Source organism: Hydractinia symbiolongicarpus, chromosome 4 (genome assembly GCF_029227915.1).
Source record: "Hydractinia symbiolongicarpus strain clone_291-10 chromosome 4, HSymV2.1, whole genome shotgun sequence".
Classification (NCBI taxonomy): Eukaryota; Metazoa; Cnidaria; class Hydrozoa; order Anthoathecata; family Hydractiniidae; genus Hydractinia; species Hydractinia symbiolongicarpus.
This window is the reverse complement of record NC_079878.1, coordinates 27118121-27190209: the sequence shown is the minus strand read 5'-3', so window position 1 is coordinate 27190209 and position 72089 is coordinate 27118121. Positions and strand designations below refer to the sequence as shown.

At 33.4% G+C, this 72089-nt stretch overlaps 5 protein-coding genes across 5 annotated transcripts; all 5 read right to left on the bottom strand.

Annotated features, from left to right (window-relative positions):
• Positions 1-16402: 16402 nt before the first annotated feature.
• LOC130640694 (fucolectin-1-like) lies at positions 16403-18275 on the bottom strand. The gene is made up of 3 exons (XM_057447210.1): positions 17900-18275; positions 17782-17815; positions 16403-17668 (listed from the first exon to the last, which is right to left on the bottom strand). The coding sequence occupies exons 1-3, from the start codon at positions 18203-18205 to the stop codon at positions 17244-17246; spliced, it is 765 nt and encodes a 254-aa protein (XP_057303193.1). The 5' UTR covers positions 18206-18275; the 3' UTR covers positions 16403-17243.
• Positions 18276-26676: 8401 nt separating this feature from the next.
• On the bottom strand, positions 26677-28453 carry LOC130642398 (uncharacterized). The gene is made up of 2 exons (XM_057449484.1): positions 26855-28453; positions 26677-26697 (listed from the first exon to the last, which is right to left on the bottom strand). The coding sequence occupies exons 1-2, from the start codon at positions 28451-28453 to the stop codon at positions 26677-26679; spliced, it is 1620 nt and encodes a 539-aa protein (XP_057305467.1).
• A 9332-nt stretch (positions 28454-37785) lies between these two features.
• On the bottom strand, positions 37786-55799 carry LOC130642153 (uncharacterized). Its single transcript, XM_057449243.1, has 9 exons — positions 52330-55799; positions 51238-52094; positions 48815-48880; positions 48387-48690; positions 45754-45905; positions 45206-45551; positions 43480-43593; positions 43364-43407; positions 37786-38483 (listed from the first exon to the last, which is right to left on the bottom strand). Exons 2-9 carry the CDS (start codon positions 51851-51853, stop codon positions 38431-38433), a joined length of 1695 nt encoding a protein of 564 aa, XP_057305226.1. The 5' UTR covers positions 51854-52094; positions 52330-55799; the 3' UTR covers positions 37786-38430.
• An 8987-nt stretch (positions 55800-64786) lies between these two features.
• Positions 64787-67419, bottom strand: LOC130642152 (ATP-dependent DNA helicase PIF1-like). The gene has a single exon (XM_057449242.1). It carries the CDS (start codon positions 67417-67419, stop codon positions 65299-65301), a length of 2121 nt encoding a protein of 706 aa, XP_057305225.1. The 3' UTR covers positions 64787-65298.
• A 191-nt stretch (positions 67420-67610) lies between these two features.
• LOC130642397 (uncharacterized) lies at positions 67611-70628 on the bottom strand. Its single transcript, XM_057449483.1, has 5 exons — positions 70555-70628; positions 70403-70482; positions 70036-70153; positions 69811-69873; positions 67611-69762 (listed from the first exon to the last, which is right to left on the bottom strand). Exons 1-5 carry the CDS (start codon positions 70626-70628, stop codon positions 67611-67613), a joined length of 2487 nt encoding a protein of 828 aa, XP_057305466.1.
• Positions 70629-72089: the final 1461 nt, after the last annotated feature.

The following is a 72089-nucleotide window of genomic DNA, read 5'->3' as shown; positions in this document are numbered from 1 at the left end:
TGAATACTTCGAAAGCTTCTTTGAATGCTAGATTTCCATATTAACCTCACATGGACATGTAAGTTCTATCAAAATTACACGTTTACTGTTGTTCGAGTACATGACAAGATCTGCTATAAGCGATGTTATTGCGATACAACCAGGGAAAACGAATCCACCTTTTAAGTCAGAAAGAAGCAATCAATCGGAGGCAAGATGTAAGAGACCTATGGGCTTAGACTCTTTATAGTAGGACGAGCACCTGTCCAAAAGGATAACGAATGACAATCTGGAAAGACAGATTGACACTGGGAAAGACTAGACCTTTACTTTTTATTTATTTGCTTATTTTGTTTTGTGTGTGTCTATGTATGTGTGTTATTCTTCTATTATTTTTCTGTTGCATGTAACATCACACTTCCTATTGTCAGTCACCAGTTATAAGTGAAGTATTCAGCAATAGACAGATAGTACTGTCACGCAAGGGGTCAATAGGTAGAGTCGTGGGATGGCATGAAAAACATGCCTGCTGAGCCCGCGTAAAAGTTGGCAGCCCCAACCCAATTGTTATCTGTCGCTCCCACCAAGCTTAGGCCGGCCCGTGGGATTTTTTATGGTCTACAACAAAGTTAAAATTTTTAAACAATGATACCCCCAACGATATAGATCCTGCCGTATTAGGACTACCCCTCCGGATATCGATTTCGTTATTACTAACTCCTTTGTCCTTCCTGCTACCTGTGATTCTTCGTTACTCCCTTCCACTAAGCATTGGACATTAAAACCGTGTAAAGTTGTTTTGCAAGATGTGCTAGCTGTTGATTCCACTGAAAAGTCTCGGCTGCTGAAAGCTAACCCAGATAACTCCCACAGTGTTCTTTCTCAGCAATCAACAGAACCTGACCATCTTAGCACTATGAAATGGAAACAATCTATTGCTTGGCCGAAGTCAATTGACACAAAATTGTGGAATTCCCTTGATGATGAAGTTTTCCACAATCTTCTAGGCTCTTACCCATTGTCAAAAAAGTGGAGCTGTTGGAATCAACAATTTACTACCATGCGTCTCACCTGTTTGGTGTAAGGTCACTTCCCCAGCACAACCTATCAGGTTTGAACAGGAGAGCTTTACGCAGCATCAGTTTGGTGAACGAGAAGAACAGTCTACTCCGAACTCTTAAGAACACATCTGACCCAGTTGAGAAAAGCAACATGCAAAACCTTTTAGATGATATAATGGCCAAGTTAAGGTTACTTCGGAGAGGTGAGCGGAATAGGAAAAGACGTTGGAAAATCTCGAATGCACGCCGGGCTTTCTCTAAGAATCCTTATCAGGCTGGAAAAAATATTTTAGATCCCAAATGTTCAATAAAACTTGAAGTTGCCCAGGACGTAATGGATTCACAAAACATTCAACCTTGAACGATCCCTCACGCCATATACCTCTTTCAGATCTCCATGGATTGCCTTCACCACCAAATCTAGTCTCAGCTTTCGATTCTTCCAAGCTAAAGTTCAAGGATTTCCAAGCTGTCTTACAATCTCGTATAAATGCTTCTTCTCCTGGGCTGAACCAAATTCCTTACACAGTATATAAGAATTGTCCTCATATTGCATCGTTTCTGTTTAACATTTTTCAAGCTTGTCTAAAGAAGTCTTTTATTCCTGTGCAATGGAGAATTGCATCAGAAGTTTATATACCTAAAAACAACACACCTTGTCCATCCAACATAAAGGATTTTCGCCCCATAGCTCTTCTGAATGTTGAAGGAAAGCTCTTTTTTAGTTTGATTTCCAAGCGGTTAGAATCGCATATTATAAAGAAAAACAACTTCATTAATACTTCCATTCAAAAAGGTTGTATGGAAAAAGTTCCGGGTTGCTGGGAACACATGTCTATTGTTTGGTCCACACTTAAGAATGCGAAGGCACAACATTCTTCACTTTCAGCCATATGACTTGATATTGCTAATGCGTACCCTTCAGTTCCGCACAAGCTGATTTTTATGGCTCTCAGACGCTATGGTGTACCAGAATCATGGATAAGGCTCATACAGCTATACTACGACAGCCTGTGGAGTAAGTTTTTTTCGGCTTCTGGTCCTTCCAGTTGGCATCAACACTGTAGGGGAATTTTTATCGGCTGTACACTTTCCATTATACTATTTCTTGCAGCTATAAACGTTATTATTGAGTATGTGTGTGTTACCCCAAGCCATATTGATACTGAAGGTAATAAAAACAAAATCCCAGACCAACCCCCAATAAAAGCTTTTATGGATGATATGTTCTTAATGTCCACGTCAATTCTAAGTACTCAAAATTTATTAAACAGGTGTACAACAGCTCTTGATTGGGTAGGCATGTCGTTTAGGCCTTTTAAATCACGCAGCATTGTTATTGAAAAGGGAAAAGTCGTCCAAAGTTCACCGTTTACAGTTGGCAGCGAAAAAATTCCGTCCATTCATTCTAATCCAATTGGGTTTTTAGGCAGAACAATAAACTTATCCTTGTCTGATTCTGCTGCAATACAAGAATTTCTGCCGAAGACAAACTTATGGCTATAGACAGGTCCTTTCATAAAGGGGTCCATAAGGTTTGGTTTTTACACCATCTGTTAATTCCCAGAATCCGCTGGCCATTATTAATTTATGAAGTTTCTCTATCTACTATCACAAAACTGGAGCAAAGATTTTCTGTTTTCATTAGGAAATTGTTAAAACTACATCATTCAATTTCCAACATTTCCTTATATTCCTCGACATCGCCTTGTCCTCTTCCCCTGAAAAGTCTTGCATCTGTTCTCAAATCTGCCAAAATCAGTGGACATCTGTTACTAAGAGATTCTGTCGACCTGTGTGTCTAAGTGCGTACCAGATTTGAAAGCTGGAAATTGGAAAGTTAATGAAGTAGTTCTTTCGGCGGATAGTCAGCTAAATTTCAAAAGGATTTTAGGTTTGCATCAGACTGGTCGAGCTGGCTTAGGGCTCTTAGACCACAAAAATATACCACCAAAAGGCACTTATGCTTACCGAAAGCTTGTTTCCAATATCATTGAAGAAAATGAAGAAGATATTTACCATATCAGAGCTGTACAGTTGCATTTGCAAGGCAATTGGACGAAATGGTGCTCTTATGTGAAAAATGATTTATCTTGAAGAACAATTCTTTCACTGCCACAATGTCTAACTTCCTTTTGTATAGGGGCAACCTACGACACCCTTTCCTCTCCAACCAATCTTGTGAGATGGGGAATTGAGAAAGACAAAAGTTGCATTCTGTGCAAGAAACCATCCTCAAATGTCTCTCACATATTGGGTGCCTGTAGGACCTCCCTTACGCAGGGTAGATACACATACCGTCATGACTCGGTTTTAATAGTTTTGGTTAAGGCATTAAAAGAGTTTTTGGTATCATATGAACCTCTTAAGGTTTCCAAGTGCAACAAAATTATTTTCATTCCGGCCGGTCAATCACCATCTAAAAAGAGGCATACAAAGTGTCCAGGCCTTCTTCACCTTGCTTCCGATTGGAAAATACTGTCAGATTTAGATTCCGTTTTAGTTGTTCCACCATACATTGCAATAACACAACTACGCCCAGACGTGTTATTAATATCCAGTTCTTCCAAAACTGTAATTATGTTAGAACTGACTTGTCCATGTGAAGAGAACACGGAATATTGGCACAAACGAGAGCTTAGCAAATATTCTTGCGTGCTATGAAACATCATATCTCAGCTGCGAAGGGAAGTGCATTTAGTATCTTTGCTCAGCACGACGTCCCCGAGGTTCTTGAATATCTCCTACCTGGTCTGTCATTAGACAGTTCATGTCATATTACCAGCTCCTCAGAAGTTATAGCACCATGCATCCAACTTTCTCTGCAGCCTACGTTACAATTTTCCTTAGATAATTTCTTCGAAAGCGAGGAGTTGTCAGACACCAATGCCTACTTCTGCCATGTTTGCAACGCTCATCAAACTGCTCTAGTTGAAAAAGAGGTAGTGTCGTGCGGTTCCCATCTCATTTTACAGCTAAAACGTTTTGCCAGTGCCAACGGCCTTGTGTCAAAAATTGCCTCTCGTATTACTGCTTACCCTGGTACCCTTTCCACACCTTTAACCGTAGATGGAGAAGTGAAATTTCGTAAAAATTTTCAATTAAGGGCTATTATCAACCATTGCGGCAACTTAAATAATGGTCACTACACAACCATAGACTTCGACCATATGGTACACAGGTGGATACATTGCAACGATAGAGCAGTAATTTTCTGTGATGACCGCATTATTAACAGTCACGAGTCATATGTTTTCTTTTAAGAAGAGCTGAGATAAGAATATTTTAACCGGAATGAGTCAGCAAGGGGGCTTGACTACACTCAGTCTTGTCTTTGGAGAGTGACGACTCCACTTATTACCCCAGTTAAAAAAATATATAAAAAAAAAATAAATAAATAAAAAATAAAAAAAAATATTAGCAGGGGGGTTTGATCACACATGATCTTGTCTTTGGAGAGTAACGACTCCACTTATTACCTGAGTTAAAAGCAAAGAATAGCACAGTTGAACAGAAAGTAGTCAAAGTTAATTTTAGGAAGATAGGGATGTCTAGTTTCTGCTGATGACCGTCCGCGGACCTCTTCGAGGTGACCCAGCTAGACATCCAGGGTACTTAGGTTCAGAAATATGGGTCGAAACCTAACTGCCCTTGGTTAAAGTTCTGTTCATTTTTTCAAATGTGTTGTGTCCTTTTTATTTTTTATTTTATTTTTTAATTCCTTGTGAAAAGGGAGAATTGTGCTTTTAGAGGCATATTCTCTAGAGGAGTACAACCTCTAGCTTGTTTCCAAAGACCTAACAGGTTGAGTTCATCATTGCGGTGGCTTGCCACCTCTTTGTAAATTATTTTCTTGATGTTATTTAGTTGCTTTACCGGGGAAGAGATAGAAGTAGTAAACTCAGTAAGAAGCTCTAAAAGTAGACGCAAAACAGAATCGTGGCGAAATGTAAACCGACCCTGTGTAAGGGCAGTTTTGCAGCCACCTAAGATGTGGGCTGTGGTGCACACTTGCTTACCGCATAAGAAACGGGAGGTTTCAATGCACAAACGCTACCTCTTTAAATTACTTGGTGATGGGAGAACATCGTAAGTGGAGCCTAAACAAAAATCAAGCAAGTTTGGAGGCATGCCAGCAAGCATTTCCAGGAGAGGTCGTTTTTATTGTAATTCTCCCATCTGATCCACTACCCGTGCACTTGTAACTCCATAGCCTTACTTATATGGTCTTCTGCGTCGATCTCTTTAGCAGTTTCTGTTACCAATCTTTTGTAAGGGCAACATCGCTTGAGTGGAAACTTTGGGGTTGGGATGCAGTTTAGCATGTTGAGTTGAAGCTATCATGGATCTAACTGTCATTTCAACTTCAGCTTCCGCCTTTAATATTGCCACGCCTGCTTAAACCAATGGGTCCTTCGAATCCCTTAGGAGCAGTGTCCACTGATTTTTGATGACTTTAGTATGGAAGTTAGGCTTTTAATCAGTAACGGACGAGGGTTACATGACGCGTATAAACACAAAATGATGCAGATGAAGCCACTTTCTTATAAAATATGGTACCTTTTGCTCAAGAATACTGGTGCACGAAATTGAGACTTCATAAATCAGCAAGGGCCATTGGATACATGGGATTAGATGATGTTGTAAAAACCACAACTTTTGGGACCTTTGTAAACTGACTTATCTATAGTTGAAAGTCCTACAGATTGTTTCTCCTGAAGCTTTCAAAAGCTTTCCTATCAGAAATAGAATCATCTATCACGCGACCTAAAAAGCGTACTGTCATGGAGTGGGTAGATGGTATATAGGAAGAGAAGTCTGTAGGGTTTGCAGGCTTTTGAACAGTAAAAGATGTAGAATTCAGAGATTTGCCTTTTATAATAACATTACTTCGCAATTTCTGCGATCGAAATCCATACCAGCCCCTTTGAGTGCGGTAGCACATCTGTTTAATAGCTTTTCAGTACCCGAAACAGACGAAGACATACGGTTAATGTCGTCCATGAAAGCTCTCATCAAAGAAAGTGCTACCTTGCTTGATGTATTGTATTTATATATACGTTTTATGTCAATATATGTTGTTGTTTTTTGTTTTGTTGTTGCAATATTTGTATTTTCCAGAGGGTTGCTTTTTCAGTTAACTTGGTTGTACAGACCATCCTTGTTAAAGGGAGATCTTGCTTTGGATAGAAATCTTTAGAGGGTTTAACCTCTACCACTTATAATAAGAGTCAACGGACTAGTCGAATCACTTCAGCTTGCTGTTTTGTTATCTCATAATGGAACGGAAGCCAATAAGGTATATTCAAGAATAATATTGATGGAAGCTAAAAAGAAGACAATGGATAGCGTACAACCAGCAAATATGCCTTGCATGTGTTTATGTCAAGAAACTGGTCCATATTCAGAAAATGATTTACTGCAGATACCAATGTAAGAGTTTCTAATAAAAGCAATCCAAGCTGGTGGAACAGCGTACCACTGAAGAGAAAAGAAGATAGACAGTGAGGAATTGAAGGATATGCGTTTGCGATATCTAACCAAATAGTTGCTAGATATGACTTTGATGAACGGGCATCTTTGAGTCCTGACCAAACCATTGACATATGTTCCCAACAGCCTGGAACCTTTTCGAACTTTTTGGACGGATGTATTTATAAAATTGTTGTTTGTTATTATATGAGCTTCCAACCGACTTGATACAAGGACGAAGAGAAGCTTACCTTCGACATTTGAAATTGCTATAGGTCGAAAGTCTTTTATGCTTAACTCCATAGGAGCTTTCGATTTAGGTATATAAATTTCACAAGTAATACGCCATTGAACAGGTACGACACAATTTTTGACACAGCATTTAAAAACATTAAACAAGAGGGTATTAATCTTAGGTCATGTTTTATAAACTTTGTAAGCAATTGCATTAAACCAGGAGACGAAGCGTTTCTCCTGCTTGCTAAGTTAAAAAATCCTTATATTTAAGAGAAGACAAGTTAAAAGCTTTCAGAATTAATTGGGCAGCAGAAAGACCGTCTAGATTCTTCAAGGGAACGTCATAAAACTTATCCTGAACAGCCAAAGATTTATGTTGGTCTAAGGTCTGTTGGTTACCACGCAGTGTGGCTTTACATTTTCGATGCAGCAAAGCTTTACCAGCTGAAAACGGGTTTGCCCTAAACGCAAACTGCGCCTTTCTGAACTTAATCTTTTTCCTTAACCGTCTCTCTGCATGACGTATCACCTTAGTTTTTTCTTGTGTTTCTGCTAGCATCCCCTGTAGATCTGACTTCTGGACAGGCTCTGACACAGTCATTACCTGCGCCACAAGACAGTCTTTTAAGTGTATTAGTTTAATGGACCGCAAAGTCCTCCTATTTTTCGCAAAAAGATTTTTAACCTTTTCAGCTTCTGGATGGCCAAATATTTTTGAACCTTCGTCATATATGATGTCTTCGATAAGTTTCACCTTAGCTGATAAGGATTCGCATATGTTAAGACAACTACCTACTCTGTTAGAAACATCTATGACCAAAGAGGATCGATCATTTTGCCCCATTTTATTAGTGTTTTGATTCGCAAATCTTCAAGATATTTCTCATCAACGTGGCAGGGATGGTTCGTGTGGTTTTTGTCTGGAAACGCATTCGCTGTCTGAAACTTTTCAGCGTCACGTTTTGAGAAGATATCCTGAAGGACGACGCTGCACCTTTTTAAGGAAGAAATTTGGTCTGGCTGCCAAGAATTAACTGATCTATTTACCTCAAAATCAAGTTTTGGGTTGTTTAAATTCAGAACTATAGTGAAAGAATATGCACAGGACAAGGGACCACCCTGCGTTGTCTGGCGCACAGTGCAAGGCTATAATTTTCACAGCTTCGCCACGACTATGAGGATTCACTAGAGACTAATTAACCCAAAATTGGATTTAGAACACCCTACAATGAAAATTGAAAAATGAAACCTCTTTTTGATGTCTGATGATAAGGGATGGACAAACCTGGTTAATATTTATTTTGTGATTCTGAGCTACCTAGTACCATGCCAGCTCTCCAGCACATTTTTTATTAAATAATAAAGTTTATATTCAAACTTCACCCATTTTACTATATGCTGATTAAATCCTAAATGTAATTATGGGGTAACGAAGTTACCTGCAAGAACAACATCAATAAAACAACATCAAATAACGTCAAGGTTGTTCTCTTTTGTAAACATTTCGTGTGATGTTTTTATAGTACCAAAAATTATGTGTACTTTCTTTGCCAATGTGAGTGTAATCAAAGTGCCCTGTACTTAGATCAAAATACTTGTGCCATTGGCTCGCTCTTTACGAATGACATCATGTAACAAAGAAACAGCGCTTTACTATTTCCCGTAATCTGTACCGATATTTGGTGATAAGATATATATCGGAATTAATTGTCTTTAATAAATAATTTTATTTAGGCAGGCAGAGTGCCAAAACAGAATTCTCCTCAATAAAAGACGTGAAAAAAGGTGCAAATAAACCAAAGGTCAAAAGTATCATCGGTAGTACGAAGACAAAGATACAGAAATTAAAACCAAAACAAACGCTTACCTAGATATTGTATGTTCTGTGAAAAAATGATACCAAACAAACTGAGTAGACACATCCAACGTGTTCACAAGGCTGATAATAGAGTAAAAACAGCACTGTCTGTTAACAAAAATGAGCGAAACATATTGGTATTGCTGTCTATAACAGAAAACAGGTAGGTTAAGATAATCCAAAGTACCAAAGAGAAAGGCCAGGGAGAAAAACAAATACTGACAACCTTATTTATTGTAGTAGTTGCAACAAATTTATTTTGCCAAAACGTTTTTTCCGTCACAAAAGAAATTGCAAAGGAGATAGGAGAAGGAAGATTGACCCCACACCAGTGTTTGTATTGGAGACTCAGGAGCGAAATGATGGGCTTGATCTCTCACCAGAATTTCAAGGACACATCTGTCAAAATTCAGAAATGATCGCATTGGAAATATTTGTAGAAACGATGCTACTCTTTTAAAACTAGGTGATGTGTTTTATGCCAGGGTTAAGAGGAAGAAAGATAAACGTGTACAAGTGTGGAAAACTATCAGGTCAAGAAATACTTTTCGATTTTTTTTTTCCGGCTCGGTGCTATGACTACTATATATAACATTCTCTGTAAAATATATGTAAACCTTAAAATATACTGAATACAATAAACATTACACATTTTAAATTTACTCCACGTCTCACTGCGTTTTATTTGTAATTATTAATTTGTTTATTCACAGCCAGCCACAGAAACGTATGTGTTATATAATTTCGTTCGACAAGTGTCTCTGCCTGTCCGGCGTCAGGGCCTGTAGAGTGTTTTTGATATGAGGATACAACGAAAAAAACAAGCAAGCACTCACGTGTTACAACTAACCTTCGCGCGTAAGTGCTATCTTAGTTGTATAATTATTATTCATACATTAAGTTCACTTCCTCACAGAGTATTTATATGTGTATTTTTATTTCATGGAAACAACTTTTAGGTATTAACAATGCGATTCGATTATAACGCATTTAACTCAAAATTACTACAATAGAAAACATCATTAAAAACGTAAAAACCCCTGACTAAGCAATATTTTTTACTTTATGTAACCAGGCGACAAGGTTGCACGAAATAGCGATGCGAAGAATGAGTACGACGAGCGAGTACTCAAGTGGCTTTATTTCATTATTACGTAGATAGTCGATAAAGCCCGTGGAGTAATCCACTTAGGCAGAAGGAGAAAGGCAAATAGGTTGTTTTAGATTTTTTGTTGACGTCAGCAGTGCAAATACAAAATAAATAAATTATGAAACTTGTTTTCATGTTTCCTCCATTGAGTAGAGCTTACACTGTTGATCAAGAAAATGTAAATAATCGTTTGCTTTTGATGAGCGGTTAATGAAATATAAGGGTTTAAAAATTTTACTGACGTCAGCAATGACCCGTCAAAACCGAAAAAATTCTTTTTTAGAAATTTGTGTACATGTTGCCTTCATCGTATAGATCTTGAAACGCTGATCAAGAAAATGTATAGGATCATGCACTTCTGATAAACGGTTGAAAAATCATTGACGTCACCACCTCGTTTCTAAGTTATTTGGCCTCAAAGTTTTATGTGGAGTGTAATGCCTTCATTAATTTAATATACTTTCCTTTGACATTAATATTATTTTAACGTTAAAAGTTTGGTAAATTACAGAACGATTTGATGGGCGATGTTTTACAGACTTTATCAAAGAAAATGATGAAGAAATAATCCACTTTGCAAAAGTCACAGACAGACAGAACTGGCGTATTATTATAGAGACTAGTCGATAAGGCCCGTGGAAAAATCCACTCAGGCAAAAGGAAGATAGTAAAATAGGTTGTTTTACATTTTTTGCTGACGTCAGCAGTGCAAATACAAAATAAATAAATTCAGAAGCTTGTTTTCACGTTGCCTCTATTGTGTGGAGCTTAAAACGCTGATCAAGAAAATTTATATGATCATGTGCTTTTAATGAGCGGTTAATGAGATATAAGGGTTTGAAAATTTTGCTGACGTCAGCAATGGCCTGTCAAAACCTAAAAAATTTTTTTTGGAAATTTCTATACCGGTTGCTTTCATCGCATAGATCTTGAAACTCTGATCAGGAAAATGTATAGGATCATGCACTTTTGACAAACGGTTGCACAGATATTAGGGTTTGAAGGTTTTTCGATGACGTCATCAACCCGTCCATTCCGAAACGGATTTGGGGACCCAGGTTTAGGAAAATTACCCAAATTGGTCCTAGTTGGTCTCTAGTTACCCACGCGGTGAAAAATCATTGACGTCACCACCTCGTTTCCAAGTTATTTGGCCTCAAAGTTTTAGGTGCACCGTAATGGCTTCATTAATTTAATATAGGATATTGACGTTAAAGTAGTGTTATTCTCGTCGCGTCGTAACGTCAGAAAATTTAACATATTACACATGCATTTTTCGGCAATATCAAAGGAAAATGAAGACATCCACTTTGTCTGTCACAGACACACAGACAGACACACCTAGCGTATTATTATAGAGACTAGCCGAAGTCCCGTGGAAGAATCCACTGAATCTCTCATCGAGTCCATATGATGGGTGCCAAATAAAAACATAGAACACAGTAATTTGAATTTTTAAAAGTCAGAATTTGCATTATTCTATATCTATAACCGCTGAAACAAAACGTCCAAAAAAATTAGCATGTGCAGCAATAAAAAAAATTAAAATAAAAGAGAAAAAAGCCCTGGGATTGAGGTTGCTCACAATCTGCATTATACAGAACGTTTAAAAATATAAGCAGGTCCAACAACAAAATAAAAATAAAATAAAATAAAAATGCAAAAGGTCTAACATAATCGAAGGTGTCTAACAACGGTTATGTAAAAAGCTAAATTTGCTAAAACTATATACTTGCTTTGCCATGCCAGAAGTACACCAGGGAAAATAGTATGCCAGACATAAGAAAAAATCGTTAAGTCACACAAAAAGGTTGTTGCAAAATTTCCAGTTTCTAATGCATCATACCAAATTAGCTATTTAGTCTATTGCATACAGCAACCCTCCCAATGCGTAAACGTGCCATGCATGATAACAATGTAGTGTTTTCGAATTTAAGAATCGAATATATTTCAAACGGTAACGTAACAGATGTAAACATTGATTTAACTTTGTTAACATTAAGGTTTATTATAACATCAACCACTTCGTAGCGTTAAAAACAGTAACAACGGAAAAGTTACTTTTTACATTTCATATAAATTCTTCTCTACGATATACACGCTGTATTTTATAAGAATATTGTTTTTTTCGTTTTAGCCTTCATGTTCTTAACTTTCCCTGGCGTACTTGCCCATTGCTTTGGAGAGAAAAAGATTCAGTTTGTGAGATATATACGCAATAAAAAAGTAAACCTTTAATTAAATTTGTGCATCATACAAATTTTTTCATATTAAAACAAACAATCAAGCTTAGACATATTCTTAGGATATCCTGACCCATTGTGTAGAGTATATTCTTACAAAAAAAAGTTCTTAACTTTCTTGACAAATACTATCCTCGTGGCCTAAAAATATATAATGTCTCAATGAATAAAGCTTGCTATAAGTTGCTATAGCTATTGGCAATTTTTTTTATATTTATTTAGAACAAACAATCGAGGTTGGACATATTCTTAAGATATCTTTAACTGAGTATATTCTTACAAAAAAAATATGTTCAGGCTGAAGACAAAACATATTTAACTTCATATTTAAGAGAAAGTTTAGCTGGAAGCGTGTGAACGGCTTAAAAACGTTATTCACCCAAATTCATTTCTCTACCAGATAATCTAAACAACACACCTGCTTTCTTTCGCTTTCTCAGTAGTAGCTAGCGTTCTCTGGATAAAAGTCCAATCAGTTTTTTACTTCGATTACTAAACTTGGCTTCATCCCAAAGAATAAACAAATTGAAAATGTATACCTAGCTACAATTGTCTGATACATTTCCAATTAGTTCTCTTTTTCACGTTATATCACCGTACGTTTTTCTTCTTTATAACAACATAAACTTTTTATATTCTCGCTCTACAACAACAGTTTTGTTTTTTACATTTTAGATTCGAATTATCATTTGAATTCGATAGTTTTTCAAAAAAAGAAAGCAACCTCAGTCCCAGAACACAAAAATGATAGAAGAAACAAAAAATTAATAAAAACATTTAAAAATAAAATAAAAATTATCTTTAATAAATAAAGAAAAAGAATTTTATTTTTTAAAAGTAATAAGAAAAGAGAATTAAATATTTAAAGAGTAACCCCCTGATTTGCGTTTTTTTTAACTTGGTAAATTTTAGCGTAACGCCACGTCGTAAGAATGTGACCCGTGATTTGTGTGACATGGCATCACCGTGCGCACACACACACAAGGCGTATTAATATATAGATGACGAAATATTGGTACCTAAAACTTCATAGTACCGTAGTTCCCATCGTCCAGGTTAATACTATTTTTTTGTGTTGCAGTATTTAGTCTCAAGTACTTCTTTCACTTTTCGTTTAAAATTGTTGCAAGCGCGCAAGGTGTTGACAGATGTCCAATTTATTGTATCATGACAATTACGCACATGATTCGACAAAACCGGACTGTCAAATTGGCTCGTTCCTACAGTTTTTATGTGTTGATTGATTCTCAAAGGGGTTTTCAATTTGGTTCCACCGATGTAAGGTGGACCACAAGATCAAACCCATTTGTATATTCTGTGATGAATCATGGATGGAATGGATGGAAGCTTTGGTGTCTAGATAATAGGATTTAATTGAGATTTTTACCGAATTAAAAGCTTTAGCACGAACCTTTTTGATAATTTTTTCAAATGCTTACCTAAATTAGAAAACTAGCTGAGGCTACAAGTAACTGTGTGACCCGGTGTTGAAGGGCACATAATCGTAATTTTGAATGGAGCGTTTAGTACAGCTATACAGTATGTCGTTAGTCAAGTGAAGCGCACACAACATTGTAGGAATTCGGGTGTTCATGTTTGTGAATACAACCGCCTAAAATGTCTATCCTATTTTTGTACTGAACTTTTAGCAAAAAGGAAATATTCGCATTTCTATAGTCTCTCGCATTTCCATAGCTTATGTGTAGGATCTAACCAATCAACCCAAGGTTTTTACCCCTTAGACTGTTTGTGAAACTTGGTGATATATTTTTGTATACAATCGCCTAAAATGTCTATCCTATTTTTGTACTGAACTTTAAGCAATTAGAAAAGATTCGAATTTTTGTAGTCTCTGGCATGAGCCGGCCAGGGCTTGAACCCAGGACATTCCACACCCGAAGCAAACACTCCGACACAAGGCTCTCAGTTAGCAAACGTTGCATTGCTTATCCTTCAAGACCTAACCAAACAACCCAAGGTTTTTACCCATTACTCCGTTTGTAAAACGGTGGTGTGATATGTATGTCTTTCATAGGAACAGTGTTTATATTTGCTTGTGGATCGAACTTCTAAATTCGTGCCTCTATTGCGATACATCACGTCCGGATATATAGTAGCATTCTAATATTAGTAAAATTGAAAATATAATGTACTTTGGCCAAACTAAAGGGAAAAAAGTAGGACCATGTTAGCTCGCTAATTCATCTGATGCAGTTACAGAACTCGGTAGATCACAGGAAAACAGAAAGGACATAAAATTTTTTTTAACATGCTGCATTACTGAAGCAAATAACATGCACCTTGAAAATATTTTTTCAAGATTTTAGATTCTTTGGGGCATCATACTTCAGGTTTTTGGTGGTGAGTATGACCACCTGTTGACATATTGTTTAACGTCGTGCTTATCGCTTTCCTTAGTACACAAGAAAATTAGTGCGAATAATTACTCACCCTCGTAACAAAGCAGCTGATGTGTGACCGTAGTTACATGATGTGCAGCAAGTTGAGAAAAATATCCGAAGATCATTTTGATGATATAAATAAACGATTATCACCATTTCAAACGGAGGTTGAAACGGAATATTGCAATATTTGTTACGTTATCTAGATTATATATTTAGTTATTAGTACGTTTGTAATTATCTTATTGGAAAAAATAGCCACTTCTAAATATACAAGGATACCTGCAAATCTTCTGAGTAGTTAATAACGACGTGAAGTGAAAACTTATGAGAAATATATAAAAAGGAAATTTGATTGATAATTAATGATTGATTATGGTGTCCGATTATGGTGTCCGATTTGACTTAAAGAAATCTCTTGGTCCCAGAACTTTGCCAAGTTAATTCTTTTGCGTGTTGAAAATTCATTTTCTTGAATAGCTTACATATTGGTCTATTAGATTGCCCTAGTTAATTTATTCTAAATTGTAAACCGTATAGCACAAACGCATCTATGAAACCATCTCGTACCATTAATTATGCTTTTTTGTGGAGAAGGCTCACAGGTCGGTCTTGATTAAAGGACATAAATTACTTGCAATAATTGCCAGACCTACCAATGTAGCAGCATCCTCAACACCTCTTGCAGCTTTGCACATGTTCGATGTCGTTTGAAAGCGAGGCAATATCGTTAGCAAAAAGTAATTCACTCACAACACTAACTACGTGTTTACTACTCTTTCGTCATTCAAGTGATAATTTTAGGTTGTCTTTACATTTTAATAGCACCTATCATAAAAAAAAATATGAATAGGTTTGTCGATGTCTATCACCTCGGTTTCGCCACCGAGAGAAATAAATAGTGCGTGCTTAGGTATTCTTATATATCTCGAAAGGCTCTTAATATTTTTTCTTTAGAAGCAATCTATTTGTAAATCAAAGTATTATTTCGCCTAAATCACATGATTTTAGTACCTGAGGTAGTATGGAATTGAATCTTTGGGGAAGAAAACACTACTTAAGGCGATTGAAGCGCTTAATCTTTTAATTAAATATCTAGCATATCTACCGACCTTTCTTATAAAACGCTTTTTTAAGCAAAAGAACAAAAACTATAATTTCACTTAATTCTTTTGAACCTATGAGCAACCTCGGAGCAATCTTAAGTAATATCATTATGATTCTTTGTTTTCTGAAATCAATGTATCATGTTGCATCACATCAAGTTGCGAAAGCAAAAAAATAACAATTGATTTAAAAATGTTAACATTGACGAAGCGTTTCAAACACGATGAAGCAATGGTACAATGGCATTAGTTGTTGAAAAAAGCCCTATACTTTGATGATACTTTTTCCATTATTTTATCACGTCATTTCCAATGCTTTGTGCACTCGTTAACGCTATTAGCTAAAGACTGTTTTGACACATATAGCCAGGGGGAGAAGGCATTAAGAACCCACAAAGTATTTCGGGTTTCGTAAACTGTTGTCACATGAAGTTTAGTAGAATGAAAATTCAATTCAGTGTGAGTTTAGAGTAAAAAATTTATATTTTGGTCACGTGACTGATCTATGACTTCATTTTATTAGAATGGGTTAGGATTATTTTCTTATGACTCATAAAAATTGTTTCGCAAGAATTATTTGCTTGTACTTGTAAGTGTATTCAAAATGATGTAATTAATAAGGATAGCCAATAGTAGTACAAATTTTTAGATTTTATGGCTGGAAGAAAATTGGTTTTGATCATTAAAAATGTGGGAAAATAATCGGCGAACTTTAATAGTTATAGACACTAAACAAATATATTGAAAGTATTATCCTAAAGCAGCCTTTAAATTATCAGATGTTGAATTTTTCTTTTTTTGTAGCATGTTTCCTTACGCAAGAAGGCGTACTGCTGCGCAATTGTGATAGCTGTTTCACTTTCTAAATAATAAATAAATAATAATTACAACAAATAAAGTATAGAAAGTAAATATTTTAGTTTAAATTTTTTACAAAAATTTCTGATTATATCCATTGTTAACGAACTGGCCATCCCACAAAGCAAAAAACACTTTAAAATAAGAATTTCTTACCGTGCTAATTCATAAAATTTTTGGATAAGTCACAAAAAATCAAGACCGTTTAAATGATGTCAAAAGTTAGTAAAAAAAGGAGACTGGTATACCCTCTGATTGATTATAAGGTTATAGACTTTCCAAACTATTCCCTAAGGCATTTTAACAGCTACCTTTGTCAGTGCCCTCCACGTGTCCTCTTCGAAAATGCAACAAAAGTGTAATTACCTTGCCATCAGTTAAAAGCAATTTTGTAAGAAAGCAAAAAAAACAGATATAGTTGGTGATTGCAATGTAATATAAAAAGTATTTATTACGCAAAGATTTGATATCTTTAACGGCGAAATGTATAAAGTTGCTTAACCAAACACTTTCATAATGATGATGTCGATGACGATTTCGAGGACGGTGACGTTGACAATGACGATGAAAAGGAAAATATGTAAAATAAAAAAGTGTTGATGACTTTTTAAAAATCATAACAAACAGTGTACTTCATTGTTTATTAGAATTTTCTACATACGACTTATTGTTCTTAAAAATATGTCGCTCTTTGTCGACAGCTGTGAAATTTTTTGTTTTAATTATTTCTATAATTATGTTTGCTTTTTTTCGCAATTTTAATGGTTAAATTGGAAAAAATCACCAAGTTAAGGTGATTAATACTTTCGAACCCTTAAAATTCAAATTAATTAATAATAAACAATAAGAGTGAAGTCTAATTTCGTGCAGTTTGTATTTATAAAAAGTACCCGAATACCTCAACTTCACACAAATGAAGAGGTTCTGTATTATGTTGTATAATTCGAAAAATACCGCCAACCACACGTTGATCGCATTTTTGATCAAATGGTTTCGCACCCAGTTTTTCGATAGATGCACACAAATTCCAGGAATCTTGATTAGCAAACCTCACCAGCAGTTTCAAAGTATTTGCTCTTAAATGACAACAATCAGTACGAGGATATAGAACAACATTCGTTATTACAGCATTCTGAAGAAGTTCGACCTCCCACCAAGGGTCTGTTTGCTTATGAAGTGTGTGAAAACACGATCTGGCGTTCATGTGACCATTTTTGTTTCCATCCACTCCACGTGATGCATCCCCACCGTCTTCTACGCTTGATTGTCTTGCCGGTTTTCCAAGCGACAGATTAATTGGGGCTAAACATACAAATTTGAATGTCTGTTCATACTTATTGGAGAATGCGAATAAAATCATAGGTTTTTTATATTGACCTGTACAAGTAATTTACAAGTACGGAAATAAAATCTACCTGGTTGATGTTCGTTTTCCAAATAACTCGAAGGCTAAAAAATCAATCAATAAATAAAAAGAACAAGGGAAGGAGAAGATGATTACCTTTTGGATTAATGTTACTACTGAAAACTTACATCTTTTACTGCGGAATAAACTTCTGCTGCTTTTTCTTTATTCTGGTTTTCTTCGCCATCTGTGTTTCCAGCAACAGTAACGCAGTAGCATTTTCCGTCCTTATAATCAACATCCAAATTTTTCAATCGACATTTTTGAACGCATGTTAGCAGTGAAGGACAAGAAGAAATCTCTGTTATCGTCTTGTATTTTGTATTTTCGTGTGACTTTACGTAATATGTACAATTATACCATTTAGCCATGTTAATCGCGACAAAAAAAATTGACCAAAAATTTCGGCTTGTCATGTTCAAATAACGAACCATTGTGGCAAACTGTACAGCAATATGAAAAGTGTGGCGAATAAAACAACCAATGCGTATTAAACGTACTAGCATTACGTACACGAGTTATTATCTAACTCATGAGATTCATCAATGTATAAAATATGAATAATTTAAAAGAAACACATTTATTTTATTATACATATGTATTTATTATAGATATATATTCTAGATGTATATAGCCTTCTCCAGTCATCTATTTATGTTTGAGTGGTGTTTGAAACATGTTGAATAAGCATTGGTTGTTTCATACAGACCTTACGATATACAGAGAGTATTAAGGGTGCGGTGAAGTCTCTCGTCATTGTAAACCACGAGTTCATTGATGAAGTTTCTTTCATAAATAATAACTTTTTGTATGCTTACGTTGTTTTAATTAAGTTTCAAAAAATGCTTCAGTTATTGTTTTGCTCAATCACGATCAAGAAACGCACGCATTAAGTGCACGCGTGAGCTCGTTAAGAAAGACTTTTAGTCGTTCGGCAAACTACATCAAATTAATTTTCGTAAAAGAAAGTTTAGGTAAGACTCTGAAAAAAGAATGTAAACAAATGCCAATAAAAAGAATTTTATTTTGAGACACGTACAATACTTAAAGACTGATACATGTATCTTTGAACTCTTCTTTAGCATGTCATAGCTAGATCGACTTAAATTATTCTTATCGAAAGATATAATCAACCAATAAAGGCCAAAAAATGCACAGGTTTATTTTATTAGGCTCTTTAAGAGCTTGTACACTCTGACATATTCTCCCTATTTGTTGTGGGTGCTTCTTATGTAAAATGTGTTCGATGTTTCTCTTACAGACTTTATCATATAGGTTTTATTGTATTATTTCATCTTGATATATTACTTTATTTATATTTTTTGGATCAGCCATGCAGATAATTTTAATTTCTTTCTGCCAAATCGCTTAATTTTCGTCACTGTACATTTGCAAACAGTAGTATTATAAGGAAACAAAAATATTAACCCTGTTTGTGCAAACAACAGGAGAAAATAAAGACATTCGATCTTTAAAAAAGTGTCAAATAGAGAAGCAGAAAGGTCTATGTGAATGAAAAATCATAAAACAAATCTTAAAAATTTTAACTATAAAGTTTTGTTTGTTTGTATATTTAAGTCCTGGATAATGAAACTCTACTACCGAAGAGACTCTCAGCTAATATAAAAAGTGAGGTCCTTGATTTGGGTGAATTATGCTTCACATTGGTGACAGTCGCATCTGTCCAAACATAGCCTAGAATGAACCTTCTTGCATTCTGATTATCTAAAAGAGGATCTTTAATTTCCAATAATATTAATCAGTTTACTTATTTGCCACCACGTTTTCCAATGGCCAAGTAAAGAACGAACTTGATTATGCGACTGTGAAATTATCCTGAAGGTAAATTTTCTTTCATGTTGGTGAAGTAAGGTATAACCTACAGATTATATTTCTTTATTCAATGGAGTTATATAGTTTATTAAGTGTGTTGCACTTTGATCTAGTTACATAATATTTAAATCGGGCTACGCATTATCAATTCGTCTTCCTACTCTGCGCAAAAAGCAGTCACCCATTTTGCCGTGCAATACGAAAACTTACATCGTTGTAAGGTAATCAGCTATGTAAATAACAACTAGAATAAGGTTTTTTATGGTTCTGGGTGACTGACCGAAAGGTAAAGCATATGATTAGTGGGATTATTGGTCGCCGAATTCATATCGGATCCATAACGCTACGTAGGTCTATCGATGATTTATGTTGTTGTAGAACTACTCACGCTTGATATAGGAAAATACAATTTATAGAGTTATTGATGAATTTTCAAAAGTCAAAGTAAAATTCGGGGATAACCGTGCAAATACAATAAAAAAAAATGAGCATTCATAATAAGGCAGGCCGATTTTGACGCCTTATTTGTCTTCTACCCTTAGAATGAACAATAATTAACTGTATGCAGGTCTGACAATTCGCATTGAAGCAGCATTTACAGTACTAACACACGGTACAATAACAGACACTCAGAGCAAATGGCCGATTAAAGACAACAATTTACGTTAAATTTTATTCCTGACAAAGGAATTCAGCAGTTGCCGTCACAAAAATGAACTTTGTACCTTGTGTGATATATTGACTCATTATGTGAAGTGCACTTGTCGTAGTAGTAAATAACTCAGGATTATAAGAAAAAAGCACTAGGCGGGCGTTACAGAATTCTAACTGGTCCTCGAGTGACTTAAAATACAAAGTTTTAAGCTATGGTAGGTAACTTTATATTACGTAATATTTATCACTGACTAACTTTCCCGGTAGGCAATCAAAATTCTCCGATAATTTTCTGTTTTTTAATACAAAAAGGTTGACATTTACTTCCACTAATCTCCTTGATTTTAAGGTTGACAACGAGGGCAAAATGCATTAGAACGAGGGGAGGGCGCTAGGTTTGAAATAAAACATTGAAGTTAACATCTTGTATTAGGTTTGTTTCCCAATAGTATATTATTAAAACGACATTTTCAAACTTTACTTGAGACTAAGATATTTTTGAAACATTTGAATAGCGAACAACTTCTACCAGGAATGGAGTCTGGGATCCCAGGGAACATTTCAAACAGATCAAACCTAGTCAAAGATTGCAAAAGAACGCACAGTCTTGCTAACCGCCATTTCGCGAAAAATTTAAGATTTTAAAATTTGTAGCTACAAATACTGCTGTCTTTGTGTGTTTTTGTTCTCATCCTTTTCGACCTTCTACCTGCAAGCAACCAATTATTTTATTTTTTATATCACCATCGAAGAAGCTGTGTGCAAGGAAATATTTTCAATACTAAGCATTTTTCAAAAAGACTCAGCAAGGTTGTCGCGGAAGAAGTAAAAATAAAAAACGCTGATTTCCACCTTTGCAGATTATTTATTTAAGTTTAACTATACTACTTAAGTTTCTTAGCATTATAGTTTCACCTATTTAGTGGCTGTCTCTGAGACGAGGTAAATCTTCAGGTAAACGTTTTAGGAAAATTGGTTAAGATAAAGTACGTGTAAAATACGTGATAGCTCGGTGCAATGCAAAGTTTTGTGTACAAAAATTCAAATCAATACAAACAAGAAAGACATTCGTCTTAAATCATCTGCGAAGTATTTTCACAAAATATCAACGGCCTATTTTTGGAAGAGTGACCATACTCATTTCCTGAGGAACCTACTTTTATAAATAGGCGAATGTCGCATATGTCTAGCGTTAGAGTGATTTCAGACCAAGTCAGTCTGTCAGTAAATAAGAACTTAAAAACTCAAAAAACATTGCGTTTAACTATCCAGTAATTAATGTGTGCCGATGTTAAGACGGTTGGAAATAGAAACAACAGCCAAAGTTCACAATCAAGCAATAAAGTCAGAAAGTTTGAAGTTTGTTTGAAGCTATAAAAAGTAATGCCACTAATTTCTACTACAACTGATGTAGCCAACAGCTAGATATTTGACATTTTCCCTAGGTAGGAAAACAAAGAAACAATATGAGTATTATGCTTTTTGGCAACATCTTCTCAACCGTAGCTAGCTATGTAGATAATTATGACCAAGCGGAGGTGTATTATTCTAAACAAACAATAAGATTAATCCAGCTGGGTGCATTCCCTAGCTAGCTGAAAGACATGACAAAGCTTTAAATGATAACAGGGGATAAAAATCTTAGCGTACTGCTTATACCATAACTTTAGGCCTACTTTGAACATTTCAAATGTATACAAAGATCCAGTTATGATGTATCCGAACCCGACACTCTATTGCCCCACACAGGGAAACTAAGCGGGCACCAAATGCTGTAACTTCATTTTTTGACACAATTAATTATAACACGGTAAGTTCGGCCGCAGCATAGCCTTTGACTTTCTGTCGTGATTACTAAATGAATTCCTAACCAAACCAAGGGTATTTCAAACCTTCTATGCTTCGTGCAAATAGAACAATACAAATTATTCACTTCCCAACAGAACTGAGTGAATTTTGTGCAGTATGTTATTTCTAAAAAGTACCCGAATACCTCAACTTCACACAATTAAGAGGATTTTGCATTTCGTTGCACAATTTAAAAAATACGTCCAACCATAGGTTGATTGAATTTTTGATCATATGGTGTCGCACCCAGTTTTGTGACACCATATGACGTACACAATTCCAGGAATTCAGATTAGCAAAACTCAGCAGCAGTTTTAAATTATTTGCTCTGAAATGACAACAGTCATGAGTACATGGATATAAAACTATGTTCGCTAATGCAGCATTCTAAAGAAAGCTGACTTCCCACCAAGTGTTTGACTTAAAAGCCGCTGTTTGTATTTCCATCCACTCCAAGTGAGATAGAAATACAAAAAAAATGCATCGGTGAACGCTTGATTTCCTGGCTGGTTTTCTACGCGACAGATTAATTGAGGCTAAGTATACAAATTTTGAGTGCTTGTTCATGTTTATTTCAGAAGGCACATAAAGGTGTTAAGAAATTACCTGGATGATTTAAAAAAAATGATAAATAACGCATTAGGAATTACAGAAATAATGATCTACCTGGATGATGTCCGTTGTGGAATTAACTCAAGGGTTAAAAAAATCCATAAAATAAAAAGAAGAAGGAGTGTTTTAGAAAGCTTGGTTACGCAAATTCCGAATTACTTCGCCGAAAGCATCAAGAAAGTACCTGCACTACTTCCTTAATAAAATAAATTAGTAACAATAACCCTATTCATGCCAGGGTATAAAGGCCAGGACGCCGCTGGGGTTAGGGAGGAGAAAAAAGAAATGCTACCCCATAACTTCCCTTGTGGTGGGTTCTACGGCGTACAATTTGGTACAAATGATTTCTCTCAAATGATAATTAAAAATCAGTTCTTATTAGATCATTGACTGCTAACAATAATTTCGGATGCCATCAGCATTTATTAATAAAGTTCCAGTTTTTTAAAATCTATTTTTTGGCATATATTTGTAGCGATACTTGCTACAAAAATATGGCACCAACTAGACAAAAAGTGACAAATTGAGGCGTCAGTTAGACACAAAGTCCATGAAAAAGATCCATGTTTTTTTACTTAGAAAGACACTTTTACTGTTTCGGATCAAAAAAATAATTTCACAGGCAGTCGAAAAGCCTCAAAGAACGAAAGCTATTCGAAAACTTCGTAAGCTGTAAAACAGACGCAAAATGAAGACGTTTACATTTCGGGGCGTAAGTGGGTGTTTGGGGCGAGGGTCTGTAATTTTTTTAAGTATTTGTAATATACAATCCTCGAATATAGAACTTTGATAAAGAAGAATATATCAAGAAATCCGAAAAATAAGAGATAAGGATTTTAAAAATAGGAGTGTCATGGCACATGGTTGATGTTACTTCGAAAATGTTTTGGTCTTTCCATCCTAAAATGATAAAAATCTGCTACAAAAAGTTTTCGGGTAAACCATCATAGGGTAGAAACATCTCTTCTTTAGCTATTTTGTTCTGTACATGAATCGTTTTGTAGGCATGTGGATTCGGAAACGAGAACAATTTTAAATTTTAATTCAAGGTTGAAGTAAAAGGATGGAAATGAAGTGTATACGACATTATGATGTAAATGAAGTTAGTCAAGATTTTGTAAATAGACTGTAAGCCTATAACCAGCAGTTTAGCAATCAATATAGAAAGTTTTGTGGAGCGTGGGGACAGGGTCCCCTAGGTTCGCAAGCGAAATATGTTAGTTGCCTTTTTTGATTGAATCGTATAAAATTCAAGTTCTTACGTGCTCCATGGCAATCAAAAACCTAACGAAAAAAGTTTAACTTGATGACACGTATTTCCGGGGGCTTTCTGCATTAGCAGTACCTCATTGTGTTGCGGACGGAATATTGCAGTGTCAGTGACATATTTTGTTTAGAACCTGATGTATCTAACAATGCTAGAAATGTTAAACGGAACCAGAATGATTACCGGCATTAGTGCACAGTTCGGGTTTAGTTACGAAAAAGGAAAATATTTCTTTATCGGGAATTATTTTGTGGTTTAGAAGAGATTTCCAGATCAGGAATTTTTTTTCAATTTTCTGAAATTTGTATATATATGCTAAGTAACATAAATTTCCTTTAAATTAAAAGCGATGTGATAACTTGAGTGGGGTGAAAAACTGTGCTTCCTTATTATTACCAAACTGACTTGCTAGCTAGCTATATATAAAACTTTTAGATCTTGCTGCCATGTATATTCTTTTCGTGGGTTGCCTCTTTTTTAATAGGGGGGAGTGGGATTGTTGATATTACAACGTTGCCGTTTGCTAGCTATAGATATTAGCTAGCTAGCTATAGAGTAGAATTACCTCACTCACAAAAATGTATTCCAGCTACATTGGTAGTTTTATCTCAGTTGTGTAGTTAATTTTACGCTAGCTTTGTAGCTAGTTTTATGCTAGCCCTTGTTTATAGGTAGTTAACGGTTAAAGTTAGCTAGCTATATGTTATCTAAGTTCTGTTATTGTTCCAACTAAGTGGACAGCTTTATGCTAGCTACCTTTAGGTGGCAGTAAGGATAAGAAGGGGTTCATTACATGTAAGGAAATAGTGATCTACTACATGTCTAAGGTCGAAAAGCTTTTTTGTTTCTAGGTGTGTTGCTTTTCATTCGTTGTCACAACCTTTCTAAGGGCTGGGTTCCAAGTAAAAGCAACAACGATACGATTTGTAGTTGTAGACTCTCTTTTTCCAACGTTTAACAAAAGTTCTTGGTTTTGGCGGAGGGTGTCAACGAATGTTGCTGGTGTCTTGCGGGAGGCAGGGGATGCTTACTCAAGGGCCCGCACCAGGGCCCGCACCAATCCTCATGTTTCCACATTGATACGTGTTTGTTTCAGTACAGCCGAAATCCATTAGGTTCGTAATCATCCCTGTAAAGGGGAGAATACAGAAGTTTTCCATTTTCTACTTTTTCTTTGGAGAGAAACCTCCTTTTTTCATTAACATCTCTGTCTTAAAAGACTAGTTATATCTGCATTGCGATTTAGTCCTATTCTTCGCTTTATTGAAAATACTCTTCCGTGTCCTATCATCAAGCTATCATCAACTAAAGTTAACTATGTATCTGCGGAAATGTTATGTGATATTAGCAAGAGTAACTAATGAATCAGGTGGCTAGAGCTGTATGCCGACCTATTCTTAACTAAAAATGCCGTGTCTCGACCAACCAGATTTTCATGAAACAAATTACCATAAAAAAGAATAGCTAAGTGGATCAAAAACTCGGACGTTTTCAAAATTAGTGGTCGGTTTTGGCTTAATTCATTTCGGAATGCTCTTTTCCCTGAAATTTTCATCCTGACGGGCGCCCGTATCCCCCGCCAGCGCCCGTCAAAATAAAAAAAGTTAAAAAACATTCAACATGAATCACATCACCCCCAGCCATATCACTACCTGTCTCTTTCAAGCCATTACAAAAACAATCCCTCGACCAAACCCTACATCTGACACTCGCTTCTGAATCTCAACTACCCCACCCCGCAAGCGATTTGAAAGTTTACTGGATTTAAAGCTTCCCGTACCCTATCACGCAAGGCATTTCAAAAATCATTAGGACCTCGAGCAGTAGTAGGAAGTGGAGAGAGCTGACTCAATTTTTTCTGGCTGACTTCTTTCCACCAAATTGAAATCCTAGCGATTTGCTTTCCGTCCCCCCTACCGGCGCTCCCCGCCAAAATAGAAATTTAATAGAAAAAAAGCGAGTCATAAAAAACTTGCTGACATCTCTCCTATTTCTACTTACTTCTATTTCCTAAACTATCTAAAACACCCGTCATCTCTGACACCACTTCCTACTACTTTTCTCTTCCAAACCATCTGAAACCCCTCCCATCTCTTATGTCAACTAAAAGAAACTATCGGGGACAAAATCGCAAAAAACCATCTTAGATCGCTAAAAACAACAAAACTGCTGGAGGAGAATGCTCTGGGGATTTCTTTCTTTCCTTATCTTGTTGTTGTAATTTTAAGTCCAGATGGTTTTTATTCATTAGCGAATATTTCTTGGGTTTAAGGCAATAAATAACAAATTAAATTTTGATAAATTTTCTCCCTGATTTTTGTCAGAGCATCTTCAGATCACAAGTAAAAACGTCTTTCAACATGCATGTACAAAATGTTAAAAATTCTCTTGACAAAAATAAAATGTATAAAAATCGTTTATTAACAATAAAAGTCGTTAAAAATTATAGTATGTTTTCCCAAATTTCAGATAATCGTCTTATTTCATCTTTTTTGTTCAATAAATCCGATTTATGTTGTTTAATCGCTAATGCCTCTTTAAATTTTCTTTTAATAAAATTGTTTTCCCTATAGAGAATTTCTATTTTCTCAAAGTTCATTTCGTGCTTTGTTTCTTTAATGTGTTTGGACATTCCAGAGACGTTTTCTTTATCGTTTTTTGCGCCATTTTTGTGTTCTTTTATTCGTGTTGTCAACTTCCTTCCTGTTTCTCCTATGTAATATTTTCCACAATCTCCACATGTTACTTTATATACAACACCTGATTCATTGTCTTGGTTTCCGTTTTTCAATATTTTGTTGCCTTTTACAACATTTTTTAGCGCTTTGTTTTTCGTATGTGTTAATTTTACATTAAATTTCTTGCATACTCTGGCGATTTGTTCTGAGATGCCTTTTTCATAGGGTAAAAACAATCGAATTGAATTCGTGTCGTCATCTGTCTGGTTTCTTCCATTACATTCTTTGTTTAATGTTTCTTTTATCGTTTTTGTTACGATGTTCTTGGGAAACTCATTTAATTGCATAGTTTTTTGTATATAATTCAATTCTTCTTTGAGGTCTGCTTCTTCTGTGCAAATGGTTTTTGCTCTTCTCGTTAAAGTTTTAATTGTCGATAATTTTACGTGTAAAGGTTGGTTTGACGTATAATTAGTGTATTGTCCCGTATGCGTAGGTTTTTTATACACTTTTGCTTTCACTGTATTGTCCTCTTTTCTCATTATTAAACAATCCAAAAATGGGATCTGGTCATCCTTTTCTTCCTCCGCTGTGAATTTTACCTTTGAATGAATGTTATTCAGCTCATTTAAGGTGTCCTCGGTTTTATGTTTTGTAACAGTGAACGTATCGTCTACTTTTCTTAGCCAAATTCTTGGTGCGTGTAACATTGAGTAGATACTATTTTCTTCTATTCTTTGAATGTAGATTTCGGCAAAACATGGCGACGCAGGTGATCCGATGAAGAGACCATCCGCCTGGTTGTAGAATTTGTTTCCTATTTTGAAGGTCATAAATTCAACTGAGATTTTCACGAGACGTACTAAGGCTTCTTTATTAACATTTGTTTTAAAAGTGTCTTCTCTGATTCTCCTTTCTGCTTCATGTATGACTTCAGATTTTGGTAGGGAAGGGTACATATCTGCAATATCAAAACTCACCAACTTCTCATTCTCGTCCAAATTAATTTCTTTTACTTTGTTAACAAATTGCTCCGTGTCTTTTATGTATGATTTTGCTGATGTTGTTAGATATTTAAGTTCTTTACTAACAAATTTAGCAATTTTGTAGAATACAGATCCTTGAGTGTTTATTATAAGTCTGACCTTTAGTGGGTTTTTATGAGTTTTTAATGATGGTCTTGCCATAGGTGTTGACGGCGTAATTTGTTTTAATTGTTTCATTTGTTCTATCGATAACATGTTTTCTTTTCGGAGATTTGCAATTTCCTTGTTAATAGCCGTTTTTGCTTTCTCAATATTATCACCTTTCAGTTCTACATATCTCTCTTTGTTGGATAATTCTTGATTAATTAATTCGTCTACTTTTTGTTGCGAAATTATGCATGTTGCTCTGCCTTTGTCGTTTTCGATCAAAATAAGTCTATTTTGTTTCAACCATTCATTTAACCCATTACACAGCTCATTTGTAATATTTGTTAATTTAGTGTTTTTTCCTTTTTCCATAATTCTTTTGCATTCAAATCGAAATCCATTTGCCATTGAAGGTGAAGAAAACGATTTTGCTGCTTCTTCGATTCCACAAACCATGTCAATTATAGGTAATTTCTTCGTTGAAATTTTGAATTCGAGACCCTTTGACAATAACGGAATAAATTCATCAGGAATTTCAATACCAGAAAAGTTTAATAGCGTTTTTGTTTGGTGTTCTTTCTTCTCTTCTGGTGTTATCTCATTATTTTGTTTGAACTTTTTCTTTAGTAATATTTCGAATTTTCTTGACAGATGCATGTTTTTGTGTTGAATTTTCTTTGAATGTTTTTTCTTTGTGAGTTTTAGAAGGTTTGCATAATCAGTAAGAGATAATGTATCTTCTATCAGATTTTCGTTTTTTTTGTTTCATCTGTTGTTGTTTCCAGCGTTTAGAGTAATTTTTTACGATCGAACGATTCAATAATTTCTTTTCAGTATCTTTTATGAACTTTTTCGTTACCGGTGAAGCCGATCTCCTTCCTCCAATTCTACAGTGTATTGGTGTAATACCCGATCTCTTGCATTTTGACAAAAATTCAATATCTTGATTGAGAATTTTCACCATTTTGTCAGCATCTTTATTAGTTTTTATTCAACTGCGAGCATCCCACTCGGAGCAATTGATTTCCAACTGTAGATGTTTATCGAAGCCCTTCTGCTTAGCAGGCTAAACTTTCCTTCTCTTGATACTCCATCCAGTTTTTGCTCTACTACGCATTAAAGAATACACCTTTTTAATTGAGAACTTTTAGAGGCCGTTCGAGCATTACACGATTAGGCAGGGAGACAGCCAACTTCTCACTGATCCACGGTCTCACAGTCTATCCACCGCAAGGCAATTATAGGAAATGTCTGACTTGATATTTATATATATACCTTGTACAGAAAACATTACTTGTGGTGCAACCCATGGAAGATATTTCCTTATCACCACAAACGGGGACCGCAAAGTCACCTAAAAATGCAATACACAATTTTGTTACTAATTTATGCGCGACGAATTTTCAGTCTGTGTGAATTTGAAAAATGGTATGTTTATTTATTAAATGAAAAACAAGCAGGACACTTCATCAATCATTTTAACATCAGAACGTTGATGGGAATTAAAATAAAAGAGCATCTTCTGTTGCCTCCTAATATTCTTCAGTATTGCTGAATAAAGTTGAGTCAACAGCCACAAAGAATGTAATTTATGCTTACCACTAATACTCAGATCAAGCAGCGGTTGTCTCTTTTTATCCAATCTTCCATAACCAATAACATCATCCACAATAAACAGAACTTCGCAACCAGCCAATTTCCTACTAAAAATCAATAAACTCCAATAATTTATCACCAGGTTCCACCAAAAACACACAATCATCGGTCTATAACCACTTTCTCTCCAAATACGCCATATTGCACCTCAAAGTCGAACACAAAACCACAATATATTCAAAATGTCCCTTGAACCCCCCATGTCATAAATCCAAAACCAGTTTAGACTTTCCACAACCCGTCGGCCCTACAAATAATACCGTGCAAGGTTTCTTTACAAAATCTATCTACAACAGAATCTTATTCGTATAATAACCACCTATATCCATTCCTCCCGGCAACATTTCCTTCTGCACATTTTCGTACTTTAGCAATTCACCACTGCCAAAATGTTTTTACCTTATCCCAATGATAATGACTCCAAAAAGCTGAACTAAACAATTGATTCGGTTGACCCTTCACAGTCAGACTTACCTTTTTAATCTTCGAATTGTAAAACTTTTTACTATCTCTACCATACCTCTCTATCATTCTCAAAAAAAATAAGTATGCCTTTCAAAGATCTAGCAATTGTATTAAAACCGAAATTACAAACACTATCATCCTTATTAACAGTTACCGTCCTATGCCTCGATATCTTATCGTACAATGTGGAAGTATTAGCATAATTCATCCTAACCTCGTTTCCCAAAGCCTCGTTATTAACAACATCATATTCCAAAGTTATCCCATGAATTCTATATGAAGCAGTCTTATCCGCACTCACAATAACGTTCTTATAATCGTTAATCGTCAATTCGTAAATCAATCTCTCTAATAATCCAGATTGATGAGAGGGCATAGCCCTCTCAAGCAACTCACAATCTAGTGGAATGCAGAACGTACTTTCAAAAATCTTGCTAAGTTCATTCTCCTCACCATTCGTCTTTACAGACTCCTTTGCACCCACCTTCAACTTCAAAAGATTTTCACTACAAATACCCTGACGATCCCTATCATTCCTCTGCCCACTTGCCATCCACAAATCTTCCCAACAACACATCAACCTATCAAAATCATCAATAGACAAAAGTTCATGTGATTCTATCTTAACGACAACTTTCTTAACAATCGCTCTGCTCAAATCATTAACAACGGCCGCATCATTATCAGTGCTTGTAAGTTTGATATTGAACGATAATCTCGGCGTGCCTGGAACAACAACACTATTAGATATATTAGGAAACCTAACCGTTAGAAGTTGGTTTTGATCAATCGTACTCAGATTATTAGTCACCGATATGTGCTGCTTCAAACCTTTAATTCCAGGCTGCCTTCTATAACTTCTAGAAGATAGCAACTTATTCCCATACATTTTCTATTCACCAAGATTTTTTTCTAAAATGTAAAACCACTTTAATAGGATAGTCCATACTAATTTTAGTTCCATATCCATCCACAATACTAACATGCAGGGAATGAATATTCGCCCACGACAACCTCTTATACAAAATATTCTTAGGTTCTACATTAACAACGCTTCCACATCGAATCTCTTTTCTGCCTGCATGCCATGTTCATAAATCCTTACACCTAACTCCATCAACTAAAATATCACTACTATTCAACTCTTCCAATCTAAATGACAACGATCTAAGACCATCAAACGTATCCAACGCCTCAACCATTTCTCTCAAGTATTTGGGTATAACAACAGCATCAATACTAACCTTTCCGCTTTGCTTATCAAAATTGATACCTCTAACAAATTCCATAAGCTCACTAAACATACCGCCAGAGGAAACCCTCTCATCCACAAGAACATTATAACATGAAAAAAACTGACACTAACCAATCCAACATCAATATCATTATCACTAACAATACTCTGATTCAATTCACAAACCTGACTAATATCTGTAATCCTCACGTGCATTTACCTATCCCACAAATAATATACTAAAAATGCAATCCCACCGACAACAAATACAATCTCCCTAATCTTCTGTTCTTCACCAGGGACATAATAGTCAGTCAACTTAGGCTCCTTCAATTCCGGTAACTTAGTCTTGGTAATCAAATAATACTCTTTCATAGCACTATCGTGCTCACTAAAATCATTCCTAGCCTCTCTCTCCCCTCTCAACATCTTGTGTTAAGCGACTCTATACTTGCACACAAGTGTTAACATGAGAGTATGTGATTGGATATCTGATGCTATCACAAATGTTGATAAAAACTCCCCAGAATCTATACTCTTGTTGTGTCTCCCAATAAAGAGAGAGTTCTATCGTTTGGTCTTGGTAATTATGTCTCTTAGTTGGGTAAGCATGCTCAGTAAGGAAAATGATGGAGGAGCTAGTCTTTAACACCTTTCTTTCAAGATTGTTAAAAAGAGAAGGTATGTCTCTGGAAAGCCTAAGCAACGGGAAGACAATATAAAGTTGAACAAATCTTAGTCAACTTTCCCGGGAATATATATATCCGCAAAATTCCTGCCAACGTGAGCAGGGAAGATTTCTCAACGAAACAAAACGTATTTAAAACGAGCTAAGCCACATTAGAAAGTTTATTAATTATTGGACAAAGAACTATTTTTTCCTGTACTTGTAAAGTGTGTTTATATGGTCAATTTCTACGTCGCTCAAGGGCTTTGATACACAAAGTGTTATTGTTGAAAATCGCCACCAAGGTATTCGAACACACGACCTCTTTTCCTTTACAATGACGCCTAAATCAATTGAGCCATTGCGATATTCAATTCGTCTAATTTGACGAATTCTTCTACTAAAAAAAATCCTTAAGCTAGTTTTTATTCGTAGATTATACTCGACGATCCGGAACAACTTGTAATTTGGCACATTAATTTTTTGGACTAACGAACCGTTTGTGAAATATAGATTCTGCTGTTTAACTGTCAATGGGACTCTGTAAGTTATCATACGTGATTTGCTCAAATAAACCAAGGAATGAGGCTGTTCTTTACAAGGAAAAAGGTATATCAATTTGTAGAAATTAGCTGCCGCTAGAACAGATTTTAACCAAACACTGACTGATAGTTCAGACACTTAAACCTCAAAAACCTATCATATATAGCATTTTTTAATAGACTGATAATCTATTAGAAAGGTTGCAGTTTTACGAAAAAAAATAATATTTTTCTACCGCTGATTTAAAAATATAGCTCGAGACATTTCTAGACAAAACAAGTTGTATTCTATGATGTAGCTATATTTATTTAGGGTTTATTATTCGCGGGTTGAGAATAACAAGTGCTTGCCCTTATAGAATGCTAAATATGAAGTTTAAATTTTTCTTATAATAAGAGTGTGTAATAGGTGCCTGAAAATAATAACGTTTATCGTTTATAGCAGCTTTCCTCATACTTTGCATCTTTGGGCTGGATGGACACAGCCTTTCGTTTCGTATTTGTAAATGCTCTTGTTTTAACGGAAAGCCAACCCTTTGGTTTCAAATTATGTGCAGCACATGTTGGTATGATGAACATATTTTTATACGTGAGTCGTTTTCTGTGTCCTTAAGCTCCATATGTGAACCATGCGCAGCTTTCTTGCTACATTTTTGAATAAAACACTGGCTCAATTTTGATCCAGTTTTTTTTATGAAACTCTTTCCAAATTCCTGCAGAACGTTCACACTTGTTGTATGTTTATTTAGTTATGAAAGAACTATTTTTGTGCCGTTATAGCTATAAATTTTTATCTCCTAAAAAATAGTTTATATTTATTCCTGTGCATAAAAATTTTTTTTAGAGTGCAACAAAACAAAACGTATAATTTTTAACCGGCCAAACGATGAAATTTCGATTACTTTAAAAACTTTATAATATTTGGAAATAAGTCTTTATACGTAAAGAGATATTATCTTTACGCAATGTTTTACTTACTTGTTTGCTTTTATCAAAGTAAAAGAATTAAGTTCAATAAAAAATATGTCTTTTCTAAATGCTTGATAAAGTTTCATCAAAAGTTATTACTTGTTAGGCCAAAATATTGTAATAGTTAAACTGATGCTTGTATTCACAGTTTTGAATAGGTTATATTTGTGTAAGACACCAGCAGACGTCTTTCTATATACACTTTCGCTCCGCAAAATATACTACAAAAAGTTTCGAATAAAATAAAAACATGATGAGTTCTACACTAAGCTAAAATAATAAACCAGGCTTATTGACACTGCTTTAAAATAATAAGTAGACGTATTTAAAAGTTTTTTTCCCCCATTTATTTTTATGAAGTAAAAAACAAAATTAGCTTTAGCAATGCTTTCATACATTTGTTATTTCACAATTAGGATCCGATTTGATTTTCACGCCTTTGTGGGACTATAGCGAAAAATAAAGATACTTCTAAAAAAGCTGTGTTTAATTTTACGTGTCGCCATACATTTTTCCAAGGTTAAAAATATTCTGTATTTATCTTCTCTTTAAACTCAATCAGAAATATTATAACGCCTTTGTTGCCCCCTCCCAAAGTTGTTTTACAGGGGAAAAAACCTAAAATTATGCTTGTTAGGTCAAAATTCAAAAAAATGAGATGATTTGTAGACAACCTGTCAACCTGTCAAGCTCTTCCATTTAGAATCGATATATTGACTGATATATATTTACAAAAGGAACAAAAGTACGGTATAAAAAGGACGGGCAAACCTGTGGATTTTTCAACGGGCTAACGACTAGTTTTCTTTTAAATTCACATTGAAAGTTGAGTATTTAGGCAGCCTCATTCAGGCATGGCTTTTTTGGTTTTAGGCAAAAACGAAAGAAAGGTTATGTATTTTTTTATTTTTTTGCTGTTTTGCAGTTTTGCTGTTGAAACAATTTGGAGAACTGTAGTATGACATTATTAATTAACTTTACAAAGATTTGCAACAAGAAACTTATGGGGCATTCTAGATACACAAAAAAGATGACAAAAATGATTTTGATTTACCAAGGTGTGCACAATCCGATTTAATCCGATTCCGAAGATACTGATAGATTGTAGACACAAGAATAAGTGTTCTTATTTTCTTGACAATATATCTCAATCTATAATTTCTTTTTTTCAGATGCTGTCAGGCATTGCGTCTTATTTCTTGTTTAGCTTTTAATCCTTTTCTGTAGAGATATATGAACATATGTTTGTCATGGATTTTTAATATTGTTTTATTTTGTATTTTAGTCGTAAAGATAATCAAATGATAGATCGAAATATACTGTCAAAAAAAGGTCATTCTTGGGTTATACTGCAAACACAAGGCAAAACTTTTGATTATACTCGTCTGAACATACGTGAACATAAAAGATAAAAATAAAGTGGCAATTGTGGATTTCCAAAATATATGAAAAAACTTAAGCAAACTGTTTTTGTCACAGAAGGTAACGTTTAACATGAGAATATTTTTTTAATCTGTCATTGTAATCCAAAGTTTTGTTTTTTCCTCAATGCATGACTATTTTTAAAGGTAGTAGATAACTGCACCTTGATTTATTTTTTTCAGAATCGCAAAATCTTGCTTTACACGTGCAGTATAAACTCTGATGGCAAGGATGTTTCCCATGGTCGTAAAACCCATCGATTTTAGCATTTCGTCAGTCGATGTCTTGATACCTTCTGTTCATGTAAAACCAAAAATGTTTTACTAAAACATAGCTTAAGAAATACGGATTATGTAATGTGAGGATACTGTTTTTGTAATTGAATGCAAGAACCGTTGCTTAGAACAAAAGCAGGAATACCGCCGACAGGGGGTTCGGAGGGGTCTTTAGCTGCATATAGGTTAACGTATCTTAATACGAAATTACAACCCTTTATACTCAATTATTCAAGTCTTCAACAGACACTTTTGTCACAGTCAAAATAGTGCTCGCCTGTGTTCGGGCGGATTTCTTTCAATGTAGAAGTAATATCTTATTTACATGAATTTGTCACAATGTCATTATTTGTATTCACAGGCATAGAAGTAAATACGGTTTTGTTCGAAAAAGAAAAACTTAAACGAATCTTATTTGGTTTATACATTATTAGTTTTACGTATACGCAACCAAACGAAGTGATTACTTTATAGGATATCCAAGAGAACTACAAAACGACCTACAGAACATAAAGAGCTGCATAAAGAAATGGAGAACTGTAAAACGTCTAGAGATCGTAGGACGTCTTAGAGACTAACTGGACGTACCAAAGATCCTAAAAATCTGCAAGACCTTTTAAAACAAGCAGCGATAGCAGCCGTAATTTTTATAGCAGTTTTGACGCTCTGTATATATCTCTTTAATAATAGCCGTATTCAGCCTGTCTGTTCGTGCGGTTAATTGCCTTTTTGTTACGGAAACACGAAATGCGATATATAAAGGACGGGCGACCCCGTGGATTTTGCACGGGTTAACGACTAGTTACCTTATAGTAGCCGTAGAACAGTAATGCCTCAAGTCAGTTCAGGGATTTAAGGGGCAGTTAATTTTATTAGCTAGTAAACGCTGGTCAAAATAAAGGGCGAAATTGCAGTGTTCTTGAAATCAGTGTCCACCCAGCATAATATCGAACAAAAGAGTTAATAGAATACCTTTAGCGCAGTACCCTAGTATATTTAAATTTATGGTTGGTTAATATACACATAAAATTACTAAATACATCGGATCTTCTTACATGGCTAGGAGTCAGTATGTCATTTATACGGCTCAATATTAAGGACCAGAATTGGATCTGGGTGTTGACGGCAAAAGAATTGTCGAAGGAAAGAAGAGAAGAGTTTTGATTTAAGGCCGATTGTCACTTTAAAAAATTTTTCCAAGGGACGGAGAATGTTTATACCACGTGAATGGAAAAATTTGTCGTTCTTTTCGTTTCGGAGAAGGAATGATAACCGAGAAGTCAACTTTTTCTTTGCGTAGTGTACGGAAACAATAGGTATGAACTTACTTAGCCAATAAAATAATATTATTTCTTGAGGAAAGCACAAGTGTGTATACTTCTATTGTAAAAACTTTCTGTTGTGCGCTGTTCGTGTCCGCTTTTCTTCGCAAAAAATTTCTAAACGTGAAGAACATCCTTTTAGAAAAGAGGTGTTCTATAAAGAGAATTGAGTCATAGCATAGAGATATTTATTTATAATCTCTATGGCCATAGGGCCATTGTAGTTTTTCTATAGAAAAGTCGACGTGCACAAACAGCAGAGTTATGTTCAAACCAGAATGTATTTTTTTTATTAAAATCTTAGAGTGTATCTATATAAGAAAAAAGAACACGACTATTCGAAGGTTAAAAGTATTCAACACTAACTTTTATTGAGCATGGAAAATTAGATGCTATGAAATACGAATATGATAGGGCTACAAAATGAGCCGTTGATTTTAGACTTCAGTGACTTACACGAAAGCGGAGCTAATAGTCAGGAGAATAGTTTATAAGCAATGAGGACAAAAACTGCATCTATATGATATTTGATATTGTATTGGATAACCAAGTATAACTGAGGCCAACGATTAGATATTTGATATCCATAATTGATTAGATAAAAGACACATTACTTTTTCAACAAACAACAACAACAACAACAACAATAAGAAAACAAACCAAACAACAACAACTTAATAACATCATTATTCTATATTTTGATTTTACAAAGGACTACAAAAGTGCTCCAGTGTGTATAAAAAATAAAATAAAAAATTAAAATAATAGTTATTCAACCAGAACTTACAAAAAGACACATTAATATTCTTAAAGGAGCACAAACTTATCACAAGTTTCTTTTATATAAAATTTTATTAAAAGAGTTATAAGCAACTTCAAAACTTAAATATTTTATCAAAGTAGAAACAATAATTACATAACAAATATTGAATTAAAACTATATTGTAAAGGTCCTAATAGACGAAGCAATTTTGCAGATCGATTTTCAAAATAATTGACTAAAATTGGTTTAAAGTTGTTGCATATAATCATAAAATGTAATAGAACGATAAACAAAAATGACGTAAAAACACAAATCAATATTCAAAAATTGATCTAATAAAATCAAATTGGTTTGATATTATTAGATCAATTTTTCGTCAGAACAAAATTATTTCAAAGGAAACTCATTTATTTCGACTCTCACACTTTCATTCATTTATTCATTTCAAATGTTTTGATGCACGTAAAAGATTAAATAGTAATGAAGAGAAACGCGAATGCAGATTATGATTTGCGATTAGGATAATTTTGTATTAACAAGTACGTTTAGGTCGTATCAAGCCACAATGAAAGGAATTCTAATATGCTACCCTTATGGTAGGGGGTTACACGAAATCGAGGTTATTGTCGGGGGTAAGTTTATATGAGCAATGAGGACAAAAACAACATCTTAAATTATTTAAAATAACGTATCGTACGCCCAAATATAATTGAAAACGACAGAAAATACATTAGAAATATTTGCAACCTCGATCGTAGGGTTCCTTGCCTCTCTTTCTATGTCAGAACGTCATCCTGATAATGGAAAAAAAAAAGAAAAAAGCCCTTAGGCAGAGGATATAATATTTGATATCCATAATTGATTAGATAAAAGGTAGCTACATAACTTTTTCTTCTCCCCACTTGAAAACAACAACAAAACAAAACAACAAAAAACAAAAACAAAAAAAACACCAACAACATCAACAAACGAAACCACAACAACTTAATAATAGCATGATTCTATACTTCGATTTTACAAACGACTACAAAAGTTCTTAAAGTGTGTATAAAAAACAGAAAAGATAAAATAATAGTTATTCAACCAGAACTTACAAAAAGCCACATTAATATTCTTAAAGGAGCACAAACTTATCACAAGTTTCTTTTATATAAAATTTTATTAAAAGAGTTATAAGCAACTTTAAAACTTAAATATTTTATCAAAATTGAAACAATAATTACATAACAAATATTGAATTAATATTGTAATTATTATTGTAATAAAACTTGCAAAATATAACAGCTTATACCGCGAAGTGTATATACTTTATGATTCTCTCAAATATCGACAGGCCAATCAGCGATATGTTCCAACTCTCTCCCACTACAAGCTAAAAGAGCAAGAATAATTAGAATACAATACCTCATCTGGATGCTTCAATGTCATTACACCGATTATATCACCGAATGTGTTCATATTTTGCTAACATTCACATGAAAGAGAAATGCATGTAATTGACAAAATATTTTTTATATAAGGGTGGAAGCTAAAGTGTGGTGACTTTTGTTGTTGTAGATGTTCCGACACGATTTTGTTTTTAACATTTTGTGCCAAACTTTCATTGTAGTACTGCAGGTAAAATATTATGTGGCATACTTTATTGTCAGAGATTATTTAAAAATCCGAATTCCCGCAAAATCCATTGAATTTTATCAACCGCAAACATTCCACGAAAATGCAAAAAACTTAATTACCAGTCACTTTCCTATGGCTCATGCATTGCCCTCCTACAGAGTGACGTTACGCTAAAATTTACTAAAATAAAAGTTAAAACGGTACTTCGTAGAAATCACATATAAGTTGTAACTATATAACCTCGGCTATTTACGATATAAGTAAATACATACCCTATATATTTACATAGGTATATGTTACATATGAATTAACGAGCTTAGATATTCATAGATTACACGAACTGTTAATGAAGTTCCCCGCATAAAGTAACGCAAATTATATTTACAAAAAAGATGGCTGTTCTTTTTCAGCATTTTTCTACTCTTGTCTTCAAAATAAATCTTTACAAAAACATTTGAAGAAGAGCATAGTTAAACAAATTAAACATAGCAAGGTTTGTGTAAGGTTTTCCTGTTTTTTTTCCAGTTTTGATGATATTATTCATGCGAAACATATTTGTTAGCTAGCTATCATCATATAAACAAGCCACCAACAACAACCAGCTCGGAAGTAAAATTTTAATCTAACTTATATATGTTACCGTGATCTTTATACATAGTGAAGTCTCCAGTTTAAATATAGCCTGTCAGCTATTACCTGCTGTAGCTAGCTAACGTTAGGTTTAAACTGAAGCTACCCAAAACCTAGCTAACCTAGTTTCGTTGCTATCTCTGTAGCTACAAATCTTAGCAGTCTTTTCTAGGTATATGGCAGAAATTTATTTAACTAGACATTTTAAGCTTGAAGCATGGAAGATGAAACAAGCCACGACACCTTTTAGGGAAGTATTTAAATGCACCTGTTATTTGCGGATAGTTTGACACTTTTTATGCAAGAATAGTGTATTTTTCACCTTTTGTGTAACAAAACAAAAGAAATCTTATTTAACATGTGGTAAGGTTAGTAGCTAAAGTGTGGGAGAGTACTGCATGTTTACACCGAAGGAACTGGTCTTTGTAAAATCTTATTTTACAATATAATTTAAGGGAGCTTTTAAGGCTAAGAAATTGTACAGGAAAGGATGGTGTGACTTTCTAACAATAGTGTACTACAAACTTTTCTTGAAATTTTGTAATATGAACTTTTGTTGAAAAGTCCGAAAGAATTACTTTTTGTAGAATTAGACTTTGTAAGTCATTGGTGTATTATATCTTTCGTGCTAAGGTTATGGTGAAAAAACTGCCTGTGGTATATTTTATTGTGAGAAATTTTCCAGAAAGAAAACCCCATGGTTTTGGAAAATATAAGTAAAAAGTTATATAAGAAAGTTTTAACCACCAAGAAATTTTTTCAATATTTTTCCTAAATTTACTTCTTACCCCGGCTTATTGTGTTCATTTAAACCCGTAAATAAATCTTTGAATTTGTAAAATAGTAATTCTAACACGAATTATACATTAAGTGGAATTCTCACAAAATCCATCAAACGTTATCAACCTGAAGATTATTTATTCCATAAAAATGTAAACATTTTTCTGATTCTTTTTTTGATTAGCGAAGTTCTTTCTCCTGCAAAAATTTCCAAATAATAAAGTACAAACATTGCATATTTTCAAAATATAAATGTAATTCCTAATTGTTGATTTTAGCAAGAGTTTGCGGGAAAGACAATAAAGCAGCATGATAAAAAAACTGACTTTTGTTGATTTAGAATTACTAAACACAACCATTATCCTTCACATTTAGTGTAAACTTTTGTGCCAATGATCACACCCAAAAAAAACTAATTTGTTGATTTTGATTTTGTACTCTTTGCAAGCTTCTTTTTTTTTGACATTTTAGATTAATAAACGTATTTGGTAAAAGGCATAATGCAACATGTAATACTAAAATAAGGAGAATTTGCAAATTTTGTTCTACCGCTCATTTTTTACATTTTGTATAAACCTCTTTGGGACAGGATGTGTAATAGCCATATATACCTGATCTTAGTTGTTTTTAATATACAATGAAATGAAATAAACTGAAGGAATTGAATTTTGTTGTTTTAGATGTTATATATAAATGAACCTTTTCTTTGACACATAATGTTATTTTGTGAGAGATGAATTAGATTTTGCACCTTGCATGCTTGCGTATTTCTTTATTTTATATAAATTTTTACTGAAGTGTGGAGCATATTAAAATGACTGATCCTTCTCTATTTAAGTTTAATACGTTCCAAAATGTGGTTTTTGAAATTCTGTGTACCATTTTATGGGTAAGGACAAAATGCAAAATACCAAAAGAACAGATTTTAGTTGAATCAGAGTAACTTTATAGAATCATTCATTTTTTTCACTTTGTGTAAGGTTTTGTAGGAAAGAACTGTATGCAATATTGGCTAAATAATTGATTTTTGTTGCAATCTGTTTTTCTTTGGCATTTTGGATTAAAATATTGTTTCAGAAGGCTATGCAATTTATGCCAAAATATTTCAATTTTGCGAACTTGATTTGTTCTTAACCTCTTAATTTTACATTTTGATAAAACTTGTGGGAGACGATCGGTATACAATGGATTAAAATAAAAGAATGTAGTTAATAATTTTTATTTTAATAATTTGTATTTTATGTGTTGCATGTGGCGAACTGTTAGATTGATTGTTGTAGTTTTAACATTACGACTCATGTGTTTTTGTTTTCCAATTCTAATTTGACCAATTGGCCAAAAAAATTTCTGACATTATATATAATATAAAACGCATCACATAACGCATCAAACGTTATCAAACCTGAAAATTTATTTCATAAAAATGTAAATATTTTCCTGATTCTTTTTTGTGCAAAGTTTTTTTTCTGCAAAAACTTCTGAAAAAACGTACAGAAAATACACATTATTAAAATATAAATTTACTTTTTTCTAAATTGTTGATTTTGAAATTTTCGTGTAAAAGTTTGTGGGTGAAGACAATAAGCAACATGATAAAAGAACTGACTTAATTTAGAATTACTAAACACAGCCATTCTCCTTTACATTTAGTGTCAACAGTTGTGCAAATTGCCAGGTGATTTTGATTTTATACTCTTTGCAGGTTGCTTTTTTTTTCTTTTTCATTTTGAATTAACATATTGCCATAGAAGGCATATGCAATATGAATACCAAAATAAAAGAAAGTTTCTGTGTTACCGCTATATTTTTACATTTTATATAAACTTTTTTGGGACAGGATGGTTTAAAATAGACCAAATTGCCTGATCTAAATTGTTAGGTTGTGGGCTTGTGAAACTTTTAGGTAAAAGTTTTGTGGAAGACACTGACATAAAGTATACTGAAAAAATTTTGTTTGATTTTTTGTTAAATCAGAATTACTCTATACAACCATTGTATATTTTGTGTACGCTTTTGTGCGAAAAGATTGTATATGCAATATTACTGAAATAACTGTTTGTTTGTTTTGCAAATCGTTTACTTTCTATGCAACATATATACTAAATAATGGGCATAAAATGAACAGTTAGATTGATTGTTGTTGTTGTAACATTAGGACTGTTTTTTGTTGTTGTTGCATTCCCAATATATAATTGGCCAAAAAATAGTTTTAACCAATTAGTTTCACACCATACAAGCTGTTATTTTTTATATATATTTTATGTAAACTTTTGTAGCAGAATACTGTGTGAGATTTGAAATATTATGGGTGGTGATGACAGTGTAAAAATTGATTTTTGTTAGATTAGGGTCGACACACCGTTCCTTTTGACATTTTGTGTAAAGTTAGGTGAGGAAGGACCGTATGCAATATATCAAAAAAACGTTTGGTGTTGATTACATATTTTTGAAAACCATTTTTTTACATTTCAGATAAAAAATTCGGCTAGAAGCACTATGCAATATTTAAAGTGTGGTTAACTGTTTATTGTTCACATTTGGCATCAACCTTTGGCTTGACTATGCAATAACGTATACCATAATATTCTATCCAACGAATACAATAACAAAATGATTTACAAATCTCTTCTCGTGTGCTACTTTTTCTGTTTTGTATAAAATATCTGATTTTGGTGTTAGTTCATTTTTATTCTACAGGTTGCGGTTTTAACAGTTTCGGGTCACAATTTCATGACATAAAACAAAACTGTTTTTGTTACCTTAGGTGTTAAAACTATTGATTTAGATTCGAATCAGATTTTATACCTTGCAAGCTATTTTTTTTAAATATTTACTTTAAAATTCTTGACTGGTTTTTCACTAAATTTAATGTGTTTAAAATTGTGTTTTTGCGTTTTGTGAAAAATTTTACAACATGCAAAATGCAAAGAAATGATTTTTGTTCATTTGGTTTTCCTCCGCAAATTGTTCTTTTTATACATTTGGTGTAACTGTTTGTCAGGAGGGACTTCATGCAAAATTATCAAAATAACTGATTATTGTTGGTTTAGAATTGTTTCTTGCAAACTGGTGTACAAAATATTTTGAAAATTTTAAACTTGTCTACATTTCGATTAAATTTTTGACAGAGGCGACAGAATGCAGTAGGATAAAAAAAATTTAGTTGATTTATATTTTGAGTTTGCACTGCTTGAATTTTAACAAAAGGTATATGAAAAAACTTACCATAATTGTGATGTTTTCTCATATTCCTGTGAGAGCTCTTGTGACTAAAAACAAAAAAAATATATACGAATAGAAAACGCTGACAATTATTTAAAAAAAAACACACACCGTCTCACCTTGATGGAAATTTTTTTGATTTATAGCACAGAGTACACAACTCATTCTTTACACAATCTGCACAACTATAAATCGAGCCAATTATAAATCCTCGACAATTGGTGCATTTGTATCTAAAACAAAAAAAACAAATAACAATTATTCTCTCTGTTACACTGAATTTCCACATCAACCTACAGAATTTGGCACAACATCCATTTCTGTTCCGCAAAGTAATACACCAAAAAAAATTGAATAACATGAAAGCAAGATTAGCCATGAGAACATTCTTATAGTTTGCAATGAATTAGTGCAATCTGTTCAATCGCATTATGTGCAAAATTAGTTTGTCATACATTCTAATTAATAACATTTGTTAATACTATTGGATAGAAGCATGTATCTCCCACACATTTGGCCGTTCTAATGGTCAGTTTAATACTCTAAGTGTTATACGAGCTACATATTAGCTAAATTTTTAATATGACGAGATAAGTAGTTAGATGGCTTCTTGAATTGTTTCAAACAAACTTTTGAGTGTACTTTTTTTTAAACAATATCTGCAAAATTAACATTAACCAGGTGTTTTACCCCGTTGTTGTTTCTTTAAATGAGACAACAAAGGGTGTTTTGCAAGTATTTGAAACACACATTTTTCACATTTGTGGTTTCAGAATTGGGATATCAATTTAACTTGTTAATGCAAGTTAGACACCTTCCTTGGGATTTTCCTGTTTATTTTTGTCACATTTTGAGCCTCTGTCCTAGATCGCATCTGTTAAAAAAAATCAATTAAAATTATAAAATATATAAAATTGACGAAGGGTTGATATCCCAATTCTTAAATTTGTCCCCTCCTTCTCTCTGGAAAACTTCTGTTAGCATCAACCATATTTAGTAAATAACATTCCTTTTAGGAAAAGAAAAAGCTCAAAATAAAATTCTCAACATATTTTTCCTTTAGGGTTGTAGCTACTTTCTGTTTTGCTTAGTAGTAATGCTAGCTTCCTACTACTATTTATTTTGAACTTAGAAGAGTAATATGAAGTGCCACTAAGAGTTAGTAAAGTGCACATTAAGTTTCAGCTTAAAATTTACTAAAAAACAGTAAAATAAAAAAGTATTCTCATCATTCTAGGTTTAACTAGCTAACATATACCAAAAAATTACGTGCTTAAAATCTGCAATATTTTTTGTCACACTAGCACTACCACTACCTCCTTTATAATTGAGTTGACTACGATTATGTGCAAGTGGCAGTTAAAAGTTGTAAAAGGGAACATTTTGTTCAAACATGCATGTGAACAACTAGCATCTCGAAATTTTCTTAAATTAACCTCTTTTTCATGTCTTTCTGCATTTTCGCATGCATATTTTACGAAACAAAAATAGAAATGTGGATATTTTATTTTGACATTTCTTGATATATCAATTACAAGAGGGACCCACCATTACCGTAGACGAAAATTTATTAAGGAAGGGGGAAGTAAAACTGTAGCTTGGTCTAAAACGGGAGATTCAATGTTGTCTTAATCTTGGTGAGGAGAGAAATATAGATAGAGACAGACATATTTTTCTCAAGATATCACCAATTTCCTCATTGCCCAGCTTGCTGATTTTTTAATTACGTCCTTTAGGTTCTTTCTGCTTTTCTTTACAAAAATTTAACTTTTTGTAATCAATAGATAGAATTTTAAACAGTTTTAACTACAAAAGAATTAAAGAAGAAGTGAAGGAAAATAATACCGAAAACTCATCACTGTATGTTTCACATCATGACCGTTTGTAAATTCTGTCTTCCTAATTTCTTTCAGGTAGCATAAGTCACACACATCAAGGTCAAAGCAGTCTAAACACCGATACCACTTCCCAGCAAGATCAACCAAGCATGAGTTGCAAATCATTCCATTGCTTAAACCTTCCTCTGAAAATCTTGCAACAGCTAGCTTCATATTTTTCTGAATTTTCCCATCCCAATTGCTAAATGAATTCTTCCATTCACCAACGCCTATTTTTAGAGCATCTGAAAAATACCTTGAATGAAGAGCCAGCAGCGGTAATTCCTTTTCTTCTGACATACAGTCAATAAGTTCTAGGGGGGACAAAAAAATAGATTTGGAATTTAAAATTTGGCCTGTAGTCAGCGTTCTCAGAAACATTTTTTAGGTTTACAAGGACATTTATGATACCCAAATTATACTTATTAAGGCAACGATTGCATTGGCAAAACATTAACGAAGTTTTAATTCCAAATAAAAATGGTAATGATGGCATAGTATACAAAATGTCATTACCTCCAAGATTATATTTCAAAACTGATATTTGATGTTGATCATCATGCTTAAACTTGCACGTTTGATAACAATAAGCACAAACGTTGAGGTTACATACTTTGCAGTGAATATACTTTCCAACGATGTAGCTCTTGCAGGTAGCACAAACGTCACTATAAAAATAAACATACATCAATTAAAACATAAATTTTTGTTAGTACATGTTTAATGGGGAATACCCAATAGTAACACACCAAGTGTGAATTTGTTTTAAGTTAGACAAATTAACACTAATCCTGGCTTTCCATGCAGCTGCGTATAATTTATTCCATACCTTTAAATTGTTCCTACTTACTTAAGTAAGAAAATTCCACTTAATATAGACTTTGAATTAGTGTTAACTATTACAGATCATTTGTATTTTTCATGTCATGCAACAGGCCTTGCTGTACAACAACACTTAGTTGTCTTAGTAAACACCTGAACACTGATTTAATTATCAGTTTATGTCTAAATTTGCAAAATGGATGATTACATCCCTGTTATAGTGTGTGCGACATGAGATTTTAATTTTATGATGGTGCACCAATAAGAAGTGATAAGAGATAACACCATTGTTGTACTTAAACTGCAGAATCAAATGAGAGTAACATTTTGCGAGTTATTTATTCACAGCGGCAGTTTGGTAAGTACTGCAGTGCTGGCATTAGTAGGAGTTAACTCTCTAAGAAATTATCAACTGAGGAATTTAAAGTGGTTTTAAGAGGCAGGTAAAGAAAATGATGCTACTTACTTGTTGCATGTTGCATGTTCACCAAGGAAAGTAAAAGCAAAAGAGAACTCAGGTATGAGATATCTAGGATCTCAAGAGTATCTTGCTGACTAAATGGATTGAAAGCAAAGTCTCCATGTTTTCTTCAGGGCTTTGAAGAACTACGCTTATTTGAGGCAGAAATCAGAAAAACATGTAGACGCAGCTGAGGTATGGCAATACAGGGTGATATACCCAAGGTTAGATCCAAGTCTGAAAAAAATCTCCAATCAGACTCAAGGCAAGTACTCCTCGAAATCTACAATCCTGGACATGAATTAAAGCAAGTAGCCGCAAACAAATGAGAAACCGGTTTCTATGTTAGTAACACACACTACTTCTTTTCAATATTTACAGTAGATTATAGACTTAGAACTTAGTTTACTTGGTTAAATCCAAGATCTAACAGTGTGATTTTTTGTATTGACATCAGCACGTCCAATTTCTATGATTTTTCTATGATCTCTGTGGGTTATGGAGCAAGTTGTTTCAAAATGCGAAGATTGCAGAGAGTGCAGCTAACCTACTTTCAGAGTAAAGCTTATGGTGCCTTGAATATCGCCAAAAGAACAGCCAAAATTATCTGGGATTGCAGAACTCCTTTATGTAGGGAAACGTTTTCCAGCTAGAAAAAAGGGATTTTGTGCAATTTAGATGGTTTTTCTGGTTAATAGATTAATAACTATGTCTGAATACCATTAACAAACACATCTAGAATAGAATCACAGTGATATTGTAACGGGGAAAACTGGCATTTATCTAAAATCTGAGACACATTACAGAAACATTTGCGTAGGGTACAACCTTCTGAGCTTATAAATTCCACATTTTACAAGAAGCATGATATAGGTTGTCCCTATACATAAATAATTTAAACTTTGTGGAAACAGCAATTCTTCCAGAAAAAAACATCAACAATTGTTATTAAATTTAACCATCAGAACAGTCTAGTTAATTTATGTTAATATTCCTGCCTTCTCGATTAAAAAGTTAAATTAATTAGTATACTGATAATTTATTAGGTAGAGTTTAACATTTACAAAATCTTTTTCGCAGTAAATTTCCTCAGTGCAATTTGTATATTACTTTTAAAGCTATTGTTAGACTACTTTATTTTAGGAAAGACAGGCTAAACTTTTACAATACGAATTAGTTTATCGTTTTCGTGTAGTAGTTGCGACACTACTTTTTACAGCAAAAATAAACCCCATATTTAAGTTGGATTTGTGAACATTTAACTGAAAAGAACACTTAACTGAAAGAAAAAAATACAAAGGCTAGACAGTCCACCGTGATTGTATTATATGCAATTTGGGGGAATGTTACCTTTGCTTTGTCGACTTTGATGTGAGTCCAAATTATTAATAATTAATAATTTGGACTCACATTGCAGGGCAGCTTGTTGCTGCGACAAACATCTACTGAATAAAACTGTTTAATCCATGCCTTTAGAATTGTTCTGGCATTAGGAAGGTTTTTTAATTTATTACTCATGTTTATAATTTTTATAAAAAAATGGCTAATCAAATGATTTTGCAGGCGTTTGTACATAATGACTTGATCATAGTGAATTGTTACCGCCAAAAGCTCAAAATTTGATATGAATTTGTAATAAAAAAATTGTTTTGTTTTATTTACAGCAACAACTCTATTAATTATAAATGTCTAAATCTTTAAACATAAATCTTGAGAATGAAAAAAGTTTTTTTAAACATTTTCATTTCATAAGTTCGACATCATTAACCATTTCGGATTACTATTAACAGTAAGTTTTTTTGAATTTAAACTGCTGAAAAAAATATTATAATTCATGGAACACAAAAATTAAAAACAATAATGATACCTCAAATAATCCATCTTATGATATTTCAAATGATTAGGCACCAGCAAACCCATATTCAGCCGATAGCAAACCGAACACAAGTCTATATTGCAAATGCGACAATGATATAACTCTGGCAACATGGAGGTATTACAAGATGCACACTTGCATTGATCAACCACTAGGTTATATCTCGCTTGAAACAACGAACGAACATATGCAGAATGTTGGATGTATTGATCAGAGGAAATATAACTTGAAAATCCGAATCTCACAGCATCTTGAAACATTTGATACAGTACTTCAGACATATTGAATTCATCACCTACATATATGTATGCATTAGCAACAAATTAAATCAAATAAGAGAATTTCAAATCTAGTTTGTATCATGTTTTATTAGGTTCTAACTTTAGTGGCCCAAATATAAAAAACTATGGGTAATGCACCTGAAAGAAAAGCTTCTTCACATAACTGACCACTTCTTTTCCAGTGTAAGATATTATTGCCATTACCTGAAATAAAAAGAGAGATAAAGTAACAAGTTTGGATTTGTTACCAAAATAAATGTGAGATTGGCATGTGATTATCACAGCCTTTGTAAGTGTTCATCAGAATAACTAGCTGAGGTATTTGAAAAATAACATGGCATAATACAAAAAAAAAAGAATTGAATAATATGAATATTATCATGCCATTAAGAAACACGTTTATTTTCTGGGTTTCAACAGCTACATCTATTAATGTGCGTTAATAACAACAAGCTGTAGAAACGTATAGCCTTAGATTAAACTTGGTTGTTCAGGACATGATATTTATATCGCTCAATGACAATGACTAAACAGTGGTAATATTTTTCAAACAAAAGTGGTAATATTTTTCAAACACTTAGTGACAACACCTTTAAACAACAACTATACATCTACTTACTGACTTCTAAAAAAAAATTGTTTGATAAAAACAATAACAAAATTAAGAGAGACAAAATTATATTTACTAAAAAAAATTTCTATTTTTCATTGTTCTGGGTTTTTGGATATAATATCTTTGTTTTTGAACAAGCCCTTTCTTTTCCGATTTCTTTCCTGTTGTCTTTTCGGGAAGTTTTTTTTATAATCTATGTTTTATTTTTGAAATTTTCTTTGTATTTTTAAATTCAGCCAATCTGATTTTTTTTATTTGGAAAAAGGGCTAATTTGTAACGGATACGCCAGAAAATAGTCCCTTAATAATAAAGATTATAGAATGTGTAGAAATACTCTAAACTACTCTAAACTAATAGCTCAATGTAAAATAACATCATAAAGCTTAAACAATTTCTGCAACAAGGAAAAAATAATAAACCAGTGAGGAATCATTATAATTATGGTGTTGTTTCAAGAATTTTTCTGAACCAGCAAAAAACTTGTTTAAAGAGATCTATTTCAGCGTGACAGGTCATTTTGGGCATGTCATTTTGGGTCAAAATTTAGCAGCCTTGCTACATTCAATACAAAAAACTTAAATATGATAAAAAAAATCTATAACGTCGTAGAAAGTGCTCATTTTACAATGATTATGTGCTGAACAGTTATAAGCCCAACAATAATTATTCTGTGCACAAGGCCATGATGATACATTTATCCATGATGAAGGAATGTAGCTAGCTACATGATCTACCTAAAGGTGAATAATTTATTAACTTTATTTATTTGTGCTCACAACTTTGTGCACGAATTTCTACAGGAATCTTGAAAAAGACTTTTAAATAGGTTTATTTTTGACTTGTAAAACTAAAAGGAAAATATTATAAACTAAAATTAAAAACAGATTATAGATATATTTTAACCTTGCTATGCTGCTGAATACTGAGTAGCAAAGTTAAGAGTGCTTAAAAATATTGTATTAATTACCCTGGGAATTTGTTAAAAAATTACCCTGGACAATAATCCCAGTATTTATTTGGGAAAGGGTGTATATTCATTGTCAAACAGATTTTTTCATTAGCCAGCAAATTATCATTAAAATTACATCAATTATCTTTGGATATTTTATCAGATAAAGTTAAGAAATTCTTAATCATCATGTAATCTGCTATTATACCCTGAATGTTTATTTAGGTATGGACAACTACGTTTTACTGGTCGTTGTTATTTAAGTAGGGCCGGTTATTTGGATCTGGTTATTACTGATGGAATAGTAACTTTATTTAATATGGTAAGAAAGCTTTCCAAAATTACCTCACAACAAGAATGGACAGATGGATATCAGGAAAGAAACGTTCTGCTTTTATATAAGTTTATGTTACTTATTTTCTGTAAAAATTACCTAAAAACACTTTCCCCCACAAAACATTTTTCATAACGTATATATACACCTTTTTATTAAAAAACATGCAGCTTCAAATTGTTTTTATTATTTTCATGAAAAATAAAGGTTTTTGTGAACCACGAATAGTCCCAAGGGATGTTAATTTTGACAATTTTAAAACCATTACAAAGTTTGCAAATTTTTGTTTGTGTTTTAACCAAAATCAGCTTAATGGAGACATAATTTGAACATTAGTTAAGTTCAACTATATCCTTTGATCACATGAAGGTTTAAGTTTTACGGAAGATCTACCTTTGAGTAGACAAATTTCTGCATGAATTTATTTTTGGTCATTGATTCCTTGAACATTTTTGTGTATTTATTTTTATGGGGTATTCACCAAGCACTTCTTGCGTGAATTCATATTATTGCAAATCAGTCCCTTAAAAGATTTTGCATGGATTCGACTTTACTAACTTAACAAAAAATTAGAAAAAGTCTATGAAAATTAATTCTGCTTATGATTGGTTTCCTAGGTACTATAGATTGTAATAATAATATTAATGTACAAAAGTAATGTTACCATCATTTAATTGACAAGTCAGTAAGTCTTTGGTTACTTCTTCTATGCCGTCACAGTTCAACAACTCTATTGGTGCTTCAGATGAAAAGTTTACACCTTTAATGCTGCACTCTAAAATTGTGTTGTCTATAAATCCCAAAGGAAGTGTTCCAGCAATGTCAAAGTCTGTAGCAATCTGCATTGTAGGTACTTGTTCAGCTGATTCAAATAGATGTTGATTACTTAACATAAAAGATTCAACATCAGTAACAAGTTTTCCCGATTCTAGCATAATCTGCATGTCAGTCTTTTTCTCTAATAACTCAAGTTGGCCTAATAAAGCTTGCTTGTGTACATTTATTTCCTTGAAGTCATCTAAAATGGTTTTTCGCTTTGCATCGTACTTCGCCAATAACATGTTTTCAGTTTCATTAGCTTTTACAATAAAATTATTAATGAGGCATAGTTTGGCATTGCGCAATCGTTTTTTTAATGTGTCTGCATGAGCAGATACGTGACCAGAATCGCACTTTAGATTTTGCAACTTTAATTTTTGGCTGGTAAAATATTCCTTTAAAACATGTGTGTTTAATAAAGAAACATTGTGATCTATGTGATACAATTGTTTGCAATACATACAAAGAAAAGTGGCATCACAGCTTGTGCAAGTATATCGTTGAAAGCATTTATGGTCTACACAATATGGTTCGATGGATTCTTTTTTTGTGGAATATTTAGCATTTATCAAGGTATGGCCAGATAAGCTTTTGTGTAACTGTTCCGAACACTTTAAACACAGATACTGAAGGCATTCTTTGCAATATATCTCCACTGCTTTTGGGCAATTTTTTTCATTGCACCTCACATACTGTCTTTCCCTAAAAGTAATAAGAGAATGATTTGAATTATCAACAACAACTAGAACAGAACAGAACACAGATATATTTGTTACAGGCGAGAGAGCTGGTAATACGCAATTTATTCAAAACCTTTACACTTCTATAAACTTAAAGGACAGAAGATGCAGCAGTCAAAAATCTGTATATAAAGATTAGAAGTTAATTTTAATGTTCCAATTATATGCAGGCTTAGCACTATTATAGATATATATACCTTCTTTATGATGACATGGTTTGTATTTTCTTTCTCTTTAAATTAGAACTTTTGCATTGACTCTGCCTGCAAAACAACTTTAAAACCTTTCTTTAAGATCATAGACAAAAACTATTATTTATAAGTAAACCTTAGAATCTTTCCGGTTTGATATTTAATTAATGCTTAGTTTACATTTTGAGCATTTGTAAGCATTGATTCTTATTTAAAAGCTTGTTCTAATATTTAACAATTTTGTTTATTTTTTGGCGTTATACATTTATTAAAGATCGGCAAGTCTTTTTCTTTATTTTGTTAGAGCTTTTGTTAAATACATTTACAACTACCTTAAGGGAAGAAATTATTTGCGGAAGAAAATTGTGCGGAATTTATTTTTGTGGATAAGTGACCCAAAAATGGCATATTTTGCGGAATACAATTTTGCGGATAGCAACCTTAAAAGATATATTGCGGAATAAATTTGAGAATGCAAGAAATTTAGTAAATCGAAAGTCAGGAAAATCCTAATTTAGTACCTATAAGTGTATAAAAAAACATTTGATTTATCGAATATTATCTCTCTGTTTTTCATCAAAATATTAAAAAAAAGAGTACTAAGCTGCTGTATCATAAGAATACTAAGCTGTCACAAATGTAAGATCAAATATCGTCACTGAAAATATTGAAAATATTTTTGAACTCCCCTTTTGCAGAATTTATTTTTGCAGATGACCAAAATTTCTTCACTTCTGCGGAATTAATTTTTGCGGATTTAGGCAAAAACAGCAAAAATTAATTCCGCAAAAAAAGTTCTGCACAAATTTCTTCCACGAATAATTTCTTCCCTTAAGGTACATAACTAGCAAATCTAATCTTCAGCACATTCATCGCTTTGTGTAACACACAATGCAGCCAATTTAAGTGGTTATGTACCCTCAAGGAAGAGTAGCATACACCTTACATCATTATCAAACATTGACTAGTTACTCTAGATAAATAGCAAGCAATTGCACTCTTTTGCTCCAAAATCATAATTTTTTAATTACTTTATTTATTATAATTAATTACTATAATGAAAGATGTGCGTTCCTTTTCAGGTGTATCTTAGATGACACACATATATCTTAAAGTTTCTTAATAAAGTGTCTTAACAAAACAAAAGAAAATAGCTGCAGACTTAAATTGCACATCTTGGTTTAACACACTCAGTCTAAAGGTTATGACTACACATCAGGTGCAAAAATTCAAGTAAAGGCCATATTAATTCTCCTCTTAGCTCTAACCTCACCACCTCCTTGTCTAAAGACTAAATCTTGCTCTTTAATAATTGTCTTTTGCCATGGGATTAAATTTTGTTAAAAAATAGTAAAACAAGTACAAAAACCATCCAATGCATTTAGAGATATTAATAACATTTTAAGGAGAATTTTTTATTTTTGGTTTAAATTGTACATTACTTATTGGAACTTAGACAGCACTCGAATGAGGGCAAATATCATCACGGACTGGGTATTATGCATGTGCGTAAAACAGTTAGGTCATGATGACAGAAGTTTTGAGAATTGTAAACGATATTTCATATGCCTTACAATGTCATCTTTGAAACACTGTGATTTTCACAATTTTATTGCTTTGTCATTTCTGTTAAAAAAAGCAGTTAGCGAAACAGAATGTCTGTCATTCATGTTGTGTCATTTAAACTTTACACATTTAATGCAGGTTTAAAGAAAAGAAAGAAATTAAACAATTTTTCAGTCCTTAAAATTAACATTGTTAAAATAGAAAATGTTTGTAAAATATCTATAGCTGGAACAGTTTTAAAGATTTGCATGTGCAAATGGATAAGGAGCAAATAATAAGAATTGAAGTATTTCCTGATATGTTTCAGAAAATTATATATATAAAAATCTAGTTTAAAATTGTCATTATGGTTAACTCTGGGCATGCTTTAAACTTGATAATAGTCCAATGGCTCAAATTTACACAATCAAAAAGGAACGTAGAATCTATGCTCTTGATTTTCTAATATTTTTCTTTATTCTAAAAAAAGTTCAGATTCTCAAATAAAAATAGTTATTACCGAATAAACATACCAAATCCTTTGAATTGTAAACTTTTTGTCCACTTGTATTTTCTGCCAATTTTCCAACCATTTTGTCTGAAGTTTGGTTTACTAGACAATGACCATTTAAAGTGTTTGATTTTTGTTTGACTTAAGCCCGAATCTATCATTTTAAAGATCCATGATGCCTAACATGTTGACTTGTTCCGTGACTCCTATTTTTAGAATGTAAAATTGATTACCCTCCTTTAACTAGAGACGCATGTATTTGAAAGCCTTATCCTCTCATAAATCTGAATTTATGAGACAGTCACTATTTTAGACGCTTAGTTCTTATGCTATGTGTCCACCATGGAATAATAATTTTCACTGAGAAACATGCATAAACGCTGTTTTAGAAATCTTCAACATGTTTTGCACTTTAAAACTTGGGCAAAACAAATTTAAAAAGTGCAAACATTTTTAGGAGAAATTTATAGTCAGGAAGTTAGGTAGTTGGAGAGTTGGTAGTCGGTGAGTTAGCTTGTTGCCAGTGACGGATTGAAGATCCCACTCTCCATATAAAAAAATTCACATCACAAATAGCTAGCTAGCTGTCTGGTATTACGCCATTAACAAAGTAAAAGCTTATTTACTTTTTATTTTACTTCATATATATATATACTTTGTTCTATCTAATTTTTCAACTTTATGCTTTTTATATGCTAGCAAGATTTCTGTTTATCTCCTTTAGTCAATCATAGCACTACAAAGCCTAAAGTAATTTTATTTCTCTTCTCCTTTGAATCTCTTGAAATTCTGTACACCAAATGTGTCATAGCTCAGCAAGCAAACTTTATCTTTTTTTAGACTGGTATTTTGATATTTACAAACAACAATTGGTGGAGGCTAGAAACAGTCAAAACAGCGAATTAGGTCAGATTGTTTTCTAATTTTTTTTTAATAAATCAGAAAATCAAAAATAAATAGTAATTTTTTTTACATGGTGGTTTGCAACACATCATTCAGTAAGAGACAGAGTAGGCTGATAGCATATGAGTCAGGTGGTTGTAAGACACAGATAGATTACTTCCTGGTTAGAAAGTCAGACAAGAAAGTGGTGAAGGACGTGAAAGTTATATCGGAGGAATAGTGTGTTTCCCAGCATAGGTCGCTGGTTTGTGATATTATCTTGAAAGAAGCCAAGGGAAAGCATAGGCCCGTCATAAAGTCTGGAAGCTGAAGGAAGAGATTGTAGCAAGACAATTTAGGGCAAAAGTTTAACAGTTAGCCCACAATGGTCAATGTGATAGTGACAATGTTGAAAGTACTTTGACTACTTTGAAGAATTGTCTTCTAGAAGCTTCTGATGAAGCCTGTGGGTGCACGAAAGGACCATCCAGACATAGACAGACCTGGTGGTGGAATAATGAGGTTGACCAGTGTATAAAGGAAAAGAGGAAACTTTGGAAAGAGTGGAAGTCAGGTGGTAGTAAAAATATTTACTTAGAAGCTAAGTGTTGTGCTCGCACGGCAGTGTATAAGGCAAAATCAGAAGCAGAGAAAAACAGATTTGCAGATGTGTTAAGAAGGGAAGACCAGCGTAACGAGGTATTCACGATAACAAAGCAAATGAAGAAGACTAATCAAGATGTTGTAGGCAAGAAGTGTATACGTAATGATGAAGGTGTTTTGGCTAGCACAGAGGATGAGAAAAGGGCAGCTTGGAAGAATTATTATCAGAGGTTGCTTAACACTGAGTTTGATTGGGATGAGGATAATTTGTCTGATGTTGATGTTGTAGAACGGCCAGCTATGCGGGTCAAGACAGAATGAGTAGAGGAGGCTATTAGGAAATTGAATATTACCAAGGCTGCAGAAGTATCACGTATTGTTGCAGAGATGGTAAAAGCATCTGGATATATTGGAGTTGAGCTCATTACAAGTCTTGCTAATCAGATTATAAAGGATGGTGCTATTCCGAGTGAGTGGCAGTCGAATGTAATAGTGAATTGTTTCAATGGCAAGGGTGATGCATTAGAAAGAGGTAACTATGGAGGTTTGAAGTTGGTTGATCAAGTAATGAAAGTTACTGAAAGAGTGATTGATAAGTTACTTAGAGAAAGAATTGATATAGATAAGACGTAACTTGGCTTTGTTCCAGGGTGTGGCACTACAGATGCAATATTTTTACTCAGACAGCTTCAGGAAAAGTATTTAGTCTAAAAGTATTTTTAAGAATCTCTATTTTGCCTTCGTAGATTTAGAGAAAGCTTTTAAAAGAGTGCCACATAAAGTTATTTGGTGGCCTATGAGAAAATTAGGTGTGGATAAGTGGCTAGTTACGATGGTACAGTCTATGTACTGCAATGCTAGAAGTCGTGTCAGGATTAACAATTCACTTAGTGATGAATTTAGTGCAAATGTTCGTGTACATAAGGGTTCTGTACTTAGTCCTTTGTTGTTTGTTCTAGTCTTAGCAGCGCTGCCGATGGAGTTCAGAACAGGTTGTCCATGGGAGTTATTGTATGCAGATGATTTGGTTCTCATAGCAGAGTCGATGGAAGAATTAGTTGAAAAGTTTGAGAAGTGGAAGAAAGGACTAGAAGAGAAAGGGATAAGGATGAACACAGCAAAGTCTAAGGCCATGATTAGTAGCATTGCAGCCAAGTGTGACCTTGCAGTTTGAAAGTGGCCTTGTGGAGTTTGCAGGAAATGGGTTGGTAGTAACTCAATTTTTTTGTCAGACTTGCAAGCTTTGGGTATATAAGAAGTGCAGTAGTATTGGTTGAAGGTTAAGAGCTGACATTCAGTTTGTATGCAAGCATTGCAAAGGTGAGATATAGAGAATGAAGTATTTCCAGCTTCAATGATGTACAACAGTGGCTCGTTAGAGATAGTTGAGAACTTCTGTTACATAGTTGATGTTGGGCAGTGAAGGGGGTGTTGGAAGAAGTGTTACTTGCAGGATAGGTTCTGCTTGAAAAATGTTCAGAGAGTTACTTCCTCTGTTGACTAGCAGAGTCTTGTCAACTGAGGTAAAAGGTAGGTTGTATATGAGGCCTGTGTAAGAAGTGTTATGTTGTACGGTAGTGAGACATGGGCAGTGAAGCAGGAAGATCTTTACCATTTGGAAAGGAATGATATGAGAATGGTTAGGTGGATGTGTAATGACAGTCTGAGACTGAGTTCAGGAGAGCTAAGAAGCAGGTTAAGTGTCCGTAGAATTAAAGATGTTATCCAGATAAGAAGATTAAATTGGCTGGGACACTTAAAAAGAATGGAGGAGGAGAATTGGGTACGAAAGTGTAGAGACTTAATAGTTCCTGGGGTAAAGTCCAGAGACAGACCGAAAAAAAACTTGGCAGGAGGTTATAAGGACAAACTTGATATGGAGGAAGTTGAGTTTAGATCTAACAGTCTAGATCAGATTGGAAGAGGGTCATTAATATACCCCGTCCAACCCATGTTAGCATGGAAAACGGACGTTAAGTCAAGAATGATGATGATGATGAGTATCCTGTTTACATAAAGTGTTTTAGGGATCGTCTCAAAATGTTCGGACGTTTTTTTCGTATAATTATACGAACGCTACGAAGTACTTTGTTTCGTGAAACGAATGTCATACAAAGTGCTTCGTTTAAAATAAAAAATATAAACAAAGTTTTTTTATCATACAAAATGAAATGATACAAACTTTTAACAAAGTAAATTGCTATAAAAACTTAAAAGAACTTCAAAAGTACCGGCATAATCGCGCATAATTATTTCAATACGAAACCAGAAATAAAAGAAGTAAAATATAAGATTTATTTTAATAGTTTCAATCAAACTTAAATTCAATATCAAACATTTGTATTTCCTTTTTAAAATATTTAATTTAATTAAATTAAATTAAACATTTTTTTTTCAAACTAGCTACTTTCATAGCATGTCTAAAGATTACGACAGCGATATCGATTGGATATATGACAGAGCCAGTTCCAACGACGAGGCTGATTTCTTGCAAAGTATATATTTTTTTATTTTTTTCCCCTTTTCTTAAACTCTTAAATTTATTAATGTAGTTAAAATTTAACTTACTTATTTTTTTAGATAAAAATAAAAGACGAGGAAGACCAAGCATACACAAGAAATATCCGGAAATAATTACTTTTGTCAACACGTTGATGGAAGAAGGTTCTGCTGAAGCTCACTTACGTCGCAGAGACAGTGTGATGTACACAAATGGGCTTTCTTCAAATGAATAGTTATGCACATCAAAAAAACCTTGGGTATAACTGCTAATCGCTACACCATTCACATATTAATGCTTCCACCCCGAAAAAAAAAACACAACAAGTAAGAACTACAAATGTCTGATAGGCTTTAATTCACTTGTGGTTAAGTTAGCACAGCATAATGGGATATCTTTGCAAACACACTTATGCTGTTTGTGGACAATAAAAATACGCACTTTTCATGATCACGATTTTCCACATCTGGCTACCAAATAATATAGGACCGAATGCCGCGGAGTCGTTCTCTTTCTCCTGCAAAGAAAATTACTTTTCGATGCAAGCGATCTTTATCCGAAGGATCAAAAATTGACAACCAACTCAATCGTTTTGTAAGATTATCGAAAGACAAGTTGAATCGTTCAATAATGAACTGGCCGCGTTCTGGAAAACTTCTGGTGCAGTTGTATATACGCGTCTTATTAAAAGCAGCAATGTGATGCACGTCAATCATATGATAAACTTGATTGAAAAAATAAAGAAAAATAAAAGAAATCGTTAATGTTATGATGTGATTGCTGACAGAGGCCCTGAATGGTCAGTTAAGGGCATTATTAATTTCACCTGGTCACTCAAGATCTAATCCCATTGAGAGATGCTGGTCTTACCTGACTAACAGGATCTCAATTATTTGCAACGCGTAACGAAGCCAATGTTGTTATTATTAAAAGGATAAAGAGTTTACACTTCATACAAAATTTAAAATCTACATTTAAAGTTGGACCTGGTTTATTCTTAAGATATTCTTAACTTTTGACCCGTTTTGCATCCTCGATATTCTTATAGAATATTCTTGAAGAAAAATGTGAAATAATACGCAATGATAGCGCAAGCAATATTATTTAAACTTATTTTATCTAATTCAAGTGGAAACAATATTTTAAAACATTTTAACGAAATAAAGTTGTTGTTTTTTTCGAAATAAGATGCAGTAAAGATAGCGTAATAAACTTAGTAAACAAAGCAAGGTTTTTTTTGAAAGTTTTTTTATGATATATATATATATATATATATATATATATATATATATATATATATATATATATATATATATATATATATATATATATATATATATATATATATATATATATATATATATATATATATATATATATATATATATATATATATATATATATATATATACTACTAATAGCATCATTTGGTCGCAAAGTCCAAAAATGAAGCATTTGGTAGACAATACATATTTCTAAAAATTTACGTCACTTATAAGTAAATAATTTCGCGCATCACCTCAAAAACTTTCATTTTGCATGGGGTACGTAAAGGTCTTACCGAGATTAAAAAATACATTGTCATGTCCACCAAATAACGTTGCCTTTCCTAAGAGGCTCATTTGGTAGACACGACCATATATATTATCACTTATAGCATCATTTGGTAGACATGTCTACCAAATGCCTCTATAGTAGTAAATGTATATATTTTGCATAAGTTGTGTCAAATTTAAAAAACAGACTTTTTATGTCAACCAGGCTTTTTATTGCACATGTCAGCACTTTTTGCATTTTGTCGGCTACCTCATTTAACTTAACAAGATTTAGATGTTTTACTGTCAAAATTTCAAAACCCTTGCAAGGTTACTATCTTATATATTAATTCCCTTGCGTGAGTAAAACTGTGTGTCCACGACACGGAAATCACGGGTCACTTTCTTATGACGTGGCTGTACGCTAAAATTTAACTAAAAAGATTAGGGATGTACTTCATAGAAATTGCACATAAGGTGTAAATATATAACCTGCTGCTAATAACGATATAAATATATACTAGCTGATTGCCCGTGGAAGAATCCACTGTATCTCTCATTACAAAAATTACAAAAAGAGATTTTTATCTATATTAAAACTATTACGAAAACTTACCTTTACTGTATGGTACTTCGTACTTCTTAGTCGCAATATATGTAATATATAGGTACTCTTGGTAAGTTAATGTTAAGAAGCAGGACAAACAATAATTTCTTTAAATTTTACCGCTCACTTTAATTTTGACTTAAATTTACAGCAGGTTAAACAAAATCTTTCACCCCTATAACAGTTTACAAGAGTAACATGTTATGCCCTGACTTTTAGTGTCTGACTTATTTCTATACAAAGAAATAATGCAGGTAACGAAGCGCGCCACGGGAAGGCAAGTCATGGGGCTTTGCGCTTCAACCTAGAAAAGAACAAATATTATCTTCTGCTTGACAGTAAATATTATAAAGAATGAAAGTAACGTTTAGTGAGACAAAGAGAATAATTACCTGTAGTGTGAGATATATTTGCGTTTGAAATCTTTACCACATTTATTATCCAAAGTACGTGACAACTGATATTTTTATACTTTCAGTTTATTCAGTTCTTAAATTTTGCAATTCATTCAATTATTTATTTATATCTGTATTTATTTTTGTATTTATTTTTGTATTTATTTCTGTATTTATTTCTGTATTTATTTCTATATTTATTTCTGTATTTATTTCTATATTTATTTATGTATTTATTTCTATATTTATTTCTGTATTTATTTCTATATTTATTTCTGTATTTATTTCTGTATTTATTTCTGTATTTATTTCTATATTTATTTATTTATTTGTGTATTTATTTATTTATTTTTGTATTTATTTATTTACTTATTTATTATTGATTTATTCGTTCGGCCCTCGCTCGCTCGTTTATTGATCCATTAATTCATTTGTTCATTGATTCATTTATTTATTTATTTAACTATCTTTTACGTTGATGTAATATTCTATTAATTTTTTTTTATCTATTAAGAGGCTACTTGTTGTTAGAGACAACGCATATCGGCAAAATAATTGAAACTTACATTCAATGAGTTCACCTTTATTGACATCACTTTTGGCAAGGAAGAATAATTAATACAGCGTGATGTAACCTAAAAATCGATAATCATTTAATCATTTGTACACAGCAGGATAAGTATAGGAGAAAACTATCAATATATTGCCAAGAACTTTTTTGACAGTGGTAAAAATTCTAGGTTGAAGGGATAAAAAAGACAATACATACAATTGTGTAATATGTTACCTTCTTGCACACAATGGTTGAGCAGGGTAATTACAATATTATTAAAATGGCAGGTTACTGCACAGGCTCCCTTTTACTTGCAAATGGACTGATAGACTGGAATCCAAAGAGATTGGGATTATAATATGCGTCATAAGTGGATATGTTAAGATTTACTAATTATGTGTATTTTTTTTCAAAAACCAAACAATAAAAAAAGAAACATTTTTAAACAACTTCTATCTTGTGTCAACAGGACACAACTGAAGGCATTAAAAAACGTTTAAAATGTTCTTTTTAATATCACTTACATATTTTTGGGGTAAACGTAAGCTGGTGTATTAACGTATTTTAATGCCTCCATAATCGTAATATCATTATATAATTTTATATATATTAGAAAGAGGGAAATGACGCATAGTAAGTACATTATAACTTTTAAGAGACTATGAATTCAATAAACAGCAAAAATAATGGTTTGCATGCAATAGAAACAGACTTTTCAATACACATTATTCAATTATTCTCTCAACAATAGGAATTTTGTGTCAACAGGACACCAGTTGAAGGCATTGAAAAATGCTTTGAAACGAATATTTAAGAGCACACTAAATCAAAACTGTATAACTTAGCATTTTTTAGTGCCTCCAATAGTAAAAGGCAAGAACAAAGACCAATTGTTATGCCAGTTTATTGAAGAGAGTAGTGAATATAAAAAGCAGCACAGAATCGATACAAAACTGTTCCAGTTACAGCCAAATAGAAAATTTACTTTCCTAAAGTGAAAGTAAAATTTTTACTTTGGCATTCTGAAACAGTGACAGTACAGGGACCGCCGCTTTGTTCTTGCCTTTCAATTTTTTTTCGAATATTTTTTTCAAACTTCTTTTCCCAATATTGTTTAAATTTATCAGTGTCTTTAAAATCATTATTTTTCCAAAAGTGGAAGGATTTGTTTGTGAGTGGGCCGGGATGTTTTTTACGGTACTCTTTGTACCTAGCCCAAAGTTCTTTATCTTCGCTTTGGTTTTCTGAAAAAAATGCTATATAAAATTGATGATACATATAATGTCCATATAAGACATTTCATTTTAAACTATGCAGAAAAAAGTCACCTGCCCTCAATTATAAATCACAAATACAAAACTGGAAAAATTAAGGAGCAGCAACATGCAATCACCTGGTTTTAATAAATGCAACATTTCATATGCATTGAGATTGTCTGTTGGAATTTTGCGGTAACGTTATGTAAGTTTCACAATACAATTAATTAGTTTAGCCAATTAATAGCAAAATGTCAGAAATTTGCTTAGCGTCTTTTATTGGTAAATAATAACACACACAAAAAAATTACTTTCTCTCTTTTTCTCTTCTTTTATTTTAGCCAATTCAAGTTGCATCTCCTTGAAACCACTCTTATAATCTTCAACTAAAAAAAAGTTATTAAGGTGATTTTACTGAAAAATATGATAAGAATCAATAAAAAAGATGTTTTTTATTATTATTTAATCAACTTACTTTCTTTTTTGTTTTGTTGTTGTAAAGTTTTTATTTCCTTCTTTAAGTTTTTAATTGTTTCATTCTGTTCAGTAACTAAAGTCAAACACAATAACTTACATTAATCAATAAAAAAAACATAAATAAACAACTGTTTTAAACTATATATCTTATAATATTAGTATTATGAAATAAAATGCACTAACAATATTGAACGTTTTTGTGATATTATGTACCTGGAAAGTATTAAGCTTTAAATTGGTAAAATGTGTTAATAAACAGTGATTGTCACACAAAACAATTGCTTACTTTTTCTTTCCAGACTTGTCTGGAGCAACCTGTCTTCCTCCAAAGCGTCAATTTCCATATAATGGGCATGTAATTGTATACTATCTCCAGCCATCTTATATTTATATCTTATATATCTATATACCTACAAACAAAATGTCAAAAATCATCATGTGAATTGTTATAAGTCAATTAAATATTATAAAACTCCATTAATTTAAATTTTAGTTTTAAAAATCATTTGTTGAAGACCGTAAACAACAGAATAACGACCTGCTGCCAATTGCCAAATAAATTAAGTAAGCTCAATAAGAACCCCTACCTAAATAAGCGTTGCTAAAAAATTTTTATAACACTAAGAACCTTATTATTAGCTTAAAAAGTGGGAACATTACGTAAGAAATTTAGTCTTTTGAAAAAAATTGCTGCTTACTGTTTAAAAGTGTGTTATATATCATTCTAATTTTTAGTTGAAAATTTGTTATGAAAAACATCAACAATAATTATTTCTCATTACCAAGGCCTACCGAATAATGCGGCAAGATATAGGTCTAAAATTTAAACCAAACAACATGCAGTTATTTATCGTTCACGGTAAAATTGCCTTGACTTTTAGTTCATAGAATTTACTTTAATGTGAATAAAAATTAGGAGATTTCGCAAGATTTTTCTTAAAAACGAAATTCCTTCACTATTCTATTCCAAAATAAAAATGTTACATTTTCCTAAAAGGTCTAATTTTATGAAATTGTTCATTGATACACAAATTATTCTGCTCTCTCTAACAGCAGCTATTAACGCAAAAGTACCATTGTGAGTTTGCAAGTTGTTTTAAAAATGAATGGACAAAAACTCAAAAAATTTTCACATAAAAGTAAGTTCCATTTAACGAAGTGCACCACGAGAAGGTAAGCCATAGGTCTTTGCACTTCACCTAAAAAGACATAAAGCTAAGTCTTTATGATTCTACCCTTTTTAGGCTTGCACACACATTAAAGTTATCAAGATCTTCACATTGCACTTGCCTAGACTGTCATTTACACATGCTTTCCAACTACCACAGCCAAATGAAGGCTAAATTAAGTGGTCTCACATATGAAACAAACTGTTTGCATATTACAGTACATGTGCTTGATAACAGTTGGTGGAGATTGAAAAGCAGTTTAGAACATATTATTAAAGTGAAATGTTATTGGATAATTTTGGAAAAACTTATACATTTTTTTTGAACTTATAACAGGTTGAATCATAATGTGAAATCTTATTATTTTAAAAATTATTTCAAAATCCACCTGTGTGTGCAATTTTAAGAGATTTCTGCATTGAAATGATATTTTTTATGTTGTGGAGAAAAAAAAGTTATTTAAAATCTAGGAAATTTTTAAGAAGTTTTTAAAATGTAATAATGAGTTTTAAAAAAATTCTGTCAAAATAAATCATGAAGCAAAGTATATTAAGAAGAAAATTCAACTATATAACCTATATACAAAAAAATAATTTTCAATACAGGAATCCCTTTTCATTAAATGTCATCCACAGAATTCTTCTTGCAAGAATCATCTCATCCTGCACAGGAATCATCTCATCCTGTCTTGTACTGTGAAATAACATGATACTTTATTCAGAAAAGAAACAATGTAAAATAAATTCTGTGCACAGTATTTTTTATGAATTGGTATAATAACATTTTACATAAAATGAAGTAAATGTTTTTTATTTGTCACTCCAACTGAATTGAATTGGTTGATTAATTTTCAATTATTAAATTCTTTTCCAAATAAAGTATCAAAAAGGCACAAAGATATGAATATATCATATAATTCTAAGTGGATATGCCAAACAATTATTACAGCACTTGACTGTAAACAATGTTTGGTGTATAGCATTTATGCTGAACATACCCTTGTGCTTCTGTTTGATGAATCTTTACCTTAACATCTTCAAAGGAACGTGCACGTGAAAATGCAACATATAATTGTCCATGAGAAAAGCATGGCCTGTGAAGATAAATTCCAACTTTATTAAATGTTTGTCCCTGAGATTTATTAATTGTCATAGCATAGGCCAAACGTATAGGAAACTGACGTCTTCGTAACTGAAAAGGAAGACCAGTGTCAGAAGGCGCTAATTGAATTCTAGGTATTAGCACTCTTTTACCAGTAGCAACACCAGTAATGATTTCAGCATCAATTACATGTTGCCTTAACTGTTGTACTATTAATCTAGTGCCATTACATAATCCATGTTTTAAATCTAGATTTCGAAGAAGCATTATTACTGCACCCAGTTTTAGTTGCAAGTTGTGTGGTGGCATACCAGAAGGTGTAATTGAATTAAGAAACTCGACTGGATAAAGTGCAATTTCTTCAGGATCGTCTGAAACTACAGAGTCAGCACTGTTATATGTTACTATTTCCCCTGGAATTTTATTTAATATCTTGTTATTAATATCAAGGGCAACATCATTTGTAGGGGTCAGAATAATCCTACTGGCAAAATCTGCCAAGTTACCATCTCCAAACACTGCATCAACATGTGATTGATCATTCTGCTCACGGATAATGCAAGTTTCTGGTATTTCAATGCTATTCGTAAATGGCGCTGTTGCTTTTGTAGGTAAAATACCATCACCAAGTTGTAAAAGCCAGTTTGCAAAAATCTGCTGATTCTGTCCAGCTCTCATATTGTGTGTAAGCCTAAATACCTGAACAGTTGGCCAAATATAGGAGCTTTTAAGACATGTTTCTACAATTTCAGCAGGTCTGGCTCTCTTTACTACTGGCAAAATTTGTCGAAAGTCCCCTCCTAAAAGAATGACTTTTCCTCCAAATAAGTTGTCAACATTAGAAATATCCCTAAACATGGTCTCGATAGCTTGAAGGGCATGCTTAGGGATCATTGATGCTTCATCAAAAATGTATAAGTCTTGTTGCATCAGGAATGTGGCATGATTACTGGTAGGAGGAACATTGCAAGTACTTGTCTCCACAATCGGCACAGGCAATCTAAAAAGACTGTGAACAGTCCTCCCTCCATCTAAAAGTGTTGCCGCAATGCCGGTCCAAGCAGATGTACCAACTTTCATTCCTCTGCGCTTTAATTCTTTTATGATGTAATTATAAGTGTAAGTTTTGCCTGTTCCACCTGGACCATCGATAAAAAATAAACGGTTATTTTGAGGAGAGTTATTATGGACATTCATAACAGCCCTAATGATTGTATCAGCTGCTTCTAATTGTTCAGGATTTAATGTGGAACGGATATTATCAGCTTCTTGACCAAGATAAACTAAATCAGCTGGAGGTTCTACTGGTGCTTCTTCTGTTTCAGGAAGACCAAAGTCTGAAAGTCTTTTCCCTGACTGACCTATAATACCAGCTATAAAACCTAGTGCAGCCTGTTCAGCCTGATAATCTTGCATAGTACGAAGAAAGTCTTCTATCATACTATTTCTATGGGTAAGCCATAACGTCAAAGGATCATTGACCTCACAATGACTTAAAATAAATGAGAATGTCTGTCGAAGCTGCCAAGGTGTACCTATGGTGGCAACTTGTAAAAGAGTGCCATTCCATTCATTATCATCTTGAAGAAGTCCCCTAGCTAAACATGCTTCACGAAAGGTTGGGAATAACTCTCCATTAAATGTTCTTAATGACTCAAAGGAGGTAGCTCCTGGAACATGAAGAAGTAATATTCTTAAATAAAATCTCTCACCCTCACTGGGTTGGGCAGAATATAATCTACTGACAATTTTTTCACCACCTCGTTGCCTTGTACACCAAGCATGTTCTTTAAACACAAAATGATATGGTATATTGGCATATAGATGCTCCCGAGCAGCAACATTGCGCTGATTTAATTTAAACCAAGCTGTTAGGTGGGTATCATGTTCATCTGCCCTCTCAAGTGCTGCTGCTTCATTACCAGCTCTAAAATACACTTGTTGTTGTTCAGGAAGGTGCATTGATAATCGAAAAATAGTATGTGACTGCTTATGTAGCTCAAAAGAAAATAGACGCCAGGCAGCTTCGGGAGCTGAAACATACCTAGCATCTAAAAATGTTTTGACTTCATTATGGTCAAGTTTCTCTTGTATTTGTATATTTGCACAGTCATGACCTTTATAAATATACTTATAGAGGTACTTAACAGATTTTATAGAAACACAGGCCTCAACGTTAATATGTGCGTGATATTTTCTGTCAAGTAAGGATTGTATGGAACAATCCACCTATTATCAAGTTCCATGTTACGAATTTGAAATGTTCTACCATTATTCCTTCTTCGATACAGTGGATATCCATTAGCATTTAAAATTGTGGAATTAGAAAATTCTTTTGGAAAGTTTTTAGAACAATTGCCCTCTTTCATACAAGATGAGTTAGGATTAAGATACCCACATGGACCATGAACCATAGTAGACTTAACAATTTCATAAAGATTTTGATCAGCTGGATCTGGTATTTCAGCACAAATAGAAATGTCAATATCATCAGCTGTACGTAATTTATGCTCATTACATAAATTAATAAGCATATGGCAGTGAGGAAGTCCTCGCTTTTGAAATTCTATTACATGAACATATGCCACTGTACGTCCTAAAACATGATTCTTATAAATATCTTTAACCAACTGATTTAATTTTAATTTAAAAACCCTAGAGACCAAGTCAGGGCGATCACATGCATAAAGACCAGGCAGTAGGTTTTCAGTTATTTCAGGCCATTTGGGGTTGCATGTAAAAAAGAGGTCTGGTTTTCCAAATTTAGAAACAATGGCCATAGCATCTAAATAATTCTGATGCATATTCCTAGGGGAACCAGAAAAAGTTGATGGTAAAATAATCATCCTACCAGGCTGAAGGTTGCGATGCTCAGCTTCTGCATGTAAATGGTCCATAAGACCAACATAAGAGGCTGCCCTTAACCGTGTTTGGTTTCGACGAATATAATCAAGTCGCTCTCCTTCAACCCTACAATAACAGTCCACTATGTACTGCTGAAAAAGTTTACGGCCATAGTGTAGAGAACTAAAACATTGTCTTATTGCAATACGATATGCACAAAACTGCAACCTTGTAACGCGTTGCCGGGTGGCAGTTTGTCGTTCCAGAACATGATTAATAGAATTATGCCAACCTGCATCTCCTCTAGGGAAAAACATTGGGTAAATCATAGGATCTAGGTTAGCAGACATGGTAGATATATTGACTAATGCATGATCCCTTGGATAGATTACTATGTCCCTTTGAGCAGGGGGAGCACCATCTTCCCCAATGAAAATAGCAGCCACTTCTTCATGAGAAGGAGTATTGTACCGCCGTCTATCTGGCCCAGCTTTCATCATCATTTTCACAATAGATGGTGTCCTATTTTCTTGTATAGCCCTTGTGTTTTCCTCTTGTTCTACCTGTGCCATATTTTTGTATGCAGCAATGAAAGGTGACTCTCTGTCCATCACCTGCTGAAGAATATGCATTACATCTTGACGACATTGAGCATTTGCTGGATTATCCATTCTCGCATTAAATGCTTCACCCGCCTCTATTATATATAACTGACTGTAAGAGGGACGTACATTAGCTGCTGGATGCAAGCAGCCAACCCGATGATAAAGTTGTCCACACAGTCTAAAACATGGTGGACCATTCCCCGGAGGTGGTCTTAAGTCTGCACCAAATGAACCAAATGAAAAGGCATTATTGTAAATTCTTATGTCCTTTTGGAAATGTTTTGCAGCAGGAGTACCCCCAGTTAACAATTCCCTAAGTTCTAAAGGATGGGGTGAAAGAGGTTCTAGTCGAACTTTCCCAGATTGACAACACTTAAAATGGTTTTCCCCCACAAATTTCAGTGCCTGACAGTATGGACACAACTTATCCATTGCTCCTAAATTAAATGCATGAACAGGCCTAATGTGACACTGCCGCGCAATATTAACTTGTCCTCTGCCATTTGCTCTGATAGCGGCACGGGCTTCTCGCATATAGGCGGCACGTTGTTGCTGCCTAGCATTGCGAACAATGTTGTCCTCTTCAGCTCTAATTGCAACAGCATGCGTAACATATGCTCTTCTTTGAGCATCCGCTACATCAATATCATCTGCTAGTCTAGCAATAACAGGTGCAGGGGGGCGTTCATCATCTGCAACAACAACATTTTGTTGCAATGGCCTGTTCCTTTCAATGGGATCAGTTGTGTTAGGTTGCTGCATAAAAAATCTCCCAAAACCATTAACAACACTTGTAAATACAGATGACATTTTTCTGAACTCGTATAATAAAGCAAAACATAAAAATCTTAATAATCTAAATAATAATAAAAAAAAACAAAAAAAACAAAAACAAATAGCTGACGATGTCGCATCTGGCGCTCCAGGCAGTGAGCTTTCACCAGGAGATAGGCTATAGATAGCTAAACTAAAACAAAGTAAAATAAAATCAACAAATAATGGAACAAACCAAATTAATCTACAAATATACTTTTCTGGCTAAACTGTTTCTCCAATCAGATCAAAAATGAAAGCAAAACAGGTCTTCTCGTTCCCGTTGCGCCTGACGGATCCGTTTGTTTATATTTGCGTTGCCCGGGTACGGTCTTTTACAATATAAACCAATAAGCTTCTTTGTTTAAGCCGTCTTGGCCAATAGAACGCTTTGTTTATTTTCTTGCTCGACCGCAGCTTAATGATGACGAAAACTATAATGCGACGTGTTACGGGTGTAAAAAGGCATTATTATAGCATTGCTATTGGGTTATTTTAAGAACTAAATAAACCCCTTTCTCCCCCAATTTCTCGTATAAAGATACCAAAGTATCACCCTGCATTATTCCATTTTCTAACTGCTGACACAAAATGTTAAAAAATATAACCAGGCGCTTAAAAAACCAATGCTCAAAAGTGTGCCATGGAATAAGCAAGATATTTCATTGCTTATAATGTCATACAAAAAATATTGGATCTGTCCACAAAATTTGCAAGAGCTATTGCTTGCAACACAGATAATATTTCATACTTAAATGTCATCCTTTCAAAAATTTAATGTTAAAAAACAGTAAAAACATGAAATAGAAATTATTTAAAATTCAATAATTATGACCTTTCCAAAAAATTTTCCTTAAAAAGGTCTGACAGCAGTAAAACCTTCAATCCCAATCGACAAAATTTAGGCATTTTGCATGCACACATAATGTTCTTAGCATTAAAATCTCTAAAATTGTCCACAATACCAAATTGTAAGTATTCGTTTGACAAAGTTGGTTGATATACCAACGAAATTTTACGTATTAATAACTTTTGTCATTCTTACTGATTTGTTGGTTATTCCCTTATTAAATTGTGTAGCTTAGAATATTTGCATATTTAGTGCGTTATAATTGTATATATGCCATAGTGATATTTGGCAGAGATTAAATAAAGACAGCAAGCTAAAATAAGCAATCAAGCTTTTCAGTAAAAATACCATCTTAACATAATTATGTTATTTTAGGGTGTAGTAGGTTTTCTTTATTTTGATTTATGTGACAAAAGGGGGATGTGACAAAAATAAGGGCATAGTTTGTGGTCAAAAATTAGACTCTTTGACGAAAGCAGTAGTGTTTTTAGCATGAATAACGGCACTGATTTCGAAGGTTGAGAAAGTTTAAGGCAAGAAGATATATATTTAATTGATAAAAAAAAATTATGCAGAATATTTGAAAGCTGCTAACATACTTCACTCCCTTTGTTTTGTTTTCCTTCTTTCCTGCAAATTTCAAAACGTGCACAGAGAGCTCGTCAAAACATGCACAAAGAGCCTCATCAGAGAGACGGGGTATGTCGTAGGCGTAGCGCTAGGTACAGGAGGTTTGAAAAATATCTATATAAATGGAAAGTCACCCCAGCCTTCCCTGTATGTTTTTTAAACTAAATTCTAAACTCTAAATGTAAAAAAAATGTAACTCCTTCCTACGAATCACCACACTTAAACTATATACCAAAATTACTACATGTTAAAAAAAAATCCTTTTGTCATATTGCATGCAACCGATGTATAAGTTTAGTTACACAAAATGTGAAAAATACATCTTAAAAAGAGTCCTTAGCTATCCTTAAATATCTTCTAATATAAGCTTAAAAGGTCCAAACAATCCACAACAACACACAGCAACATATATAAAACTCACAGGTTATTTAAATATAACTGGAGCTAGGCATCAAAATCATGGGTACATATATATAAATTCCTAGGTAGCTAGGGCTGGTGGTGGTTGGCTTTATGATGCTAGCTATAAAATATGTCTGACATCAATAATATCATCAAAACTTGAAAAAAAAACATGAAAAAACCTTACAGAACCTTGCTATGATTAATTTATAAAACCATGCTCTTCTTCAAATGTTTTTTTAAAGATTTATTTTGAATGAAAGAGTAGAGAATAGTAAAAAGAACAGCTATCTTTTTCGTAAACACAATTTCCGTTTTATGCTAGGAACTTCATTTAACAGTCCGTATGCTTTGTGAATATCTAATACCGTTTGATATGTAGCGATACCTATATATATATATATGCTCATATAGATTTTTTGGCATAAGGGTATATATATTTATATCGTTATTAGCAGCGGGTTATATATTTACACCTTATGTGCGAT

Coding starts and splice junctions, on each gene's coding strand:
- LOC130640694 (XM_057447210.1), bottom strand. CDS start 18,205: ATGGTTCGTTATTTGAACATGACAAGCCGAAATTTTTGGTCAATTTTT. Junction 17,816..17,899: donor TTTATTCCGCAGTAAAAGAT/GTAAGTTTTCAG, acceptor TTGATTTTTTAG/CCTTCGAGTTATTTGGAAAA. Junction 17,669..17,781: donor GGAAAACGAACATCAACCAG/GTAGATTTTATT, acceptor TTGTATGTTTAG/CCCCAATTAATCTGTCGCTT.
- LOC130642398 (XM_057449484.1), bottom strand. CDS start 28,453: ATGCATCTGTCAAGAAAATTCGAAATATTACTAAAGAAAAAGTTCAAA. Junction 26,698..26,854: donor TCTCAGAACAAATCGCCAGA/GTATGCAAGAAA, acceptor AATATTACATAG/GAGAAACAGGAAGGAAGTTG.
- LOC130642153 (XM_057449243.1), bottom strand. CDS start 51,853: ATGTATTGCAAACAATTGTATCACATAGATCACAATGTTTCTTTATTA. Junction 48,691..48,814: donor TGAAGAAGCTTTTCTTTCAG/GTGCATTACCCA, acceptor ACATATATGTAG/GTGATGAATTCAATATGTCT. Junction 45,552..45,753: donor TTTGAAATATAATCTTGGAG/GTAATGACATTT, acceptor TGTCCCCCCTAG/AACTTATTGACTGTATGTCA.
- LOC130642152 (XM_057449242.1), bottom strand. CDS start 67,419: ATGCACCTTCCTGAACAACAACAAGTGTATTTTAGAGCTGGTAATGAA.
- LOC130642397 (XM_057449483.1), bottom strand. CDS start 70,628: ATGCCTAAATTTTGTCGATTGGGATTGAAGGTTTTACTGCTGTCAGAC. Junction 69,874..70,035: donor AAAGACCGTACCCGGGCAAC/GCAAATATAAAC, acceptor ACTTTGTTTTAG/TTTAGCTATCTATAGCCTAT. Junction 69,763..69,810: donor GGAGCGCCAGATGCGACATC/GTCAGCTATTTG, acceptor ATTATTATTTAG/ATTATTAAGATTTTTATGTT.